Below are 72,089 nucleotides of genomic sequence, written 5' to 3' on the forward strand. Positions count from 1 at the left end.
ACTTGTGGATCCCACATGGCGCGTGGGCCCCACACATCTCAGATGGGCTCCGCACAGCTTCTAGAATCCTCATATTATTATTATTATTATTATTATTATTATTATTATTATTATTATTATTATTATTTATTTTAATTTGTCAAATGCAAGCATACTTTGTTCCCCCATCATCACTCACCACATGTCATGTTTCTTCCCTTTATCATTCTTCCCATGCTATATTCCCTTCATAATTCTTCATCCCATACTTTGTTCCTCCCATCATTACTCACCACATGTCATGTTTCCTTCCTTTATCATTCTTCCCATGCTATATTCCCTTGATAATTCTTCATCCCATACTTTGTTCCTCCCATCATCACTCACCACATGTCATGTTTCCTTCCTTTATCAATCTTCCCATGCTATATTCCCTTCATAATTCTTCATCTCATACTTTGTTCCCCCCACCATCACTCACCACATGTCATGTTTCCTCCCTTTATCAATCTTCCCATGCTATATTCCCTTCATCATTCTTCATCCCATACTTTGTTCCCTCCATCATCACTCACCACATGTCATGTTTCCTCCCTTTATCATTCTTCCCATGCTATATTCTCTTCATCATTCTTCATCTCATACTTTGTTTCCCCCATCATCACTCACTACATGTCATGTTACCTCCTTTTATCATTCTTCTCATGCTAATTTCCCTTCATCATTCTTCCCGCCATACTTGGTTCCCCCCATCATGACTCCCCTATGTCTTCTTTCCCATGCTTGTCCCAAGTTAAGTCTATAAATAGCCCTCTCATTCCAAGCACAAGGGAGGAGAGTTCTTAGTGGTGGTAAGGAGAAGATTTTAAATATTGAAGTTTTCTATTATAAGTTTGTGAAGCTAGTTTTTTTCGAGTGAAGATCAAGAGGTCAACTGATCCCGTTTCCTACCGGTGCTGAGTCACCCTATTTGACGAAGGCACTCCGTAGTGCCTCGAGTTAGAGCTCAAGAACAACTCTCGGGAAGACGATGTAGAGTGGCCCTAGTAGACTCACCAATAGGAAAAGAAGACTGGAGTAGAGGAAAACGAAAGAAGATCAAGCGGTCGACTGATCCCGTTTCCTACCGGTGTCGAGTCACCCCGTCCGAAGAAGGTACTCCGTAGTGCCTCGAGTCAGAGCTCAAGAATAACCCTCGAGAAGATGTTGTAGATTAACCCCTGCAGATTCACAGACAAGAAAGGAAGACCGGAGGAGAAAAAGACGATGGGTAAAACCAATGGATTTTCTCTTCCTATGTTACATCTCCGCCCCCTTTCCCGAACCGGCCTCTGCTGGTTTATTTGATTTTATTTCATTTTTTATTTTATTTTAAATAGCTTCTTTTTAACCCATAAAAAAAAAAAAAAAAGGAAACTTCATAAAAAACACAAAAATTCAGAAAAATTCTCAAAGAAAATTCAAAAATTTTTAAGGCTTTGAAACTTATTTACATTTGAAAATTTTTGAAGAAAATCCAAGAAAGTTTCCAACATATTTGGCAAAGGTTAGATCTGTTTCCTAACATTCAAAATTTTCAAAAATACATTCTAAAGTCATATCTTTAAAACTATGACTTTCATGATTGTTGTCTAAAATTCGGTTGTATTCGGAAGAACATTGGAAAACCCCGAAAGATCATTGGTCTCGACCAAGACCTTAAAATGGTTTTTCCCCCAAACTGGTCAACGTTTGACCGGTTCACCATTCCCGTACCGGTTCACCCCGGTTTTCTCCATTTCGCTTATATACTATTATTATATCCAGAAAATTCACAAAAATCACAAAATATTCAGAAATTCCAAAATTATTTTCACATTTTGATTTCAACTGATTTTATTTGGGTTATTTGGAAAGTTTGGGAAAAATCACAAAAATATCTGTTTAGGCACCAAAAGTAATCCAATTTTGAACAAATTTCAAAAACCTCCCAGAATATTATTTTTGATACTAAAAAAACCTATAGATTACAAAACCCCTGGGAGCGTATTTTGTATCCTATCTTCGATTTTCGTTCCCGATGACTGCAAACAAGAACATTGACTCTTCGGAGTACTAGATTGCCCCGGTTACGAGGGAATACCTATATAGTATTTTCATTCTTTTGATTTTTGAAAGGGAGTAATCTTTAAAGACTTATTACATTTATTTCGGGATAATTCTTTATTAATCTGGTACCATTCGTAAGAACGGGCGTGTAGGGGGTGTTAATACCTTCCCCTCGCGTAACCGTACTCCCGAGCCCGACTCTGGTAACGCAGGCCGATTCTACCCTTAATGGGGTAGCAATCAAGTGTTATAACCGCACTTCTAAAGGTTAGTGGCGACTCCACCACACATAGTTTTCCAAAAAAATCACATTTTTTAAAATCACACATTTCCATCCATTCTTCCCAGTTCGCAAGCTGAACCCATTTTTAACCAGAGATTGGTTCTCTGGGCCGGGTCCGGGATGTTGAGACAGCTTGACGACTCTGCTGAGGACGTTTGAGAGTTGAGCTAGTGATTAATTAAGAATTATCCCGATCTCAAATCTAAATAAGCCTTTTTGATTACTCCCTTTCATTCTTGTTCAAATTTGGTTGCATATACATGAATAATTGTGAATGCCTTGCTTGTTTTGATTCGTGAATAAACATGTGTTTGGTTCTGTTTGTTTTTGCTAAGCATGTGATTAGCAGTACCTTAGATAAGCATGATGTTTTGTTTCTCTTGCTATTTTATTAAGTATGTGTTCTGAATAATGGATGGATGTGAGGATGGAATCTCAATCTGGGAACCTTTTGTCTATAAGGATAGAGCTTAACCACATGTGATTGTCCATAATCTCTTGCCTAGGGTAGAGCCTCGGAGGACCTTATGTACATAATTACCCCGGGGTTGGGACAGAGGCTCCATCCTTCTCCCTGTGACCTTATATGATTATAACTTGAGATTTAAAACATGTTGCATGATGCATTTCATAATAGGCATTGTCATCTGCTTGGCCAAGGTTCTGTTTAAAATCCGACTCATGGAGAGCACAGTAGTCCATCATGAAACTGAACTAGTAGTGCAATTGTACTTCAAAAGTCAGCAAAAGAAGAGGGGTGACAACACAAGTAAGGAATCGGTGTTGGAGATACCAGACAGGGTTGACATCAACGCTCGATCCAATTCCTTAAAGGAGCTGAGAGACATTTGGAAGGGGTGGACGCCTCAGGGACGATTGACTTTTTCTCAGACGTACAAGTACATCGGTTTTCTTTTGCATGTTTTCGTAGACTCCCACATGATTGAAGCATTGGTGGAATTCTGGAATCCATCGTATTGTTGCTTTACTCTGGATGGGGTAGACCTTGCTCCCACCATAGAGGAATACACTTCACTATTGCATCTGGCCAAACTACCAACGCCCTACAGAACGTACACGCCCGCTTGAACATCTATCATCAAGGATTTGTTCAGGGTCACCGAGGTTAAGGTCCAGAATCTGAGAGAGTTGATGGAGAAGGAAGGAAAGGAAGAAGCCCAACTGCATCTGCTGGCATTAGCCATCTACGGCCTGCTTATCTTCCCGAAGGAATTGGGAATCATCGATCATGCCACCATTACCTTCGTAGCACAAGTAAAGGAAGGGTTGAATCCAGTCTATGGTATTCTGGCCGAAACGTTCCGATCTCTTAACAGATGCCGAATTAGGAGACATGCTCGTTTGACCTGCTATGTGCCATTGCTTTATGTGTGGATGATGAGCCATTTGTCATGCATCCAGGGATTCTTTCGCGCTTCTTTCTCAACAATCAGAATACCTTTAGCAGAGTTTGAAGTAGCTCGTTGGGAGGAACACGCCGGTAGGACCGAAAGGAAAGACAGACTACAGAATCTAGTCAGCAAGGGGATTGTATGGCAGGCACCGTGGATCGACCAACCCAAAGTGGTATACAAATGTGGAAACCTTCCTTGGGTCCCACTGCTAGGTCCCTTGGGTGGAATATCCTATGCACCGCTTATGTTTCGAAGGCAAGTAGGCGCAATACAGTTCGTACCCATGACCTATGGACTGGCAGATGTTTGGTTCACATATGAAGATAATGATAGCAAAAGGAAGATCCGGGAATTTTTTGTATCATGGAGGCATGTGTACATAGTCGAAGCAACCGGTCAGAACTCGGGAGTCTAGGAGAGTTATGAGCTATAGAAATGTGACAGGGTGAACCTCGGTTCCTGTGTGAGGGAAAAAATCTGACAGACAAGAAATGGCCGAGAGAAACCATGTGTCCGTCTGAAAGAATGACCTCCAGAGAACAGTTTCCAAAACAAGGTCCGGTAGATCCTCAACTTGAACCAAGCAAGCGACCAAAGATTCAGGGCTCACCGTCAAAGAAAGCATCGGTAGTTTTGAGAAAGGAGAAATAGAGACTTCAAAAGGTGCTTGATCAAAAGGTCCAACAACTGAGGGAGTCAAAAGCAGAAATTGAGGAAAAATCTCAGTACATACAAGACCTAGAAAAGCGGTATGACAAATAGAGATACCATTTCAACAAAGTGCTTGAAAAGATGGAGCCTTGTGTAAGTAAGGCCAGGGAAGCCCAGTACAAAGCATTGAAATAGAAGGTGGATAGTGCGGCTCTCACAAAGTCAAAACCTACCCCAGAAGATTCAAGCTGCCTCGTCGGGAGCGGACCAGGAAATCAGGATCTGACACCTGTGTAGACTAGTTGGAAATTTTATGTGTTTTTCACTAAAAAATGTATGAAAATTTGAAATGAAATGATAAGGATTTTTTTTTGGAACCTTGGCTAAAGCACATAGGACTACATGATTGCACCTTTTTCATACATACTCATAAACATCCATTACATGCATTTGTTCTGAAGGATGCGGTTTTTCATGATAAGGAGGCGAAAACAAGCTTGACGTGACTAAGATCCAGCAAGATTGAGGCAAGTACGCACCCGTACAACACTCGCGGAAAAGCTAAGGCCATGGCAGAACAATTAGAGAGCCGTGTTTTGGGGATCGAGTAGGGGCAGGAAGAGCTGAGCAATCAGCTGAAGAAGATATTGGACCTACTGCTGAACAAAGAGAAGACAGTGCAAGATCAAGATCATGAAGAAGAAAATGACCCTATCCACCCGCCTGGTTTTACGCTAATTCATGGGCAATCTTCTGGTCCGCCCCCATTCACCTCGGAGAAACCGCCGCATGGCACGCCACCTTTTATCCCAGCAGTGACAGGAATGGGGATGCCCTTATCAGCAATTGCGGGTGTAGGGACAAGCAAGACCACGACGGAATACCGTTGTGACGAGTTGGCAGAGCGGCTAAGGGCCATAGAGGGGACTCGGACCGCCAGTACCGCTAGACCCTCAGATTACTGCCTAGTGCCTAATGTAGTCCTTCCTCCAAAGTTTAAGATGCCAGACTTCGAGAAGTTTGACGGGACCACATGCCCTCAGACCCACCTCTGGATGTATTGTCATTCGATGGCCGCCTATACCGATAATGAGAAGTTGATGATGCATTGCTTCCAAAGCAGTCTTAACGGGACGGCAACTAGATGGTATGTCCAGCAGAATAAGGCCCAGATCCGTACGTGGGGTGACTTGGCCAATGCCTTCGAAGCGCAATATCGTCATATCTTGGAAATGGCTCCAGACAGGATGTCTCTTTTGGAAATGGAGAAAAAGCCAACAGAAACTTTCAGGGAGTATGCACACCGTTGGAGAGACACGACCACTCAAGTGGACCCTCCGGTCAGCGACCGTGAGGCAATATTGATGTTCGTAGGGACGTTACAAGATCCATACCGTTCATATCTCGTAAGGTCCACCCCTCATAATTTCATGGACATTGTAGCGGCAGGGGCCAGAGTGGAAGCCGACGTCAAAGCTGGACGGATAAAGACTGGCACTACCGATAATGGCCCAAGTAAGAAGTGGGTCAAAAGTAAAAAGGAAGAAGAGACCCAAATGATACAGGGGTCTATCAGGAGCCTAAGGCAGAGAAGCTGAAGTCAACAACCTAGGGGAAATTTCTACATGGAACCAGTAGTAAACCAAACACTACATATGGGCCCCAGGCCCCAGTTTGTGGCCCCCACGCTTGTGCCAGCCCAGCCGAACATACCAACTCGCCCGAGCCAGCAGACACACACGAGGAATACACCCAAGAGTTTTCAGAGAGTGGAACCAATTCCTATGTCATACGCAGACTTATTCCCCCAGCTTCTAGAACAAAGTATGATATCTACCATCCCTAGGATTCCTCTCACAAATCCTTCCCCGCACTGGTATAATCCCGAGGTCCGATGCGCGTACCATGCCAATTCTCCAGGGCACCCTATTGACCAGTGTTGGGCCTTCAAACACAAGGTGCAAGATTTGAGGGATGCGGGTTGGTTGTCATTCGATGGGAAGCCGGTTGGTATTCAAGAAAATCCTTTGCCTGACCATGGAAAGGACAATGTTGGAATGATCGAAGAACAAGATGGGGAAAATCCGAAAGAAGATGGGAGCAAATGACGCTAGACTGGGTGTATAGTGAACTGACAACGGCAGGCCTAGCAGGACTAAAGGCTATTTGCCCTAAAGGCGCCCCATGCACATGCCAAAATACTATGAAAAGATCAGTACAAAAATGTGAGACTTTCTGGATTTTTCTAAGTAGCTTGATTGACAGCAAACGAGTGGAAGTTAGCCGTATTCAGAAAACGAATAAAGTTTCAGTTATAGGGGAATCTGACCATCCCCAATTCACCAACAGACCATTTATCCCCATCATGGGAAAAACCCCACAAGTCCTAGAGGCCCCAGTTCGGGTAGTGATCTCAGCCCCTCACCCTTTCGCATACCGCAGTGATCGGGTAGTGCCATGGAGGTACAATTGTGAAGTACGCACCGAAGGAGAAACTAGCAGTGCTGCTGAAGTAAGAGGGATAACCAGAAGTGGAAGGGTTTATATGCCGGAGGTCTTGGAGAAAGTGCAACCTAGCCAAGAACAGAATAGGAACCTGAAGAAGCCAATTCAATCTCAGGAAGCCAAAGAATTCTTGAAAATAATTAAACACAGTGAATACAACATCATTGACCAATTGAAGAAGATGCCAGCCCATATCTTTATCTTGTCGCTGTTGTTGATTTTGGAAGCCCATCGGGAAGCCCTATTAAAGGCTCTTAATCAGGCCTATATTCCCCAAGACATCAGCATCGATAATTTTAACCACGTGATTGGTGGTTTTATGACTACCAACTACATTACATTCGCTGATGAGGAGATCCCCGTGGAAGGACAGGGGCATAATTAGGCGTTGCATGTTTCCGCTAAATGTCGAGATCACATGATTGCATGAGTGTTGATTGATAATGGGTCATTTTTGAATGTCATGCCCATGACGACCCTACAAAAACTGCCTGTTGACCCGTCCTACATAAGGCAAAACAATTTGACTGTGCGGGCTTTTGACGGCACCCGCAGGGAATCGGTGGGATCTATTAAAATTCCTATGCAAATTGGGCCGGTCACCTTCAACATTACATTCCAAGTCATGGCCATAACCCCATCTTATAGCTGCTTATTGGGGAGGCCGTGGATACATAACACCGGGGCAGTTCCGTCTTCTTTGCACCAACGAGTCAAATTTGTTGTGGATGGGAAATTGGTTTTTGTATATGATGAAACCGATGTTATGATAACAAAGCCCACTTCCACTCCTTATGTGGAAGTCAAGGAAGAGGAATTGGGGGACTCGTTCTGAGCGTTCGAGATCATAAATGTCGCAACTATAGCAGTAGGATCTCCAATCCCACCCCCTCAGATCTTCGCCGCAGTGCATATGATGGCGTCTGAAATGATCAGAAAGGGGTACCATCCAGAAAAGGACTTGGAAAATACCTATAGGGGATCCGAAAGCCGTTAATGCTTAAGGAAGTGAAAGATAGATATGGCCTTGGCTACATACCTACGGCAGCAGACCGGAGGAAGAAAGCTGAAGAGAAGAAGATGCGGAGGGTGGAACGAATCACTGGTGAAACAAGCTCCAAGGAAGGATTGTACGTCCCGTCCATCAGCTAGACCTTCGTAAAAAGCAGTCAATCCGACCTGGAGGCAGAATTGCGGCAATTGAGTATATCAGTATTGGATGCTGAAGTCCCCTCGAACACTTCTACGGAGTGGATCTGTCATCTCCAACCAGGAGTACAGCTTCAGAACTGGAGTTCTTTTGATTTATCAGATATCATCATGTAATGATCTTTTTTTTTTCAGGATTTGTTTAGTTTTGTTTTTCTTTTGTATTCCCCCGGCCACTGAAAATCGGGGAAGCTCCTTAATGAAAATAAATCATGCATTCCTTGTCATTTATGTGCATTTTGGAAATCAACTGTCAAAATTTGTTTGTTAATTTCATGCAGGAATAAAGAAAATAACAACACTAGAATCCCTCACCAAGTAATTGACATTAACTTTGAAAATCTAATCCATGAAACCGAAGTTAAAGATCAAGAAATAAACTTGTCCCCTGAAATGGAAAGAATGTTAAAGTTAGATGAAAAACCAACCTTGACCAGTAGCGATTCCACCATCGTGATTAATCTTGGAACCGAGGAAGAATCCAAGCAGGTGAAAATCGGGGCACTACTAAAGGGTGAAGAAAAAGACAAAATGATTGAATTACTAAGGGAATACCGAGACGTGTTTTCCTAGTCGTACCAAGACATGCCAGGTTTAGACATAGATTTAGTAACCCACAAGATCCCACTTCACCCGGATTCAAAGACAGTAAAGCAGAAACTGAGGAGAATGCGGCCGGAGATGTTACTCAAAATAAAGGAGGAGGTACAGAAACAGCTTGAGGCAGGATTCTTGGAGGTGGCCCAGTACCCTGAATGGATGGCCAACGTTGTCCCCATAATCAAGAAGAATGGTAAAGTACGAGTTTGTATCGACTACCGGGATCTAAATAAAGCATGCCCTAAGGACAACTTCCCTCTCCCACACATTGATGTGCTGGTGGACAATACGGCGGGGCATACTTTATTTTCATTCATGGACGGATTCTCGGGATACAACCAAATCAAGATGGCACCTGAGGACAAGGAAAAAACGACTTTCATCACATTATGGGGGACTTTCTGTTATAAAGTTATGCCATTCAGACTAAAAAACGCCGGAGCCACTTACCAGAGGGTTATGGTAACCCTTTTTCATGACTTAATGCACAAGGAGGTTGAGGTTTATGTTGACGACATGATCGTTAAGTTGTGATTGTTCGAGAGGCTCCAGAAGTGCCAATTGAAGTTAAATCCCGAAAAATGTACCTTCAGTGCTACGTTCGGGAAGCTATTAGGGTTTATAGTGAGTGAGAAAGGGATTGAGGTAGATCCTGACAAGGTCAAAGCCATTCGAGAGATGCCTAGCCCAAAGTCTGAAAAGGAGGTGCGAAGCTTCTTGGGTAGGCTCAACTACATTGCTCGATTCTTATCTCAATTAACCCCCACCTGCGAACCCATCTTCAAGCTGCTGAGAAAGAACAACCCAGAAAAGTGGAACGAAGAGTGCCAAGTGGCCTTTGAAAAAAATAAAGGAGTACCTTTTGAATCCCCCAATACTAGTGCCACCAGTGCCCAAAAGGCCTTTAATCTTCTACCTGGCGATTTCAAAAAACTCCATGGGTTGCGTATTAGGCCAGCATGATGAGACCGGGAGGAAAGAAAGGGCCATTTATTACCTTAGTAAGAAGTTCACAGATTAGAGTCTAAGTACTCTGATATGGAAAAAACATGTTGCGCTTTGGTATGGACGGTCAGCTGGCTGAGGCAATACACCATGTATTACTCCACCTGGCTGATCTCCAAAATGGACCCAATCAAGTACGTGTTTGAAAAGCCGTAGTAACTGGACGAGTAGTATGATGGCAGATGTTGTTGACGGAATATTATATTTCTTATGTCACCAGGAAAGCTATTAAGGGTAGTGTCATTGCGGAATACCTAGCTGAAAAAGCCGTGGAGGATTACCAACCGATGGAGTTCGAATTCCCAGACCAAGATATAGACTCCCTAACCCAAGGGGAAGAAGACCTCGAAGAATGGAGGATGTTGTTCGATGGGGCAGTCAATGTTTGGGGACATGGGATAGGCACGGTGGTCATATCACCAGATAGGAAACATTATCCGGTGGTAGCTAAGCTCATCTTCCCTTGTACTAACAACATAGCTGAATACGAGGCATGTATATTGGGTTTGCAGACCGCTTTAGATCGGGGTGTCAAGCGACTAATAGTAAGAGGAGACTCGGCCTTAGTCATCCACCAGCTAATCGGAGAATGGGAAACTCGCGATTCCAAGCTGGTACTGTATTGAGAGTACATTCAAAAGATGATAGAAGGGTTTGACAGTATCAGTTTTTCTCACACGCCAAGAGAAAACAATGTAATGTCTGATGCACTAGCCACACTAGCAGCTTTATTCAAGGTAGAAGAAGGGGTGAAGATCGAAACTATTCAGATCAGAGTACAACCCGAACCTGCCCACTGCACGGTGATAGAGGAGGCCGATGAAAAACCGTGGTTTTATGATATCAAAACCTACATCCAGAAAAATGAGTATCTCGAAGGGGCAGCCAGTAATGATCGGAGGACTATCAGAAGGTTGGCCATGGGTTTCTTCTTAGATGGTGAAGTTTTGTACAAAAGAAATCATGACATGACCCTCCTACGGTGTGTAGAGGCACAGGAAGCTCGACAAGTCATGCATGAGGTTCAAGAGGGATTTTGCGGTACCCATGCTGGAGGCCCCTCATTGGCACGAAAAATACTTAGGAGCGGGTATTATTGAATGACCATGGAGAAAGATTGCATTGACTACGCCTGAAAGTGCCATAAATGCCAAGTTTATGGTGATCGGATCCAAGTCCCACCGGCCCCACTTCATGTTCTCTTCGCACCTTGGCCCTTTTCAACCTAGGGCATGGATGTGATCGGGCCGATAAGCCCAAAGGCCAGTAACGGACACCGTTTCATCTTTATGGCAATTGATTATTTTACTAAATGGGTAGAAGCCGCCTTGTACTCCAATGTCACACAGAATGTGGTAAGTCGTTTCGTCAAAAGAAAGTTGATCTGCCGGTACAGAATCCCTGAAAGAATAATCACGGATTACGCCAAGAACCTGAACAATGCAGTAATGACCAAGCTATGCAATCAGTTCAAGGTCAAGCATCACAATTCAGCGCCGTATAGACCACAGATGAATGGCGCGGTGGAAGCAGCCAACAAAAACATTAAGAACATTTTGGAGAAGATGACAGAAACTTACAGAGATTGGCATGACAAGCTTCCCTTCGCCCTGATGGCTTACAGGACTACGGCCAGAACCTCCACGGGCGCTACTCCCTTCTCTTTGGTGTACGGAATGGAGGCAGTGGTCCCTATAGAAGTTGAGATCCCATCTCTAAGAGTTTTGAAAGAAGTAGAGTTGGTTGAGGTAGAGTGGGTACAATCTCGGTATAACCAGTTAAACTTAATCGAGGAGAAAAGGATGGCCGCTATAGCCTATGGACAATTGTACCAAAGAAGGATGATGAGAGCGTTTAACCGAAAAGTGCGGCCCTGTTAGTTTCAGGAGGGGGACCTAGTGCTGAAAAAGATTTTACCGATTCATACGGACCCTCGTGGCAAGTGGACACCAAACTATGAAGGGCCTTACGTGGTAAAGAAGGCATTCTCAAGAGGCGCCCTACTGTTAGCAAATATGGATGGAACAGACCTTTTGCACCCTGTTAACTCTGATGCTGTAAAAGAATATTATGCCTGATGGTTGTATACATCTCCAAAAGAAATTAATGAAAAGATCACAGTGTTATTTCATATGTTCCCTCTTTGCTCATTGTTTCAATTAAATGACGGATGGCCATTTTTGGACCACCAGTTCCCTTAAAGAACCCACTGTTTTTAATCACTTGATGAACCTTTTTGAGCTTTAAAATCGAAACCATCTTCTTCGAAAAAGTCATTTCCCAAAATTTAAACTGGGTTGGGATTTTCAAAGGTCAGACAAATCATGCGAGGCAATAATGCAGTGCCAAAATAATGGCAGGCCATCTTTCTGCTACCCAAAAGTTAGAAAAAGAAAACACCCCTTGATGCCCCCTATTGTGCCTAAAAATGATTATCCTTTCGTTTAAACCCGCTAAAGGATCACGCCCCACACTGGGGCAGTTTTGGAAAGACCGATCTCGAACGAAGTCTAAATAAATAAATGGAGGCATGATTCCTCGTAAAAAAAAAAAAAGAAAAAAAAAAGGAAAATGATGCAAAAGAACAAGGGGAAAATCAAAGCACAGGAAGGGCAGGAGATATACGTCATTTGTTATCTTTGGCCAATTCACCCTTTGGTAAAATTCATAAGTTCGAGCCTTATGCACCCTTTCTTCTTTAACCAATACCCACGATCTACATTACAACCCGAATGAAAAGACCTGACCAGATTGGCATATGTTGTTGCCTCAAATGATTTGTCAGACTCAGTATTGAGTCTGAACTACGTAATGACCTGATCCTGAAAAGGTACGTAGGCAGCTTGTTCAAAAGGACGAGTTTGGTCAAACTCTTGCAAAAATGTCTCACCCCAAACTGGGGCAGGATTTGTTGCCATAGTATGGGTTTTGAGCCTTGGTTTCCTTATTCTTCTGAAAACCTAAATCCCCAAGCCTACGTTTCGTCCCGAGTCTTAAAGACCATCCAGAGATCGAAACCTGAAGCAAAGCACCAAAATAAGCCTTGAGCAAACAAAGGACCTAAAGGAACTATTCAACTTTACAGTACCAAAAGGGCCAGTCTCCTTCTAGTTGAAATTGGGGCAGTTGTCGTAAGAACAAGAGATTTTAGTTTTCACAAATTAATTTCGATACCTTTTGGAACAAGGGATGCTGTTGTAAAATTTATCTTTTTCCTGAATAAATTTTGAATGTAACAGAACAACTATTTTGAACAGATTGACGTCTTGATTCAGCACATTAATGACATAAATGCATGATTATTCTCATTATTAGGAATCTCCCGTTTATTGAGGTCAAAAATCGGGAACCCAATACACCAGGAGGGTGTTCAGGCACCAATGGGGAGCCTGAAGCATGTCAAACATCGGTAATGAAGGAATGCTGGGTCGGATTCGGAGTACTCCTTCAAGTTTTGGGAATCACTGGAAGCGTTAGTGATTAACTACCGGTACAGATCTTGAACAATCCCTGAGCTTTGAAGATCATGGAAAGTACAGACAGTCAGACACCGGGGCAGAAATTGAACATCTTTCGAATTTTGAAGAAAGTACTGACAGCCAAACACTATAACAAATGTTGAGTATCTTCTAGAAAGTACTGATAGTCAAACACTGGGGCAGATTTTGAGTGCCTGTAGAAATTTGAAAATGGTCAGAGCCGTGACGAGAAAAGCACTGGGACAGATTTCGAGACCCTTTTGGAATCCAAAACGTGGTAAAGACTAATAGCCTATGGATGAAACCGGGGCAGTTGTTGAGTTCCATTTAAGGCGAAGTCGGGTACCGTCGTGCCATACTAGAACTTAAAAGTGTGGGGGATCGAGAAGAAAGGTCATGCATCCTCATACATTTCATGCATGCACTTCAGGCATCCTCATGCATTTAGTGAAAGACATTCCCATTATAGGTAGCAGAATACAGACATATCATGTAACGGGCATCATATATATATAACAACATGCCCCTGCATTCAAGCATCACAATTTTGTAACACACATACATATAGCAGTAGAGCACCATTCATTCGTACTTGCCTGGTTGAATAAATTTTGGATTAATCCTGTTGCATCCATAGCCAACCATCGTAGGGGTTTGGTCATTGTACCCCCATGACCCAAATTTTTACATCCATAACAAGCCATTCGGAGGATATTATAACTCGGTTCAGTGTACCAGAAATACTATTGTCCTCAGTAAAATAAAAAATAAAAAGGGAAAGAGAAAACACCCAAATTTTATTAATTGCCCTCACTTATGGCGGAGGAATACCATGGTTATAGTCACGGTCCTGGGAGATTACAACCAGAACTTTCTCAAAACCCAAAAAAAAAAAAAAAAAAAAAGTCTGACCTTTTCTAGGTCACGTACAGACGGATTTTCATTTCAGGTTGAAGAACGAGAAGTCTGACCTTTTCCATGCGCCATGGTTTTGAGCCGTTTTTGCTCCCGCTGGATGTCCTCCCGGCTTTTCTCTAACTCAGCTATTCTAGGCCTAAGGTCATCGGAGTAAACTGCCACCATTTTTCTCAAATCATCGATCTCCCATTTTAACATCATATTTTCTTGGCTTAAGTTTCTCGATTTCCGCTGTTCCTCTTGGTATTTCGTCCATAAGGCATAGGTTTCATTCCCAAGGAGGGTCACGGTCTCGTTCTGTCTCTGCAAGCGACGGACAAGGTGAGATGTCGAAGACATTGCCTGGGCACTGTGATAGAGTGCCTGATTGACTATGCCTACATCGGACATCGTGGCCAGTACTGCCTCATTCCTCAACATTTATTTTTGGAACTGAGGAGAGAGCTGGAAGGAATTAAGAACAATAGAACAGGATGGCACCTTGGGTACCACATTCAAATCAGGAACTTACTTAGAAGATGAGGCCCCTGCCATGAGAAACAGTTCAGAGTTTTGAAAGATTGGAGATAGTCAAGGTGCGGTTTCTCGTAGCAGAGGATGGCCAAAGATAGGTTACAGTCACGCTCGGAGTTTGCCTGTGGTGTTTAAGTGTGAGAGGAAGTCCTCTTAAATAGAATAAAAAAGGATTGCCATGCTGAGTGTGTGTCTGACAGGAGGACGAGAGAGGCGACGTGCATCGAGAAGCCCCTAAGGATTGTGAGCAAAGTAAACTATGGGAGTTGTGAAGTACCCTTAGTGGAGGATTACGTTCACAAGGCGGCGGAAAAAAATTCCCGAGACAGATTTTGAGAGACGTGGAGCAGTCATAATATCTAAACCCAAGGAAAAAGAAAAAGAAAAAGAAAAAAGGGGGGGCGCATTTATTCCTGGGGCCTGTTTTTAAAAGAACCCGAGGCCAATTGTTTTGCACAAAGCCCAACTATTCAAATCATCCCGGGCTTTATTTTTTTTAAAGGGAAAGTGGGCCGACTTGTTTTAAAAATGACTTGGACTCTGTTTCTTTCTGAATTGGGCCAGCTCGGTTTTAAAACTCAATCTAGGCCCAACCATTTAAATAGACACGGGCTTTATTTTTAAAAAAGGAAAAGTGGGCTGGTCTGTTTTAAAAAATGACTTGGGCCCTATTTCTTTCTGAATTGGGCCGACTCGGTTTTAAAACTCAATCCAAGCCCAACCATTTAAATAGACCCGAGCTTTATTTTTTAAAGGGAAAGTGGGCCGGTCTGTTTTAAAAATGACTTGGGCCCTATTTGTTTCTGAATTGGGCCGGCTCGGTTTTAAAACTCAATTCAAGCCCAACCATTTAAATAGACCCGAGCTTTTTTTTTTTTAAAGGGAAAGTGGGCCGGCCTGTTTTAAAAATGACTTGGGCCCTATTTCTTTCTGAATTTGGCCGGCCCGTTTTAAAATTTAATCAAAGCCCATTTTTTGAAAGCAAACTCAGACCCAATTCACTCAAGCCCGTCCCAAAGACGACACGTGACCCAAACACGTGATAGTGCCCATGTGACTCGCTCGTGATCCCTCGAATTCACTCAACTCACTCAAGCCGAAGATAAATTGACTCACCCTTGACCTCACCACCCCAACCAAAACCCTAACGTTCGAAACCCTAACCCTAACTTCTAAACCAAAAACCTTAAATGCCTCAAGCCCTAAATTTCTATGCAAATAAACAATCAGCAATCAAGCATACACAAAATTGAAGATATATATATATATATATATATATATATATAAAGGGAAGAAAGAAAGAGCTTATCTCCTTTGGGAGTTCGAAAGAACTCCCTTTGCATTTGTGCGGATCTTCCCTACCGTGGCACTTCCAGTGATCATCATTTGTCTGGACTTCAGCAGATCTCTCCAGATCTGACCGCGAAGACAGGATAGGAGGCCAATTGGAGCTGGATCACCTCTAAAGATGTTTAGAATCTTAATTTTTCCAAGATCTAAGGTCTCTGAAGAACGGTGTAGAGAGAGAGAGAGTTTGGAGGTAGGTGAGAGTGGGAAAGAAATTACAAAGGGGCTAGGGTTTCAAGTTCGCAGCAAATAAGAGCAGAGCACAGAGACTGAAAGAGAAGAACAGAGAGGGTGAAAGAAGGGAGAAGAGAGAAGAGAGAAAGAGAGAGCGTTCGAGAGAATGAAACGCAGGGAAATGAGCAGAACAAAAAATTAGTTTTAAATATCTAAAGCCCCAGAGCCACAAGATTCAACCATGTGGTGATCCGTCGTCCGTTTGAGCAAAGAGTTTGCGTGGCCACCCTGATCACCGCACATTTGTGTTTTCCAAGGACGGTCAGCATTGTGCCATGCCTTGATCCGGGTCACATTTGACTAGCCACTCAGTCACCAACACATGGCTCATTCTCCCCCACACACAAAAAGTCTGCGTGGCCACCCTGATCACCACATGATTTGTGTTTTCCAAGGACGGTTAGGATTGTGCCACTCCTTGATCCGGGTCACATTTGACCAGCCACTCAGTCACTTACACGTGGCACCTCTCCTCAACCACACGATCTGTGTTTTTCAAGGACGGCTTGGATTGAGCCACATCATCGATCCACACCCGCATACACCAGCCACTCAGTCACTGACACGTGGCACCTGTCCCCAACCGCATGATTTGTGTTTTCCAAGGATGGCTTGGATTGAGCCACGTCATCGATCCACATCCACATACACCAGCCACTCAGTCACCGACACGTGATACCCCTCCTTAACCGCACGATCTGTGTTTTCCAAGGACGGCTTGGATTGAGCCACGTCATCGATCCACATCCACATACACCAGCCACTCAGTCACTGACACGTGACACCCCTCCTCAACCGCACAATCTGTGTTTTCCCAGGACCGCTTGGATTGAGCCACGTCATCGATCCACACCCACATACACCAGCCACACAATCACTGACATGTGGCACCTCTCCTTAACTGCACGATCTATGTTTTCCCTGGATGGACCAGATCATGCCACGTCTTCGATCCGGGTCACCCTCCATCTTCCCTTTTTCTGATCGGCACATAACCTTACTCAGAAGACGACACATGATTAGTTGTATGGCCTGACTAAAATATGTGTCTTTTATCTTTATAGGCCTGTTGCTATAGATAACATAGGAGAGTTCCTACTGTTACCCCAAAGCAACAAGACCTATAAAGAGGGGCAGTTGTAGACACCCCAATTTTAATCAGGCCTTTCCGAGGAGACCTCATGTCAAAACCTTCCCACACGGTTGTGGACCCCACACATCTTTGTAGGTCCCACACTGGTTGTGGACCCCACACATTCTTGTAGGTCCCATGGTGTTCGTGGACCCCACACATCCTTGTAGGTCCCACACTGCTTGTGGATCCGGCATATCCTTGTAGGTCCCACACTGCTTGTGGACCCCACACATCCTTGTAGGTCCCACATGACTTGTGGGCCCCACATCTCCAGGTATGCTAGTTCGGATTCCTACATCTGATGCACGTTACCCCCTGGTACGCTAGCTCGGATTCCTACATCCGATGCACGTTACCCCCTAGTACGCTAGCTCAAATTCCTACATCCAATGCACGTTACCCCATCTAGTACGCTAGCTCGGATTCCTACATCCGATGCACGTTACACCCTGGTACGCTAGCTCGGATTCCTACATCCGATGCACGTTACCCCCTTTGGTACGCTAGTTCGGGTTCCTACATCCGGTACATGTTACCTGCTCTGGTACGCTAGCTCGGATTCCTACATCTGATGCTCATTACCTCCTTTGGCATGCTTGTGCCTGCTGGCTCGGGTTCCTATAACCCTTAAATGGCTCGTGGACCCCACATTACTTACGGGCCCCACATATCTCAATTGGGCATATGATTTGTGGGCCCCACTTCTCTGGGTACACTAGCTCGGATTCCTACATTTGGTGCACGTTACCCCCCTTTGGTACACTAACTCGGGTTCCTACATTCGGTGCACGTTACCCGCTCTAGTACGCGAGCTCGGATTCCTACATCTGATGCCCGTTACCTCCTTTGGTATGCTTGTACCTGCTGGCTCGGGTTCCTATATCCATTGGGCCCCACACGATTTGTGGGCCCCACTTCTCTTGGTACGCTAGCTCGGATTCCTACATCCGGTGCACGAGACCCCCTCTGGTACGCTAGCTCGGATCCACATATCCGGTGCCTTACTAGCTCGGGTTCCTGTAACCCTTAAATGACTTGTGGACCCCACATAGCGTGTGGGCCCCACACATCTCCGATGGGCTCCGCACAGCTTCTAGAATCCTCATATTATTATTATTATTATTATTATTATTATTATTTGTCAAATGCAAGCATACTTTGTTCCCCCATCATCACTCACCACATGTCATGTTTCTTCCCTTTATCATTCTTCCCATGCTATATTCCGTTTATAATTCTTCATCCCATACTTTGTTCCCCCCATCATTACTCACCACATGTCATGTTTCCTCCCTTTATCATTCTTCCCATGCTATATTCCCTTGATAATTCTTCATCCCATACTTTGTTCCCCCCATCATCACTCACCACATGTCATGTTTCCTCCCTTTATCAATCTTCCCATGCTATATTCCCTTCATCATTCCTCATCCCATACTTTGTTCCCTCCATCATCACTCACCACATGTCATGTTTCCTCCCTTTATCATTCTTCCCATGCTATATTCTCTTCATCATTCTTCATCTCATACTTTGTTCCCCCCATCATCACTCACTACATGTCATGTTATCCCCTTTTATCATTCTTCTCATGCTAATTTCCCTTCATCATTCTTCCCCCCATACTTGGTTCCCCCCATCATGACTCCCCTATGTCTTCTTTTCCATGCTTGCCCCAAGCTAAGTCTATAAATAGCCCTCTCATTCCAAGCACAAGGGAGGAGAGTTCTTAGTGGTGGTAAGGAGAAGATTTCAAATATTGAAGTTTTCTATTATAAGTTTGTGAAGTTAGTTTTTTTTGAGTGAAGATCAAGAGGTCAACTGATCCCGTTTCCTACCGGTGCTGAGTCACCCTATTTGAAGAAGACACTCCGTAGTGCCTCGAGTTAGAGCTCAAGAAAAACTCTCGGGAAGACGCTGTAGAGTGGCCCTAGTAGACTCACCAACAGGAAAAGAAGACTGGAGTAAAGGAAAACGAAAGAAGATCAAGCAGTCGACTGATCTCGTTTCCTACCGGTGCCGAGTCACCCCATCCGAAGAAAGTACTCCGTAGTGCCTTCAGTCAGAACTCAAGAACAACCCTTGGAAAGACGTTGTAGATTAACCCCTGCAGATTCACAAATAGGAAAGGAAGACCGGAGGAGAAAAAGACGATAGGTAAAACCAATGAACTTTGTCTTCCTATGTTACATCTCCACCCCCTTTCCCAAACTGGCCTCTGCTGGTTTATTTGATTTTATTTCATTTTTTATTTTATTTTAAATAGCTTCTTTTTAACCCATAAAAAACAAAAAAAAACAAAAAAAAAAAAAAGGAAACTTCATAAAAAACACAAAAATTCAGAAAAATTCTCAAAGAAAATTCAAAAATTTTTAAGGCTTTGAAACTTATTTACATTTGAAAATTTTTGAAGAAAATCGAAGAAAATTTCCAACATGTTTGGCAAAGGTTAGATCTGTTTCCTAACATTCAAAATTTTCAAAAATACATTCTAAAGTCATATCTTTAAAACTATGACTTTCATGATTGTTGTCTAAAATTCGGTTGTATTCGGAAGAACATTGGAAAACCCCAAAAAATCATTGTTTTCGACCAAGACCTTAAACTGGTTTTTTCCCCAAACTGGTCAACGTTTGACCGGTTCACCATTCCCGTACCGGTTCACCCCGGTTTTCTCCATTTCGCTTATATACTATTATTATATCCAGAAAATTCACAAAAATCACAAAATTTTCAGAAATTCCAAAAATATTTTCACATTTTGATTTCAACTGATTTTATTTGTGTTATTTGGAAAGTTCGGGAAAAATCAAAAAAATCACAAAAATCATTTTCACACTTAGGAAAAATCACAAAAATATCTTTTAAGGCACCAAAATTATTCCAATCCCGAACAAATTTCAAAAACCTCCCGAAATATTATTTTTGATACTAAAAAAACCTATAGATTTCAAAACCTCTGGGAGCGTATTTTTCCCGATGATTGCAAACAAGAACATTGACTCTTCGGAGTACTAGATTGCCCCGGTTACGAGGGAATACCTATATAGTATTTTCATTCTTTTGATTTTTGAAAGGGAATAATCTTTAAAGACTTATTACATTTATTTCGGGATAATTCTTTATTAATCTGGTACCGTTCGTAAGAACGGGCGTGTAGGGGGTGCTAATACCTTCCACTCGCATAACCGTACTTCCGAGCCCGACTCTGGTAACGCAGGCCGATTCTACCCTTAATGGGGTAGCAATCAAGTGTTCTAACCGCACTTCCAAAGGTTAGTGGCGACTCCACCACACATCGTTTTCCACAAAAATCACATTTTTTAAAATCACACATTTCCATCCATTCTTCCCAGTTCGCAAGCCGAACCCATTTTTAACCAGAGATTGGTTCTCTAGGCCGGGTCCGGGATGTTGCAACAACCGTCACTAATACTTTCTTCACTAAAAACCTATTTTTTTGTAGTGATAAGTCATTGACTTGACCACCTTCATCGACGAAAAGCAACATTCGTCGACGAGTTGCAAAAGCACATTTGTCGATGAAAGAGGGGTTCGTCAATGAACCTTAAGCCTGACATTTACCGTCTCTCAGGATTTCTTCGTCGACAATGCTTGAATTTTGTCGACAAGTAACAAAAGGAAACTCGTCGATAAAAACAGGGGATTCATCGACGAGTGATGCTACTTTGCCCTTTTAAATTTTCCTTTCTTTTTTTCTTATCTATTCCCTTTTATTTTTCAGGTTTGGGTTTCTACTATCATAATATGTTTTTTCATCATACAATCACAAAAATGTGTCATATGTGCAAACATAATTTCCGTTGATACACATGCTTATGTTCAACCATTTTTCCCTCAAGATGATATATCTACTCATTTGTCTAATCATCAAAGTTAAATCGAAGATGCCCCCCGGACATTGGATTAGTGGCAAGGGCGTGCTGGGGATGGGCCGCCTGACAATGCAAGTCCTTGGTTCGATTCCTGCCATCATGATCAAATTTCGCTTTAATCTTGCGAGGCTGTGGGGGAGGCTTCCGCAGGCGCAGGAATAGTCTGAGTACCCTGTGACGCCACCTGAGCGTACTAAAGTGTGCCCAATCAAATGGGAGTGTCATCTGGAGTGTCAATTGGATGTGTCGGGGATGCCAGGATACCCAATGTAATAAAAAAAAAAAAGTTAAATCCAAGGTGGCTAAAGATTATATCTTTACACAATGTTCCGCATGTCTTTGAAGACTTTGTAGGTTTAGAAAAAAAATTAATTCAACTTATACTATATTTTATTTAAATTCTCACAAATTCTAAATTTGGATTCCATGCTTTTAATTAGAGGGTTGGAGTACATTTTAAGTATACATTCTTGGATTTTCTAAATATAACATTGCAATACTTGAAGGTCCGTTCGGTATCACTATCAAAAATTAGAGAAACAAAAAATTATAAACTAAAAGCAAAAACTAGAAATTAAAACCTGACAACCTGTTTGGTTAACATTTATAAAATTAATACAAATTAAAATTTTAATTAAAAAAAAACTCATTTCATATTTAAATTAAATAATATTATAAAAATATGGTTAAAATAATAAAATTATAAATAAGATACATTAAAAAGTTACTATAATAAAAATAAAATTTATTATAATTATTTTACTTAATTGTTCTACTTTCAAAAATTACTTTACAATAAAAAATTTATTGGACACGACAATTGAAAAATAGTAAAATTATTTTGTAATTGGCTTTATTATTATTATTATTATTTGAAATTTATTTATATTTTTATTTCAATTATATCTAAATTCATATGATCATTTAATTTTGATTTTAATTTAAAAGTATTAAAATGAACAAATTAATCCAATAATAATAATAATTCTTCATATTAAAATTTATTGCAAAAAATTGTCAAAACAAGTGAAAACCATAAAATTTAGTTTTCAATTTTATGACAAACAGTTTGAAAATCAACAATAGAAACAAAAAACTGACAACATAAACAAGCGCATTTTTATAATTTATTTCATTACTTTGGAGAAAAAAAAAATTGAAAAGAGAAAACAAAAACAATACCAAATAGATTAACTTTGGACATTATTTTTTATGTCTCTAGATTTTACTTATATTTCAAAAAACTTTATGTGGGATCTATAGGCCTCATTTGAAAAAAAGGCAAAATCTAGAGGCATCCTTTGAGTTTTCTAAGTAAGACACGACATGCCATAAGTTTTTCACAATTAAAAAATATTTTTTTTTGAGATTATAATTTATTCACTAATGCAATTTTCTATTGGCTAACAATTAAAAAATGGTTCATATTAATAGTAAAATGATTGTCATGAGAAAAAAAGGATAAAATAGTCAAACTTTTAAAATTTTACTTAATTATTTGATGTTAAATTGATCCACATGATGTTAGTTTTTTTTTTTTTTAATTGAATATCAAGAAAGGTAAGTCATGTCATTTGTTATATAAATAATGTTGCCTTTCTTTTCTAAAGAATTGATTGTCATCTCTCTCTCTCTCTCTCTCTCTCTCTCTCTCTCTCTCTCTCTCTCTCTCTCTCTCATTGTTAGCATATCTCCCTAAAATACCTTGTAGCCTGTCTCCTTCCACTATAAAAGGATGGTCTTATACAGTTTTATTTGTATAAGAAGATTAATAAAGTTTTTATTAATTTTAACATGCTATCAGAGCCAAGTTAACCTAATTTCTTTTTCTTAAACCTCCTTGCCGCCGCCCACTATTTCTGAACACCCTTCCTTGCCGTCGCCGATCGAAATCCCTCTGATTCCTTAGCTCTCGAGTACTCCGCTTTATTGTGACAATCATAGTGCTGTTCAGATCGCTCACAACGATGTCTTTTATGAACACACCAAACATATCGAGATCGATTGTCATTTTGTACATCATCATCTTCAAGACGGGACACTTCGCCTCTTGTCAGTTCTTCGGCTGATCAGTTGGCTGATATCTTCATGAAAGCTCATCTACCTGGTCGTCATCGTGCTTTAGTCTACAAACTTTAGATGTCATCTTCGATACCACTTTGAGTTTGAGGAGGGATGTTAGCATATCTCCCTCATATATCTCCCTAAAATACCCTTGTATATCTCCCTAAAATACCCTTGTAGTCTCCCTCCTTCCCCTATAAAAGGATGGCCTTGTACAGTTTTATTTGTTCAAAAAGATTAATAAATTTTTTATTAATTTTAACACTCATCAATTGGAAGTTTGTTTGTATTTAAATTGCATAACAATAGGTTTTATTGCTGTTAAAATTTGAATCTGTGACCTCAAATACGAAAGTATAAATCTTTATTTTAAAGTGATGCGGTTTGTTCTTTGGGTCTTCTTTTATTCTTTTCTTTTTCTTTTTGAAGTCCAAGATAAATTTAAATGACAATTTGACCTTTTTTCCCTCTAAGGTATACTCTTTAAACAAGTTTATTCTGAAAAGAGAACTAATTACAAAAGTAAGTTTCCATTTTGCTTAACTCATTATTTTAGTTTAGAGCTATTTTTGACATTGTTAATCAATGACATCAATCATATCAGCATTTTTCTTGTTAAAAAAAATTATTTTGATTAAAAAATTAATTAACTTTTTGTTTCAGTACTAATCAGACACTAAACCCAATAAATTAATGATAATGACAAACTCCTTCAAAGCAAAAAAAAAAAAAAAACATTACAAATTCCTTGAAAATACTAAAAATAATATGAATTTTGTTAAAATAAAAAAGTATTAGTTGTGGTAGTGGGAAAATGTTGAAGAACAAAATATAATTAAATTCACCATAATAGCAAGATCTGATTAAGTTTACCCACTCTAAGATGAATTTACATGAAAACTCTTTAATGAGATTATAAGCAGCATATACAACTTTTTGTCATATATCGAGTGACTTGTAAGTTTTCTAAACAATATTTAATTCAACTTAATTAACGAGTTTATTATATATTATGCATGATCAAAAACTCAAACTTGATCCATTTAATTGGCATGTCACTGATCTAAACATGGTTTTGGATTATGAATATGCTTCCATCTAGCCATAGATCTACAAATGATTTAAAATAGTTTGCAGCCAGTACCCAAACACTAATGTTATAATCTCGTCCTTGCCTAAAATAGAACAGTAGTGATATATATAGTTATATACTATGTAAGCCCATGATAACATAGGTCCAGGTGACAGGGCACTAGTAGGTACGACAGTTTGAGATCCAGAGGGAAACTGAAATCCTAACAAAGAGGGTTTTTTAGCGGGGAAGAAATGGATAGACTGTATTAATCTGCATCTTGGAAGAACTAAAATTTCATCTTGCACCCAAAAGAAAAAGAAAGAAAGGCTACGGAAAATTAATCATCTTGAAGTGCCAAACAGGTCCACAATATGAATGAGATAAGAGGTAGCTAGCTAGGTAGTGCAATATGCCACTTTCTTATATACTTATAAAGCATATAATTAAAATATATGATGGATCAAAGGCGGAATCTGGAGAGGCCAATTTTGTTGCCAGTAGCTTTAACATCGTCTTGAACTTGCTGTCTGTACTGTCCGAAGCTAAATTTTTTATAGAGTGAAGGCCCAGTACTGGCAGTGGTAGTGGTAGCACTGCAGCTCTCTATGATGGCGTCATAGGCTGGACACATGAAGAATGCCGTGGAAAACCTCTCCACTTCTTGATTCGTTTTCGCTCGGTGCTCCACGCTCTTGTAAACATCGTTGCTCCATGCCTAATTATATGCCAATTTGGATATCACTGATCGCAATAACTTTAATTTAATTAAAATATAAATATATATCAATCATATAACATAAAATAATAAAGGATCAATCATGTATACTTTGGCCTTCTGACAATTTAAATCAATAAAATATTCTTTCGCCCAACACCTTGTGCCTCTTGCCTGATCAGTCCTCTGCATTTGGTTATTTCTCCAAGTGAAATTATCAATTTTTGAACTTTGTCTGGGACAGACATATAAGGATAGATTTCACATTCATGCGGGTCTCAAAATTGAGCAATCAGTACTCACATTTGTTCATCCATTTTCCTTCATTCAACGAATCTTTTTTTTTCTTATGCAAAATTGAAAAATATCTATAATAGGAATGGAATTGAATTAAATTTAACATTCAATTTACTATATTTCTGCATTCAGATTTCCCTTTTCAGCCCATGATGCCACGCCATTCCACAGACTAAACATAAGTTAATTACCTGAAAGAGGTCACCAATGTTGATGGTTAAAGCTTCTGGATTGGGCTTAAGGTTGAACCATTTCTCATCTTTGAGCAGCTGCAATCCTCCTATCTGATCCTGGTGCAATACTGTAAGGAAGTCGCTGTCAGTGTGCGGCACTATGCCAAACACCTCAGAAGGGAATGGACAAGGTGGGTATCTGTTCAACCGAAGATAACACGAACTCGGCAAGCAATGCTCAGCAAAGAAATTGGATTCACACCCCAAATTCTCTGCTAATATTTTAGCTATTCTAAGCGCCAGCCGGTAGACCGCCGACGAGAACTCTTCCACCGTTGATCTGAAACCAAAATCAATAATGATACTTCAACAGAAAGACATATTAAGCGTGAGGAAGATGGACTAATCCACGTATATATATATATATGTGTATTGGTAGAAAATATGCAAGGATAGAACTGGACAACTAGTGATCTCATAGTTAAAGGGGGCGAGCTGAAGCAGCTGTAGTTACTTCAGCTGTACATGTATATGTTGGAGTCCTGTGTTGGGAGTTTGATTGAACAGTATCCATAACATATACATAAACATAATGCATACAAATTCACCTTTATATAATACCACTTATTTTATACCCAATTCAAGATTGAATTGATGTAGAGAAAGACAATAAAAAATAAGTCACACAAATACAACATTGTGAATTTTACCTGAAAAACTCTCCAATTTGGAGAAAAAAAAACCGAGTAGTTATAAGCAATTCACTAATCCAAATGAGGAGAATACAATAATACAAAATAAAAAATTCTCAAATTCTCTCTCCACACTCAAATACAAAATTGACTAACAAGCTTTCAAAATACAAGAAATTCTAAGTTTTTGGGTATGACTCAAATGAGATGGGATGAACCTATTTATAATCAAAATAAGATTACTGTAGAGATATTGTGCTGTACTGTAGTAGTACTGTGCGGTATTGTAGTAGTAGCAACTGTTTTTTACCAAATTTACACCACCTACCACCTTCTTCAATCTTCTTTTCTCTTTTCCTTATTATTCTTTTGTTGCAGGACTCATAAATTGGTGGTAGACTCTACTTACCTCATACTCTGGTCTGCAATGTTCAGTTCCCTTTTGGTCATCACTTGGATCTTGAGTAGCTAGTGCCTTTCAACTAGTTTCTCTAACCTTAACTTCTTCAAAATATCTAACAAAGAGATAGTGCATATAATATATTAGGCTTTAAAAGTCAGCTACTTAAACTAGCTTGCTTCATCAACTCATCTTATGTAGGGATCGAAGGTTTCAATTTTGTTTTGGGGACATTCTAACTAGATGTTAAGTTTACTGCAGGAAATGTGTATTGTTAGCATTGGGAGAGTTCTTGTGATTGGGCTTTTAGTGGCACCAACTTGACCACTCATAAGATTTTGACGAAGCTAATGCTCACCTAACTTACAAGATTGACATATGTTTGAGATTCCTTGAAAATCAAAAAATGGAAATTTATTTATTTATTGTTAATGTGGGTTTTTATGCAAATGACAATCTATTTCTAGGCATATGATTTTCAATTGTGCATTGTAAGATTCTATATAAATTGCATTATTCTTCAAGGTGTAAGAATTTGTGAGACCATCAAAATTGATGAATTAATTGCTAAATATCTACATTAACAATTGGTTCCATTTGTGAGAATTTACAGAACAATAGTGTTAGTCACTCTATGTAGTAGTACACAATGACGTAGGGTACTCCTCCACTCAAAAGGGGCATCAAAGTGGTAACAAACGATGTCAGCCTTGCTTTAGAATCTTGTGTTGAAGACCCTGCAGCCTTTGTAAATTACAACGTTTGGTTGAAGGCTCAAGTGAATATTTTGTCTCAAGAAATTCAAGTTTTGTGAGGAGAGATCAACCAGCGAAACTTTGGGTAATAAATACATTGCTAAACCTTGCGTAATGATAGGACACATATGACCATTTAGGATTAGAGGGCCATCATTATATGTCTTTATATACTGGATTGTACTATAGTTCAAATACCAAGTAGGACAAATGTTGAAAATAATCTTTAAGATGAGATTCAATGTCAACGGGGTTGATTGGAGCAATGAATAGGACATAATGAAATATGACATCAAATAATCACACTCATTATGATTAGGTTGGGCAATTGTATACACATAAGCATGATCCAAATAAGGAAGCCATGAGTAGAGTAGGGCCTTCAGATTGCATATCAAAAAGACATGAGGAGGGTGAAATATGAGAAGAGGAACTAGGATGGGGACCATGGTTTGGCTAGTGAGATGAGACATAACCATCACTAACTTACTCTTTTTCACTTAAGATATTCTACATGAATCTTTGTCTAAAACCTTCAAGAATCCATAGAATGACAATTTCTTTACCACTACACAAGATCTAACTAGCTACACGGAGAACTTCTAGACTATAATGCATGCAATACTCCTTGAGGCCTCAAATGCTATCATATGCAATCTTTTGCTACAACAGCCAAAGGTGCAAACTTTAAATTGTGTATGAGGTTATGCCTAGACTTAGTTAACTATTTTGATGGATTATCCAATCTATTTGTGATACACTAGATGAGTAATTAAATAGGTAAGGAATTATTTAGTTGTGGACTTCATGGTAGTGAGATTTGGACACAAAGAGTCTTCGCAATTATGCCTAAAGGCTTAATATATAAGCCTTACAGTAGGAAGAGGAAGACATATATAGTGAATGATTGTGACATCACCCAAATAAATCTACAACAACTATATATAGTTCAATTTCCATTGAACAGAGATCTTGAAGCAAATTCAAAATGATGACTATGTTAGATGACTTAGGAAGATAAAGGCAGGTGTTGCCAAAAGAGATCCAAACCAAAAGCTCACAAGTGTGAGAAGTTTAAAAATAAGATTGAATACTTGATTAGGCAAGATTTTCTAAGATGTAAGTAATCTTTGGACACAAAAGGCTGAGAATTGTGTTAAAAATAGAGTAGAACCAATTAACATTTGATCAATAACAAAAGTGATTCATGTCATTGTTTGTAGCTTAATAAATAGAAAAACTTAATTAGTCTCTCAATTGAAAGAGGCTTAGGGAATCAAGACGACATTAATTATCTCCATCTTATTAGATGCGAACTAAAGTGCATATGAAAATCAATAAGAAAAGACTAACAACTCTTAAGACTTCAATTCACTCATGCATGGCAAGAGAAGTTATGCAATCATTGAATCATATGGATAATTTTACCATCAATCTTGATCTATAGGTATAGAGCTAGACAAATCGTATTCATAGCATTTTTTTTATCATGAAATTAAGATGACATAAAAGAGATATATAGTAATAAATGACTAAACGTGATCAAGTTTATATCATCAAAAACCAAAATTTCAATTATCTCATTTTTCAATCTTAACCTTACATTTGGTGCATGGAATTAGGACTTTGTATTTTGATCTATATGGATTTGAATAAAATATAATAAAAAATCATATTAAATTTCTTCCAAATCCACACAAATCTAAATCCAAATCTTAAAATCTATGCTCCCAAACACTTGTTGAAAACAGTAACCTTGACTGAATCTAGAGATGGTCGGCAGCCTACCGCTGTTGACATTGGAGATTGACAAGCAACCTACTCCACCTACTAGCCCACCTCCATTGAAATTTAATTCCCACCATTGTTGATTATTTGTTTTCTGTAATTGTTATAAATAGGTGAGTGTGTGTGCAATGTAAAATGTGGTGTATTGAGAGCGTAAAGCCAATGAGCGTGAGAGAGAGTTCTGTTTTTTGAATTCCTCTGTATTATTTTTCAGATTGAAACATATTTTTGTGCAATTTATCCTCACTAAGTTTCAGTCACAACCAGTGACTGAGCGTTCCTCTCCACCCATCAACACTACCTAGAAGAATTTTGTCTATATTGCGAACTAGTTTCAAATGCCTAGCATGTATCTACCTAGAAAATTTTATGTAGTTTTGCACAAATTATAATTTTATATCACAGTTTATTTAAATTTATATAAATCTAATTCAATGTCAAAAAATCCTAAACCCTTTAGTAGGAGATAAGAATGTTCAACTATGCAGACATTATTGCATAACTTAATTGATAATTTAAATATAACTTATTTTTTGATAATTTAAATATAGCTAATTAATTGTTATAAAATTAATCATGTTGGAATTTCCCCATACTATGGGGAAAAACTATTCTAGAGAACTTCTTTTGAAAAAAGGAACTTACTTATTCTCAAGGCTTGACTTTTTTTTAACGTAACACTAAGCTGTAATCATGATTCGAGTTGACTTAAAAAAAAAAAAAAAATGCTAGACCTATTGTAGCCATGGTTAGACCTTAGAAAGTGTGCTTGGCGTATATATGCATTAATGTATGATAATAAGATTTTAAGCTTCTGCCATGCACAACAGGTCATGGAAATTTAATACAATTAACTTGAATATTAGATGTATTTTTGCATTAAATTATTAAGATAAAATATCTTAACATATGAAAATAAAATTCAATATTTACTAACATGTCTCATTTACCGACTCCAATTAATCAACTATTGATCAATTATGAACACCTGCGAGAGATATAGATTGTGCATAGTGTATTTGTCTATTACAAAAATAAAAAATAATATATATATATATATATAGATATATATATATATATATATATATATATATAATGCAACTATTATCTTAAAATACTACTTATTTCTTTAATTAGTGTTATAATTATTTCAAAGAAAGTTAAGAACAAAATCAAATTTAAATAAACTAATATTTTAAATGATCCAGTTTACTAGCATTTTTCACCAAAAAAAATGGACACTTTGGTGTACAAAGCTCATAGATATGTGAGGTCTAGGATAAGGACGGACCATAATAGGTCTATTTTTATTATTATAGTAAAAGATAATATTATCATTTTAAGACAAAACAAATTCCTCCTAATTGCATGGTATTCCCAAATTCGGTGTGAGTTCCCAATCCAAAATTTTCAAGTTGATAAAAACTTATGCCCATATCAATGTGGAATCTAAAACTCAACAATCAAAAAAAGTCACATTAACAGTTGGAAATATAGAAGTAAGGTGTGCTTTGATATAGGTCACGATTATGAGGGTCTTGCACAATTTTATTGCATTGACATTAATATAAAATTATCTTATGGTTAGTGGATTGCAAATCTAATATGAAGGATTTGTTCCTCCTAGCTACATATTTGGTGCAAAAAAAAAAAAAAAGGGGAATCGAATTTATTGCTCGATCTCGTCTTGTTTCCATTCATATTTTCATTCGATTCAATTCACAACTCGATCATTTCATTTTTCAAATAAAATATGCATGATGCAAAGTTGTGTCTTGGAGCGTGGATTCAAAGCCATTGATTTTGATTTGCGTATCTGGACAATTAAAACATAATATAATTTTGTATTACATTTCATTCTGAATCACAAGTTTCCAAATACAAAATAAATATTTCTATTTCAATCAGGTTAGAAGTAAGGCTCACTAAAATTAGCTTCGCATATCGTGAAGGTGCATTCATTCCGATTCTATTTATCATTTTTTTTTTATATTTAATTAGCTCTAGCACATTAAAAAATTCTAAATAAAATTAAAATATATTTTAATACATTTTTTTTTTTTTATGAGTAGAGTTTTTGCCATTGATATACTTTACAATTAGTTGTTTAATATTTGTTCCTAAGATTTTGCTGCCAGTTTGCTTAATCAAGGCTACACCCGACACGGACTCATTTTAAATTGAAACATATAATATATAGTTTATGTATCTAAATGTCACTTTCTCTGTGTTAGAACAAATGTACTAAAGAGTACATGTAAATTAATTAATCAGAGTACATCATCAATCAATTTTTGAGGTCACTAAAATTAATTAGTTTCATGTCAAGCTATGCAACCATTTTAAAGATAGTCATCATTAACAATAAAAAGATTATCTTATATATCTGTGTGTGTGTTTTGAGGGCTACATATCTAAAAAAATATTAATTTGAAATATTTTAAAACCATTTAATTTCTATGTCAAACTATGCGCACATTAAAAGATAGTTATCATCAGTGATATACATACTTATTTTTAATAAGCACCTATTAATTAAGTTATTCTTTCTTCTTCTTCTTCCTATTCTTATTATTATTAATTGGTGAGAAGGATGAGATTAATGCATGCTTCAAAACCCTCATTTTTTATTTATAATTTGAATTTTTTAATTTGAATAATAGTAAGCTAGTGAATCATTACAGACAAAGAATCATACCACATACAAAAATTAATAATTAGTAACATTAATGTCTTTCAATAAAAAATATAATTAAGCTGCTTATATTTTAAGAAAAAGTTTCATGGCAAAAAAAAAGAATAAATTATTGGTAAAATTACATATTTGTTCCATACTAAAAGAAAAATAGTTTTAAATGGAATATGTATGTGTCTATATATATAAATTCTTTGGTTCGTGAAAATAGAAAAGAAAAATGAAATTGAAATTCAAACATGGATTCCTATTATGTTATTTAATTTTTGTAAGGATCTGTTTTGGATTTTGTTCAAAAAAAGTAGAGGAAAGAAAAATAAAAAGGAAATTCATTTTCTACTTTATTTTCTCTCTATGTCAATATTAGAATAATGATTTATTTTAATATGATTGAAAATAAAATGAGAAATATTAGTGATGCCTAAAATTAAAATTTTATTAATTTATTTAATATATTTTATATTCTTTCTCACTTTTCTTCATAATCTGATGTAAAGAAACAATTTCTTTCAAAATTTTATTCGCTTTCCTAATATTTTTAAGATCTTATGGACTATAAATGAATATAAAATCACCTTGTAGTTAGGCATAAATAATATTGAACTTGGTTTGCATAATAGGATGTCTTGGAATTAAAGGAGCTAGAAGGAGAGAATTAATGTGCATGTAGATGTATAAATTATTATATATATATATATATATATATATATATAGTTACAACATGCATGCGTGTTATATTAAAGATTCTGAACTAGCTAGACCGATAATGCACCCAAGTTTAAATCCAAAAATCTAATTAAGAAAAACAAGATAAGAATAATCCACAAGGCTATAGGTCGATGGAGTATGCGTGTGTATACCTGAAGCTGTCAGATTCAGCGGATCCCAATATATCATGAAGAGGGATGTGAAAGGACTCGGACCAAGAGAGGTTTGTAAGACAAGTAGCAGTAGGCGTTCCCCAGCTGTAACGATTAATATTAGTATTATTATGATGATGGTGATCTTGAGCAGAAGCAGCAGCGGCCGACGCCGAGTGCAAAAGCTTCCCGGCAGCCTTCTGGTGGAAAGGCTGGTGGAAAAGCTGAACTTGGTGGTGTCTCATCCTCTCCAAGACACGGGGAGGAACGCCGTGGTTCACCACCTGAAAGAATCCCCACCTGCTCGACGCCTCTGCTATCTGTCTCTTGCACCCTTCTCGTTCCTCCCTGTTCTTCTTCTTCAACCGGCTTAGATCGATTGGAGGTTGCTTATCATCATCAACCAACTCTTCTTCTTCTTCATCGTCGTCGTCATAGGCAGCAGAAGCTGCAGAACAAAAAAACCTCTTCTCATGATCATCATAAAACGCTCTTCTCGGTTTCTCCAGAAGGGACTTGTAGTTCTCATGAAATGGTGGGTATGATTCCATGCTAGCCCAAAAAAATCAGAGAGAGAGAGAGAGAGAGAGAGATGAAATGATGAAGTTCAAGGTTTCCAAGCCGGTGGAGAGGCAGACCTAAGGTCCATGGTTTGATTTAAGTTTAATTGGTTATATATATATATATATATATATATATATATATATATATATGTATGTATATATATTTAGTGTGAGCCAAAGGTGACCAGTTGTGTTTTCCAGCTGGTTGGCCAGTCATTGGGGTTCAAATAATATTATAGGTTACTACTAACCTAACGCAATATTTGAGTGGAGAGTGATACAAGGCAGATTAATCGACCATCTAAAAGTTTTCAACACGAATTCATAATAAATTTAATAGTTAAAGTAAAAAATAAGATAATCTCGTTTCCAATTTGTGAAGGAATTAGAGTTGGGTGGTCCTCTTTTTTTTCCTTGGTCGACTCGTGTTGAGGTAATTTGGATGTACGAACCAAAAAATTTTGTTTCTAATATAATAGACCACAAACCAGATATAGTATATATGGGCGGGTTCGCATAATGATCAATAGTGTGGATTATAGCTTATACTCAAATAATTAATCAAAAATTCACCGTGTGTATACCTATTTTCCAGCCGGACACTTAGTTTCCTTTCTAAGTTTTAAAAAAGATACACTATCTTCGCTATTAACTACAAGATGAAATGTAAATGTACGCAAATATTCCTATGTATAATAAAAATTTTACCTAATAAGTAATTTTATAAGTATAAAATTTTAGGGCTAAAGACATTGACCTCCTTGAATTTTGGGAAAAAGATATGAATCTCTCTTGAGATTTCAAAAGTTGCACGAACCTTTCTTGAAATCTCTCGTGAGATTTCAAAAAGTGCGCAGACCTCTCCTAAGATTTTGAAAATTTTAGGGACCTTTCCTGAAATTATAAAAAAGACACAAATTTTCTTTTATATTTTGTGAAAAAAAAAACCAAAAAAAAAAAAAAAGATTTAGAGTAGAGATTTGTATCTTTTTAATAAATTTTAGGGGAGATTATGACATTTTTGAAATCTTAGGAGAAATTAATGGGATTTTTGAAACTTTTGGGAAGGTCCCTTTTTTTCACTAAAACTTAGAAAAAGTCGGTGTGTTTTGTCCTAAATTTTACTTATTGCCCATAGCTACCAATAATCCTCCCAAATTTTTGCACATTATTCATAGTAACTCTTCATGACTAGTCAAAGTAGTAGAACACAAGTTGTGCATGTGCCTATGCTAGAGTCCTACGCTTATGATAGCCTCCCTTACCAAATGTCTTGAATTGGATACAAACAATATGGAATTATTAATTATAATAAAAAATTCAGTATGGTACAATATGTCCTGCAAAATAAAGACTTTAAGGATTTCCAATGATTGTACTTTTTCTATCATTTAATTTTTTTTAAAAGAAAATTCATTAAAAAATTATTGAGTGTCAACTACATGATCAATAGCGAATAATAAACAATGAGAAATTATTAGATTATATTGACTAATCACGTCACGTTATAGACAACTAAATATATTTTTAAATTTTAGGCAATTTGATTAATTTTTGAATATCAATTGAAATCAAGCTTTTTCAAAATTATCCAAAATCCAAAGATGTAATTATTTTTCTAAAATATGATACGAGTATCCCAACTTAATAATTTATGTTGAAAGTTAATTTTTTAATTAATTAAATTGACAAGTTTCTTCCTATTCCTTTTCAAAGTTGCGTGTAACTTTCAACATAAATTTCTCAATACAAAATTGTGAACAAATAAAAAATGTTTAATTTGATGACAATAGTAGCTAGGTTTAAGAAACTATGGTTATGACTTGTGATCTCATTATCAACTATCATTTTAGTTTAACTTGTGTTAAGAAGGTGTGGAATCCTCATATGATAAAGAAATAAAAATTAATTAGAAATAATGTGGATCATTGTCGGGGAAAGTTATAGTTTATGGTAGAGAACCTAATTCTCCATGATTAATTCTATGACATTTTTGATATTGAAGTTGACACTTTCATAAACTACTAAAAAAATTAAACATAAGTTGCTATAAATTATTAAGAGAATCATGTAATTAACAATGATCAAAACTTCATGAGTTGACTTTTTTTTAACACTGGAAAAATATCTAATTAATTAATTATGATCTAGAACGATAAAATTGAAAGGTCATATGCTAAAAATTGAAAAAAAAAAAAAGGTAAAAGACATTGTGTTGACTTTTTGGTCAGATCCCTGTTTTGATTATGATAAATCACAGTATCTCATCCGTATACTTTGAGTATTTGAGTAGGTTTATATTTCAGTTAGAACAGATGATGATGATGCAATTTGGAAGTCGTAAAGAGCACCTAAACGAGCATACCCCGACGCATTCCATGGAACTGCAAAAGAACAGCTCATGAAGAATGATTTTTGTTTTAAGTTGTATTTTTATATTTATCTTTCGAGTCTGTAATAATAATACAAGGTTTGTAATAATTAACGCATTTGCATGCATGGTAGGACATTAAGCTTAGCGCAATGCCGTAGACTGACCGTAGAGAAGACTTCGGTCGATCGACGCCAAGTTTTTTAGGCTTAATTAAAAAACTTAGACCTTAGATAGACCTTAGGTCCTTACACAAGCACTTAAGAAAGTCTCCATTATCATATATGCTATCAAGGAAAATCAATTTAAAAAAAACAGGACTTAGGTGTTAAAATATTAAGGATTCGGGCGACCAAACCTTGACGTTGAAAACGCCCGGTTGACCGAACGTAGGGAAAGTCAAAGTGTTGATCTGACTTCGAGCAACCGAACCAGAATGAACTAAGTGTTCTCGGTCGACCGAACTTATAATCCTGACTTTTCCAGCAACTCGGGTGCCCGAACTTCACGGTTATGTTGACCTCGGGCGATCGAAAGTTGAAGTTCGGCAGGCTGAACTTAGGCCCAAGCGACCAAACCTTAAACAGGTTGGAAAAATTGCCTAGTTTAGCCTACCGAACATGTTTTCAGGCACTCGAACATGAAATATTCACTTTTTCTCATGTGTTTGTTCGGGCGACCGAACTTATGGCTCGTTCGACAGAAACTCTCGGGTTGGCTAAATTTTATCGCAGGTAATTAAGGGTAAATCAGGGTTATTTTTGTTAAACATGTTTTAAACAATTTTAAATATTATCCCTGTGTCCCAATGGTCAAAATTTTATGAGTGACTATGTGTAACAACCCAAAGAATAATGTTATTTAAATAATAAAGAGGGAGAGAAGTGGAAACAGTAACAGAAGAATCGCACTTTGGGAAAATACCCAATAAATTTATCAGTGCCTCGTCGACGAATACAGGGGATTCGTCGACGAGGGTACAACAGGACCTCGTCGACAAGGGCGAGCTTCGTCGACGAGAAAATACCGAGAGAGGAATTTGGGCTACTCTGAATTTCGTTGACGAAGGGTAAGGTTCATTGACGAAATTCCTTAAGGACTCATTGACGAGATGACGTGGCTCGTCGACGAATCCAGCAGTATAAATAGTCCTAAACTGATTTTAATCTCATAAATTCGCCGCAGTCTCTCTCACTCTCTCTACCCCTACGGCTCCTCCTTCTTCTCTCTTTGATTTTGGCCCTGTCAGTTGCCAGATCGACGATCTGAGGCCACCACGACGTTCCTGGCGAAGTTTTCTGCAAGTCTGCCAGAGCGGATCATTGGTGAAATGAAATTGTAATTCATCCCAAATCCAGGGTAAAGTCTTTTATTCAGTTTTTGGCTTTTCAACAGTTGTAAGAAATGATGTAGGCCAATAAATATTGATGTTTTGTTATGAGATTTATGGTTTTTAGGGTGTTGAGTGGAAAACCCTGCGGTTGTTGGACCCGTTATAGTAGGGGATTTTTAGCAGGAAACAGGTAAGGGAAATATGTTATGCTAGACAATTTTACCATGTTTCAGTATAAATTATACGTTTTTATCAGATGATTATTCACGATAGAAATTTATACAGTTTATTAAACTTGTATAATATGTTTAAAACTTCTGTGTGGCTTGAGGATATGGGTATAGTAAAGAAAAATATTTTACAATATTTTAAAGATATGATTTACAGGATATATAACCAGTGGTTGTTATACAATTTACAGTACCATGATTATACAGTTTATAGTACTATTATTATACAGTTTACAGTACCAAGATTATACAGTTTATAGTACCATTATTATACAGTTTTCAGTACCATGACTTACAGATTACAATTCAGTTATGAGATATAGATGATACAGTTATAGTTTATTTCATTGTCATGGTTTATACAGTTATTACAAAATCATGGTAAAACCAGTTAGTTGTATATAGAAATATATTATATAGTATCAGACCCTGTTGGACCATACAGTTACAGAGCATGGTACCATAGCTACATAGAGTTTACAGAGTGCAACCACCTATTCAGATAATACGTGGTAGTAGGTCGATCGTATAGTCCCCTACACGTGGATAGGCTCCCCATCATATATGGGTTGAGGAGGGCCGATCAGACCAAGGGAGTATAGTGGTTTACCCTGGTCGGCCAGCCAGTGTAAATCCTGCCTACGAGCCGCACAACCCTGTCATAAGGGGTTAAATCATGACACACAGTTATCCACAGGGAAGATTTCAGTTATTATTATGTATATACAGATTTACAAATACCATAAAAGTGTACTTATTTATATTAGAAGTATTTTGAGTAGAAACCAAAATTACAGATATGTTAAGCAACATGGAAATGGGGATGGTTTCATTTACTTGTACTGCATTTACAGATTCAGTTATACATGATTTTATAAAAACATATTTTTATAATATTGTAACTCATTTGCCACACACTAGCAATAGCATATTTCGTCTTATTGAGCGTTGGCTCATCCCAATTATTTTAACATTTTTCAGGTGATCCAGGTAGGCTTGCAGATCAGGCTCGCAGGTAGAGGGGCCCCGGTATTTCCCTGATATTAGAGTGAGTATATTTGGGAGTATTTTTGTATAGACCTAGTTAGTTGAGGATATTTCTGGGGGAACAGACATATATGTATATTTTGAGAAATATTTTAACACTCTGGTATTCTATATAACTGTGTATGGTTATGTTTATTTGATTTCTTCTTCTTGCTGCTGAGGTTAATGATTGAGTTTAATCCAGTATGGTATCTGAGCATGTTAAATGTCATAGTATAAAAAAAAAAAAAAAAACCCATTTGAATAGCAGGTCGTTACACTATGTGTGTGTGTATATATATATATGGGTTCATTTGCAAAGATTAAGCCAGGATTAGGGAGTTTGATTAAGAAAATATCCTCTGAATTTTTGAGAGCTCCTTCTTCATACTTAAAGCGAAATACTCATTCTTTGATCATTCTTTTGCAAAACCTATTTGAGTGAGAGTATTTTAAATCATCATACACTGTTTAAACTCTCATTGTTGTGTTGATTGTTTGTTGGAATTGGTGTGATCCCAACAGGGGGGGTGAATTGGGTTTTAAAACATTTTTTGCTAATTTAAACAATTTAACCAATTCACCATAGTTCATATCTCATTCAACATAAGTATACGTGTACGTAAAGCGAGTTTAACAATAAAAGCAAATATACACGTATGCAGTATCTTATTTAAATCAAATGTGTGCATGAGAATAATTTTTACATTAAATAAACATTCATACATATGCTGAAATTAAAGTGCATGAATCTAAATAAGATAGAAAAAGCGACACAAGATTTGTTATCAAAGTTCGGCCAAATCAGTCTACATCCCCGCCATGGGCATACCCCCTAAGGATTCCGCTATACTTGCTCATTTAACCGGGCGAAGCAAAAGCCTTTTACATCCTCTCCTTATAGGGCGAGGAAAATTCCAGCTCAATTACTAGGCTAAGTCAAACTAGTCTCACTTAGGGGGCTGAAACTCCCCAGTTCAATTCTGAGTTGAACCGAATCGGTCTCATTTACGGGCTGAAACTCCCCAGTTCAATTAACGGGTTGAACCCAACTGTACATTAAAACCATTTTTTGTACATGAAATTGCTTCTGAAAATACAAGCTGAGATGTACACGTTTAAGCTCAAATAAATGCACTCTAATATGATATGCAATAATGCTCAGTAGAGTAAGGGTGCTTAACTATATTTAAACCCTAATAAAAAGTTTTCTCCAAAAAGATATTTCAATAAAAATATAGGAGAACCTAGGGTTTTGCTCTATCAATGATTTTTGTACAAATAGAATGTGTATGAAAAATGAGTATTATGTTTTATAACAAAGATTTATGCAAATTAGAAATACTTGGAGAATCAAGGAGTTAAGCTCAACAAAATATTTGTGCAATAAATAAGTTCTCCTAAAAATATTTATCATGAAAATAATAAGGAGAAACCAAAGTCATACTCTCAAAAAGATTTTCAAAAATAAAGAATAAGTGAGAGTAAGCATGTAAAAATAAATGCCCAAAAATAAATATACTCTCTTCAAGAGTAATTTTGAAATGAAAGAGTAGAAGAGAGTTAGAGAGTTTTGTATTAAAATTTGGCCCCAAAAGAATTATTTAAACAATAAAAACATTTTGGGGGAACTTTGATTAACAATGGATTAGAAAGAAAATTTGGGTTAATCAAAGTTGTTAATCTGGAGTTATGAGGGGGTATTTATAGAATTTTTGAAAAATCTGGCCAATGGGGACACGCTCGGTATTTTGAAAAGAATAATTAAATTTTAATGACGTTTTAAAGATTTTTTAAAAATTCCAACCCAAGATCACCGGTCGACCAGGGCAAGTTCGGTCGACCCAAGTTCTTGAGGCTCGATCGACCGGGACAAAAATGAATTGCTCATTCGGTTGACCGGATATGTAAGTCTGAAGGTGATTTTTCAATTTTTGCAAGGTTCAGTCGACCAGGGTCAATATGAGATGAACTGGTCGGTCGACCAAACCATTGAGTTCCCACAAGTGGGAACTCGGTCGACCAAGTTGGTGGTGTATAAAATGTGCTCAGTCGACCAGAAGGTCAAAACTTGGATGGAGTTCGATCGACCGAGAGATATATACTTAGTTGGGCTCAGTCGACCGAATTGTGATCAAACTATTAACCCAGTCCTAGTTTGGTCGATCAAGGCATTTTGTACATGGGAGTTTGGTCAACTGAATGTGCACATTTTGTACATTTCGGTCCTGTTTAAGCCACCTGTCACCCTATTTTTAATCATAAATCTATTCTAAAAACTTTGTATGATTTTAGTCTATTTAGAAAAAGGTTTTTGGTGAGATGTGTTGGTCCTTAGGGTCTATCTATGGTCGTTCTAAGCATTCATACACATTATGCAGATGCATGCATTATTACAGACCAAATATATAAAAAAAAAATTAAATGCAATTACATAAAATAAACATCTTCTTCGTCTTTTTGCTCTTCTGACTTCATGGAATATGCTTGATCGTATAGTCTTTAAGTCCTGCAAACTTCCATCGTCGTTTCCTTATGTGTGTGTTAAATAAATGGACCTGTCCACATGCTAAATACACACATAAGAAACATGTACTTTGTCGGCATCAAAAATAGGGATTGAACTAAAAAACTCAACATTATTGATTTTCTAAAAAAGAGTTAAGCCAAAAAAATTTCCCATAGATTTAGTTCATAAATTTATTGTGTGAGGAAAATCTTGCTAGCTTGTGAGTCTTTGCATTTTGATTGTAAGATTATTAAGCTTGTCTTGTGTTGTGAAGCAAATATTTTTGACAAATTTGGTTTATAAAATATCTCATATGCTTAAAGTTTTTGAAAATCATTTTGAGATATTTGATCTTTCTCTTGAAAATCTTTAAAACTTTATTTGTCATTGATATATTGATATACATTGTTTCAAAGATATTGTTGTAGCACACTCTCACACTTTAATTGCATATTGACAATATCTTGAGAGTAGGTTCACACATCTTCACTGAGCTTATAGATCTATCATTTGGAAGTGCATTGATTATTGCATGTGCGTATTGGTATAAATTTGCTTGTGTTTAGAAGAGCATTAGAATTGTACATAAAAATTTGATACTCACTGTTGTATTCCAGGTGTGGTCTGAGGAGGTGTTGATCTAGCTCGTAAGGATCAGTAGGGCCTTTTCTGCCCCGTAAGGAGAGTTTATAAAGGTTGAGGTCAGCCTTGGGAATTTGACCTAGTTGTAACCAGTGCCGCTTCACCCGTTAAGTGAGCATTAGTGGAATCCTCGGTCTTATGAGTTGAGGTGGGGACGTAGGCAGTATTAGCCAAACCCCGATAACATTTTTTGTGCCTGCTTTTAATATTCGCAATTTAAATTTCAGCACTTGAATGTTTGTGATTTATTATTGTGAATGATTGGGTTTATAATTACATAAACAGACCCTAAGTTGCGTAATACTGCTGATTTGGATAAATCTAGGAGGAGAAATTTTTAAATACCCAATTCACCCCCCCCCCTCCCTTTTTGGGAATACACCAATTCCAACACATAAACTTGCCATGAGGTTTGACAAAAAAAATAGGAACCTCATTGAAAATTTCAAAAATTCCAGAGATTGTTCCTGAGGTTTTAAAAGTGTAACAGATCTCTCTTAAGATTTGACGAAAAGACACAAACCTCCCATAAAAATTTATTTTTTTATAAAGGATAAAAGACACTCACCTCCATGAGATTTGGTAAAAAGACAAAGACCTTCCCTTATGTTTTAAAAATACCACAAACCTCTCCTAAAGTTTTAAAAATGCCACAAACTCTTCTAATATTTAAAAAATGTCATAAACCTCCCTTGTGATTTGTAAAAAAAACACAAACCTTCACTAGGAAAAAATTTTTCTTTTTGTACAATACAAGGGGAGGTTTGTGCCTTTTTGAAAATCTTAAAGAAGGTTCTTGAAATGTTTGAAATCTCATAGGAGGTCACTAGAATTTTAGAAACCTCAAGAAAAATTATTCTCTTTTTGCAAAACCTCATAAGAGGTTAGTGTCTTTTGCGCTTTTATAAATTATAAGAGGACATTTATGTATTTTTTGACAAATTTTAAGAGGGGTCTCTATAATTCTTGAAATCTCAAAGGAGGACGCTGAGATTTTTGAAATCGCAGGAAAGATTCTTGTCTTTTTATCAAATTTCAGAAAAGGTCAATATCTTTTGTTCTAAAGAAAAAAAGAGATTATTAACCATCAATGGAAGTGAGAGGGTGGTGAGTTTTGTATATAGATGTTTACCTATTAACTAATTAATTTTAATAATTTATCAGAGTAATGTGATTATAATTTTAAATAAATATTTAGTTGTTGGTCAAGTTGAAGTACACGCCTAAATACTTAATTAGCTAGTCAAATGAGATTTTGAATCTTAATAGATTATTAATAAGTCTGTAGACTAAGATGAACTTGTAACGATTGTATAGCACATGCAACCGCCACCTCGCCCCCTCCCAAAATGAAAGTTGTGAAATTTTGTCTTAACTTTCCAGGGACACCAAGATCGTTCCATTTGGACTTTTCTAGAAAAAGTCATACCCAAAATACCGTAAGATGTTCAGGACTCAAGACTGCACTACGGCAGTGACGATTACTTTGTTTTTCCTTGTCAAAAAGTGTTTTAATGACTCAAAACATTCTTGGACAAAGTTATATGAAATATATTAAGTCTAATGAAGATTAAAACTTGTCCAAATGAGTTTACTTTTGAATATAAGATATTTTAATTAATAAAACACGTTTGAAAACCCATTTTGATATCTTATATGCTTAGTATGTCCTTTTGTAAATATACTTGACTTTCTTTGAACCTTTAGGACATTAAACTTGTTTTAACACAATTGGGACTAAGTATAAAAATGTCCTTAAAACTAAGATGTTAAAAACTTGTCCCTTTGAAAACATATTTGAGTTTTAGGATTCATTTGACAAACTCTTGTTTTAACTTAGAAAGCCATGAAAGGTGAGTTTGTGTTTATGTCTTTAGTGCAATCCTATAAACTCATGTGTCCTAGTATGCATGTACTTTGCTCAACTCTTGCTCAGAAATCATGCAAGAAACACACTCACAAGAGTTACAAAACATACTACCTCACACAAATCTTATTACAAATAATTATACAATTAAGCTTCCTTTGGTTGTGCTTGGGTCATTCCGAGTACGTGTCCATTTGATCTTTCCTTCTTAACGTCTACTCGGTCTGATCTTTGATTTCGATCCAATAATTCATGTACGAGTACCTATAGTAAACATGATATGCAAAGATAGGAAAACACTAGGAACAACATATAGGTTAATATCATCAAAACACATTAAACAATGATGGTGTAGCCACTAAGGCTAACAATCTGTATAACAAGTCTAATGGTAGAAATGTAATGATAAAAATAGACATGATAGGGTCGATTGAGATTTTTTAAACTTGGTTCTGAAAAGCTTTGGATTCTCCCAGAGATTTCGTGGTTTAGTGGCGGAATGTGTTTCCTCTCCTTGGTTCTCATTATGATGAATGACACTTATAAAGGTTTCTTGAAACCTTGTCGAGGGCTTCTCCAAGGAGACCCTCTATCTCCTTATCTATTTATTATTTTACAGGAAGTTCTTTCTTGGCTCCTAAAGAAAAAATTTATGGAGAATAAGATAGGGGCTTGCTATCATCCGCGTGGGGTGCCTTTGTTATCTCACCTAATCTATGCAGATGACATTCTTATTTTTGTCAATGGTAAGAGAAGTTTCATTCGAATGCTTATCAAGACTTTTAAGAAATATGAGGATTGGTCTGGCCAAATGATAAATAAATACAAGTCAAGTATTTTTTGTCAAAGAGAATTGCTTAAGCTCGAAAGTGATCCTTGTTAAGGATGACTGGCTTTGTGGAAGAAGGGTTCCCTGCTACATACTTGGGTGTTCCTTTGGTATCGAGTCGTCTTACGGCCCATGTTTTAGAGCCTCTAGTTGCTAAATTGAAGAAAAAGGTAGCCGGTCAGAAATTTAAGCTTTTATCTCAAGGGGGCCGCTTAGTTTTAATTAGGCATGTATTATCATTAACGATGGTTCATCAATTGGCGGTAATTGACATTCTTAATAATGTCTTCACAAAGGTAAATTCTATGTTATCGAATTTTTTTTTTTTTTTTTGTAGTGGAGTAAATGATAAAAGGAAAAAGAAATGGTGTTCTTGCCTTAATATATGTAAGCCTGTTTTGAGGGTGGTTTGGGTATTAGGGATTTTGAGGAAGTAAAAAAATCATTGCACATGAAGTTTGTGTGGAGATTGTTAACTATGGATAATCAGTGGACTCAATTCTTTAAAGCCAAGTATTTGAATAATAGACACCACTTTAGAGAAATAAAGCCATATAAAGGAACCAGTTTTTGGAGATCGATTGCTCATGTGATACCTGAAGTATTAGAGCATGTTCATGCTCAAATTAAAGAAGGGCCAACCTATTTCTGGTTTGATCAATGGTTAGCCTCCAGTCCCTTTTGTGCTAAGGTTCAGGAAATCAGAAACCATAAGTTACGAACATGAGATTGTTAGGATAGAGATGGGTGGAATGTTGATTTATTAGTTCATCTGTTGGGTGAAGAATAGGATGAGGAAGTAATGAACTCTGCTATTTCTTGCAAGGAGGGTCCAGATACAGTAATTTGGGAACCTTTAACAGATGGGAAATTTATCACGGCTAGTGCTTGGTTTGCTTGTCTTCTGGTTGATACTCGTAAAGAGGAATTCTTAGTTTCAAAATGGATCTGGCATCCTATGTTGCCAAAACGAGAGTCAATTTGTATGTGGAAGTATTGATTTGCTTGTCTTCTTGTTGATACTCGTATTCAAGAAATAGGTGTTCAGATGGCCACTCGGTGTGATTGTTGTTCAAATGCCAAGATTGAATCTCTAGACCATGTGTTTTGCACGAGATCTTTTACTCAAGAGGTATGGAAGCAAGTAGTAGTGGCGTTGGGTGTTAGTTGTATGGTAACGAATACATGGAAAGCCAGAGTTAATTTCTGGTTTAGTTGTGCAAGACGGACCTCATAGTTAGGCATTTTGGTAGGTCTCATATCTAGTCTCATCATTTGGAGACTTTGGACTCGTCAATGTAGAGTTAGGATGGAATCAATTCATGATTCGGTGAGAACTGTGTTGTAGTGACTTGGGAGAAATTATGGTATTTTAAATAATAACTGAGAGGGAGAAAATAAAAATTTGAAAGGAAAAGAAAGAGGCAGCAGGCCTCATCGACGAATGCTTTGTGTAAGTTGACGAAGTTACAATTGGGCTCTTCGACGAGAGTACATTTCATCGACAAGAAAATACCGAGCAAGGGTTTAGGAGATTCTGAATTTCATCGACGAGGAGAGAGTTCGTGGACGAGTCTTCTTCATGACCTCGTCGACGAAGGCCAGTGTATAAGTAGGGGTAAAATTCATTTTTAGCCGAAAACCTATGCAAATCACTTCTCTCTCTCTCCTTTACGCCCCTCCTACCTTCTCTCTACGATCTCGAGTTGGATTCTTGCCGGATAGACGATCTGAAGCCACCATGACACTCTTGGGAAAGTTCTCTACAAGTTTTCTGGAGCGGATCGTCGATGGGGCTGAGTTGAAAACCATCCCAAATCTAGGGTAAGACTTTCTACAGAGTATTTGGTTTCTTGACAATTCTAGGAAGTATAGTACGCGTAGAAATATTGAACTTTAAATTTGGGGATGTCGTTTTCAGGGTATTGAATGGGGAACCCTGTGAGTGCGAGGCTATTTGTTTTAGGGGCTTTTCAAGACTCAGGTAAGAGGATAAACTAAACTAGTCTTTTTATGAAAATGTATGTATGTTATTACAACATTTGATTTCAGGAAAATAAATATATATTTATATATGTTTTATATTCGAGAAATACTGCTAAAAAAGGATGGTATGTTAAATATACGAAAAATATATTTTGTATGGCATGAGTAGAATTTATGATAAAATACTGTTTCTGAGAATATGATAATGATGTGGATATGATTTGCCACCGTACAGGTCCAGCTATGGATATATTTTTCTGGCGTACGAGTTGTGCTATGTATGTGATTTTTCGGCGTACGGGTCGTGCTATGGATCTGATTTTCTGGCGTACAGGCCGTGCTATATGTATGATTTTCCAGTGTATGGGCCGAGCTATGGATATATTTTGTCGGCATACGGGCCGAGCTATGGTAAAATATGAAATACCGGCATACGGGCCGATGATTTTCATAATATACGTATATATGCAAAACGGTATGATGATAATGATTTGGTAATTAATGGTATGAAATATTCATGTATCACAATTTCGTTGTATATTATATGTTATCAGAACCTGGTTGGCTTGGTCTAAACTAGCACTTGCACGGTACCGTTGCTATGTGTCCATGATCATCATGATCGTGATATTATGTTAACGCCGCTGTACGGAGTGGCGTGAGGTTGGATGGTCGATGTGGTTTTAAGGAGTGTGAGCACCCCTGGTGTACAGATCAGGTCTGGCAGACCCATCGAACTTACAGACTGTACTTTTGACTTAGTAGTGGTCGGTCAACCATTGTCAAGTCCCGCCTATGGGCCACATAACCCAGTCATGTGGGGGTAATACATGACAACAACCAGTTAAACTACCAGGATTTTTTTGTATTATTATTATATGAGATGAGTTATGTTATGAGAATACAGTATATTCTGTCATGTTATGATTATACATGTTTTTCCCAGAAGTATATATATATAGTTTTAACTGGTTATGTTCATGATTATATATATTTCACAGAAATGCTCATGTTGCCACACACTAGTGTTAGTTTATTTTCCTTACTGAGAGGTGTCTCACCCCTAATTATATGATCATTTCTCCGCTGAGGTAGATATGATTGACCTGCCCTTTCTGAAGGGTATGTATTTTGTGATAGGGTCGGATGATTTTTGTGGGAATGACCCTAGGTCTTCCTTTGGGTTGTAAATATAATAACATGGATGTAGTAACTCTGGAATTGAGATTGATGGTTTGGTGTTTATGATATTGTGATTTTATGTTTCTTGCTGCTTCGGCTTCATTATGTGTTTCTGTTTTATCCCTGGTACCCACGGGTTCAAGTTGATCATGATCTGCTGGATTTATTATACTGATTTGTATTATTTAAGGAAAAAAAAAAATATATATATATATATATATGTGGAAATTAAGCTGGTTGTTACAGTGTGGCCTAATATTAAATATTGGCTGAGATCCATTTGAGACAAGTTAACTAAATGTGCACCTGCTTCTTGCACGAATATTGAAGTCCTTCGTGCGTTGGATATTCAAGTAAAAATTGTGAGGGTTCATCTTCCTCGTGTAGTCAGATGGTGTAAACTTGGGATAGGTTGGGTTAAATTGAATGTGGATGGAAGTTGTAGAGGTAACCCAGGTAATTGTGATGGTTGAGGCGTGATAAGAGATGAAAAAGGATTATTTGAAGCAACTTTTTCCTCATTACTAGGTTATGGAACCAATAATATGGCTAAATTGAAAGCGATTATTATAGGGATTAATCTGTATAAAGATCTCGGATTTGATCAAGTGGAGATTGCCTGTGACTCTGCTTTGTTAGTTCAGAAGATTAATTCTAGGAAGTGTTCGGCTTGGAACTTATGAGAATTGTGGGAAGAGCTTGTGTTAGGATTGAGAGGCATACATTATAAAGTGGAACATGTTTATAGGGAGGCGAATCAAAGTGCGGATTTCTTTGCCAAGCAGGGTGAATCTTGTATATCTCGATCATATAGTTGTTAGGATGAGCTTCCACAACAAGTTAGGGGAATGATTCGATTGGATTTGTTGGGATTTCCTTCCTTGCGCTTGTGATGATTTGTGCTGGTGTTTGTGAAGGTTGTAATGGTTGGTTTATTTCTCGAGATCTTTCGGATTTTGTTTGTTTTCCACTTATAGTTGTTTAGTTCTTATTTATTTGTTTGATTATTGGTAATTGGTTTATTGGTTTTGTATAAGTTGGTTAAGTCAATTTTAGATTCTTGGGGTTTGATTTTATTTTCCCCAAGTCTCAAGGTTGGAACCACGTATTCCTCCGCCATAAGTGAGGAGTTTTCTAATAAAGATAGAAGATGTCGCCCTCTTTTTCTAAAAAAAAAAAAAAAAAGTCATTAGAAAGAAAAAGTTGGCTTTGAGCATTTCGTAAAAAAGTTATAAGATATCTAAAAATATTTAAAATAACTAAAATGAGTATGTACTTTTAAAAAATATGACTAACACTTTGAAAGTTTTGTAATGTTTTAAAATAATTAAGGGCAGCAATAGAACATAATATTTACTTTTGAAAAAAAATTATATTTTAACTTTTAAAAGTTTTAAATCTGTAACTTTAAAAGCTCTCCAAAAAATTTAAACTAATTTTTGAAAATTGAAAAATAGAGTGATTATGTTAGATGAATTTATTAGTTAATGTAAACATATTTATATCATATAACAAACAAAATTCAATTTTTTATATATATGCATAACCAATAATAATAATAATAATAATAAGGAATGACTATGTCAAATAAATAAATAATTATCATTGTCAATCTAACCTAATCCAATACCGTTATTTTATTAACTAGAATACGATTTAGTAGTTAATGCAAAATAAATGCAAAAGTATCGATTATACACAATAATTTAGTAATTAATGCAAAATAAATACATTCTAAATCACTAAGATATGATTTCGTGTGATTTCGCCACTTGGACTCTTCTGTTATGTTCTAGCATATATAACCAATGATAAAAAGGCATGAATGTGAGTACAGTACTAATGTGACATTTTTATAAAATCTATTTATATTGCATAACAAATCTTGAAATACAAACCTCGATAATGTAAATTAATACATATTAGAGGAGTCAAAATCACTCTTATTCATAGCCCGGCAATTAGAATTATGATTTTTTTTAAAAAAATAAATAAATTGTATTGTAATAACTGTTTACAATATTTAAAAAGTGGGCCTAGTAAGTAATTTCAATCTAGACCAACCGACTTCTAGGTAGTTTACTAGACCTGAGTTGGCCATAGGCCATGGCTCCAAACCAACATCAGATAAATGGCTTTCAGTCCAGAGTTGCCTTTCAATTATTTTTATTCTTCTATTATTTTGTGAAAAATAAACTTAAATGTTAATTAATTAATTAATTGTTTTGAAGAGTTGACTAACATATTTTATTTTTGGCACTTAAAAAAACTTCTAATACTAGACTACTTATCCCACCCTACAAGCAAGTTAAGAGCATAGTAGCAAGAATTGTGAGTTGGCTTGTAAACTGTTTGAATAGTTAAATTGAAGTGTGGTGTGGGCAGTCGACTGAACTATTTAATAGAGTTGTTGTGCTCCTTGAGTCCGAATTAGGATTATAGGCCAGTCATTCGTACTACAGACGCATTGATGGATTTCCATTTTGATCTAACTGGGTAGGCCAACCGCGGTTATATCCAATTTTTAGACCGCACAACCCTATTAATTGGGAGAAGCATGGCCTAAAGAATACTTTCATGTGAGCGTAACTTCGAGCACATAACTTGAATGGACTTGAATCTACTTGGAATTAAGTTTAATACAAGCAACTCCAATTACTTGACAAATTAAGCTCGAGATTTATAATAGTACTCGCAAACAAAACCAAGTTTAATTAAGATTTTATAATCTACAGATTTTATATTGCATGAGTGATACATGTAATGAGTCTAATATAATTTTACGAAACAAAATAGGCCTGATTAAAATTAAGAAAAAGGCCAACTGGCCACGATGCAAAAGGGCCCATGTGTCGGGTGGTGAAGGCTCTGAACTACAAAAACTCAAATGGCAAGGCCAGACCTAAGAATAAAGCACAAAGTTCGAAATAATACTGATATAATTCTGCTGACAGCTTGCATTACAATTGATAATTTGCAATTTTCAAGACTTAAAAGTAAAAGAACCCTAAAAACTGAAGTCAAAAGTATGGAATTCAAGCTTTTGTTCTTCAATCTTCATACTGCATAGGTCATAACAATTCAAGACACCAGTGAAATGGAAGCAATAATTTTTTAACTGTATATTTTAATCAATGTTCCTAAGTTAAGAACCTTCTGTTGCTAAATGAATTTAATTAAACCTTCCATTAACCTGTTTACAGGTCAAAAAATCTGTCCATTTTCAAACTTTACTTATTAAATAATCCTAAAAATTAGACTTAAAAATTATTTATTTATATAATAGTAAGCGAATATAAATTAACTCTTATCGAATAAAACTTCCAGCCGCTCATAAATGATTTAATTCATTTATATTATTTCAAAATATCTGTATGCATGTGAGACAAAAGATTGTGGAACATTAAAATTGTATTATTTGAGTTGAATTATATTGAATTAGCATATCTAGTTATTCCTTTTGACAAACCTTAGACATTATATTTTTGGTCAAGAGAATTAAAACACAGAAGAGTATGGGGGTCTGGAAAAAATAAGATAGGAGATTAAGAAGAAGGATTGACATGGTTTGGCAATTGGCAGGGCCCAACAGCGCTAAGCGTCCAAACTTATCATGCCCTGTTCCTACCTTTATTATTTTTTTTCTTTCTTTTGTCTCCTGATTTCTTTTACATTTTTTTTTTCTAAGAAAGTCAGCCCTAGACCCTTAAGAACATAATATTTTTAATCCTTAGGATCATTTGATTCGCAGCATCAAATTATTGTGGTGAAATAACGGTTTTGAAAATCTCATTCTTAAAAATAAAATATTTATCTTATGAGAATATTTTTGTTTAGCTCACGCCGTAAGATTCCCAATAATGTATACTAAATTCTTTTATCAATATTTGGTTCAACATAAATACTAAAATACCATAATAGATATTTTAAAAAATTATTATTATACCTTTGCCATGTATATAACAAATATCTAAAGAATATTTATATTTTTTAATATAAATCTATTAAGAATATGCATTTGATAAAATATGTATTCTAAAATTTTTAATAATTTAAAATCTTTCACATTTAACAATCAATTAACTAAAATAATTGATCAATTTTGTGTCCAAATATTGACTACTATATCAAGTTTTTAGAAAATAATATGTTAAGATTGATAAGCCCCGTGAGGATATAAAGCAGGTGTGTGGAGAAACCAATAGAGGACAAGTTACTAAAGTAATTCAACAAGGAACAGAGTATGGTGGTACCCCAGAAGCAAAGATTGTGAGAATTAATCAAGTAGCAGAAACAATTAAAATTGATCAACTAATGGAAACTATAGAAGCAGTGTTTTTTAGCGAATTATTCATACACAGTTATGAAGAGTTATTGTCATGTGGCTTGGAGAGATAGGACTGTGACAGAAGATAGCAACAGATGTTGGTGATGTTAGTTGTATTTTGTAGTCGTTCCTTTTCTTTAGGAAATTAGTTATCAATCAGTTAAGCAGTTTCTGTATATAAGTAGATTAAATGATTGTATTTAAATTGAGTTGTTTGTAAGTTTCATTTGATTCAAGAAATAAAACTCGGAGTTTATTTAGACTCTCTCTCCATGAAACCTTTTATATAATAACATATTAATTTTATTCAATAGATTACAAATGTCAATTAAAATATTAATTAACATCAATATTAGGGCAAAACACTCACCTCTCATGAGGGTTGACAAAACGACAGAGATTTTTCTTGAGGTTTCAAAAATATCACAAACCTCTCTTAAGATTTGTCAAAAAGACACGGACTCCAAGAAAGATTTGTCTTTTTTCAAAATACAAAAATAGATTTGTGTCTTTTTGAGAAACTTTAGGGAAGGTCCTTAAGATTTTTAAAATAGGGGAGGTCATTGGCTTTTTGTCAAACTTCAAGGGAAGTTAGTGTTTTTTGTCATAAATATTAACACTTATGAAAAATATTTTAAATATCATCTAATTAAAAAATTAATTAAATTTTCTTATTAATAATTCTAATCAACATTTTAATATTTCTAATTTAAAAATTAGCTAAAATCTATGCTAATTAATATTTTTAATTGCCATTTTCAGATTTTATAATTAAAATTTTAATTATTTCCTAATTATTATGAAATTATATTCATCACATCAAATTATTTCCTAATTAGTTTTGTGAGTAATTCTAAATCCTCAAGGTTTGTTTGAAATCATTTTTTATTTTTATCTTATGTTATTATGTTTCTAGTGAGAAAATAGATTGTAACAATGCATTTATTTATGTTAGCATTTTTACCGTTTCTATTATCAATTTTTAACTATTTTAAAAAAACTAAAAATTATATTTTATGATTTACAACTGCTTTGCCAACTCGTTGTCAAACATTTTAATATTCATAAGTGGATTTTTTTTAAACTAAATAATTGATTTTATAAATATTTTTCAATTAAAAGTAAAATAAAAATATCATACCAATTTGAAATATAATTAAAAAAAAAATATTCTTAAACTTTTTAAAAAATTTTGAAATAGATAACTTCAATATCTCAGGAAGTCCTTTTAAGCTTTTGGCCTTGTTCACTACAATTAAGTAAAAATATGTACAGATTATCTTTAGGAAATTATACAAGTATTTAAACTTGAGATGCTAAAAATCCACCACACAAGGATTCTCTAAGGTGTCATCTGGAATTCAGAAAATATTAGGATAAGGGAAAGAAAATATAAAAAAAAAAATCTTCATTTTCATGTTTTATTATCAAGAAAAATGAAAAAGAAAATTATATATATACACCAAATCTATAACCAAAAATTTAATGTTACACATAATTAATATTTTATTTTATTTTTAATCATATTACAATAAACTTTCAGTTTTTATAGTATTTAATAGAAAAGGAAAGTATGTGGAAAAATGAGTTTCTTTTTTATTTTCCTTTTCTTTTCATTTCCACATAAAATCCTTGATCCACGGATCCTAAGAAAATGAGTTTCCTCCATTTCCTTACAGACCCTAAGGGTTCGTTTGGATAAAAAATTTTACATAGGTAAAAGAAAGAAAAGGAAAATAAGAAGGAAACTTATTGTCCCTTATAATTTCTTTCTCTGTTAAATATTATCAAAAATGAAAGTTTATTGTAATATGATAAAAAATTTTTTAAAAATTTAAATATTAATCATATGTAAAATAAAATTTTTATTTATAAATTTGATATATTTTTTATTTTTATTTTTAACTACCAAACATGAAAATAAGGATTCCTTTATATTTTTCTTTCATTTTCTTATTATTTCCCGAGTTCCAAACGTAACCTAAATCACTGAGGATTATTTTAAATATTTACCTCAGTCTAACTTCCCATTTTTTGGCTCAAGGAAACAACCTCCATGGTAGACCTACCTTGCGCAAAACCCAAATCAATTTCCAAATACCCTTGTTCTGTTTTTCTCTTCATCACTTCCTCTCTGTAGACGTTAACTCGAACTGGTGCTCCACCCGCTGGGATGGGATAAATATGAAACAAAAAGATAATTTAGTTTGTTGTAGCACTTATGATCAACTAACATGATTGCGTAAAGGATCGCAACAATCACAATGATGCATACATTATTTATAGCACTTGAATAAGATTTTTCTCGTCTTTCATGAAGTCGTAATCAATCCACCAAAGCATGACCAAGTATACTATTGACACATGATACAAATCTACGCCACTGCCAATCCAAGAATAACAGAGTAAAAAGGCAAGTTATATAAGATTATATATATATATATATATATATATATATACAATCATAGGATTGCATCCTCATAAGTAATATTATAACTACTCAAAGTTATAAACTAGTGCATATCATTGCTTATTAAAGATGTACATTTTTAGGAGGAAGGACAAAAGATCCAACCTAAATGACAAAGGCAGTAGAGCAACTTTGAATTATTGATACAAAGAAACGTCATTGCAACTTTCTTGAAAGTATATATTAAAATATCAACTCATCAGATACTTAAACCGCATATTTTCACTACTGACAAAGGCAGTAGAGCAAGAGATGTTCTTGGCTTGTTATACCATTGAAATCAAGTAATTAGTTTATTATAAAAACTTGGAAACATTTGCAGCCATACAACGCAAAAGAACAGAAAGGACCAATCCTTAAGGTGCCAAGAATGTGTCACAATCTGACAAATTGAAAGACTACGCAAAAGAACAGAAAGGACCAATCCTTGAGGTGCCAAGAATGTCACAATCTAACATATTGAAAGACTAATAGAATTCAGTTAACAGAGTTAACTCTTTACTGCCATTCCATCACAAGAAGCAAAGAAGAAAGCTCCTCAATTTCCCTGTCATTCAAATCCATTCTAAAACGCAAATCTCAAGCAAAAGAATTGCCATCCAGAATTAGAAAGGAGAAAATAACACCATTATTATTACGAATTGTTTGTAGCAGCGAAGCTGCAACGGTAGCCTGAGCCTGCAGCAGTTTGTTAGTGGCAGCAGCAGAGCAGTTAGCAACAGCAGGCTAATTTAGTTATAGTTATAGTTATAATTTAATTATAATTGAGTATGTAATGCAATTGAAATATTTTCATTAATTTTGATAATCCCGCAAAATGAAGGACCATCAGAACAACATTTAAGATCCATATCAGTATCCCTTCCCACCCATTCACGTGCAAGCTAACCAACAAGAGTAGTGTTTATAGGCACCAAATTTTCCAAAGACCCAATCCCCCCCTCCTCCTTGGAACCACAAACAACCTTCCAACTAACCAAATGATCCCTCCTTTCACATACTGATACTAAAGAAGATCTCCCATAATCCACTCATTCTTGTTAACAGCCCCACTAAAAGCCCTAAACAAAGACAAACAATACAGAAGAATGCTAGACAATCTAGCCTGAATGCAAGTGGTACTGCCACCTAAAGAGAATAAAGCACCTTTCATTACATTGAAATGCTTAGCCACCTTAGTAACTGCAGGATCGAAGAAGGCTAAAGAACAAGACATCCCTCCCAATGGGACCCATAATTAAGTTGAAGGCCAATGAAAACCATCACCCCCAGGTAAAAATCAACTACAAAATCGTGCTGGAACTAAGATTTACAGCCTATATAAATTGTGATCTAGCTTCATTTCAAGATACGATTTTTCTTCTTTCAAATAACTTTATTTTCTACTCTTTCTTGAGATTTGTATTTTATTGGGTAACTAAATGACATTACGTCTCCTACAGCTCTAGTGTTTGTGAGTGCACACAAAATCGAGCCAACTGAGTAATCTTGGAAGTCGTGTGTGTAGTAACTATTTGCATCAACAAATGTTCTTCGTAGGCGCCAAATAAACTTTAAGGACAGTGATCCTTCCACGCCTCAGCTTCTAATAAGTATTTGTACTTTTATTTAATATTAATTTTATTAGTAAATATTTTTCCTTCCATTATATTTCCAACACTAAGTACCGTACTCAACCTATAGACAAGGACCTTAGCAATGATCTTACAAACACTATTTGCTAGTAGGCTGAAAAATCCGACACCATAGTTGATATACTCTTATTATGCACAAAGGTGGTAAAGGTAAAGATTTGCGATCAGAGTACCATCAGTTGAGGGTTAAATCAGAGGATGTACCATAGATAGCCTTCCGTACTAGGTATGGCCACTACGAATTTCTGGTTATATCGTTCGGATTGACCAATGCTCCTGCGCCATTCATGGACCTGATGAATAGGGTATTTCACGAGTATTTAGATTCGTTCGTGGTGGTATTCATCAATAACATCTTGGTTTATTTGAGGAGTCCTGAGGAGCATGCAATTCATTTGAGGTTAGTACTCCAGGTACTCATAGAAAAGAAATTGTTTGCGAAGTTCAAGAAATGTGAATTCTGGTTAGAGCAAGTGGCTTTTCTAGGACATGTGGTGTCCAGGAAAGGTGTTTCAGTGGACCCGAGCAAGATAGAACTGGAAGTTTATAGGGTGAGATAAAAGAACATGCATGAGGTTAAAAGTTTCTTGGGTCTGGTAGGATATTATCGCCGGTTTGTAGCGAGTTTTTCTAAACTATTAGGTCCACTGACAAGACTCACGAAGAAGAATATGAAGTTTGAATAGAATGACGACTGCGAGCAGAGTTTTCAGGAACTGAAGCAGTGTCTAGTTACTGCCCTAGTATTGACCATTCCATCAGGAGAGGGTGGATTTGTGATCTACAATGATGCATCTAAGAAGGGACTCAGGTGTGTTTTAATGCAGCAGGGAAAGGTTATCATGTACGCTTCTCATCAACTCAAGGAGTACGAGAAGAATTATCTGACGCATGACATGGAATTGGCTGTAGTATATGCATTGAAAATCTGGAGGCACTATCTGTACGGTGAAAGGTGCGAGATATTTACTAACCACAAGAGTCTTAAGTACTTTTTCACTCAGAAAGAGTTAAACATGAGGTAGCGGAGGTGGCTTGAGTTGATAAAGGACTACGACTATGACATTAGTTACCACCCAGGAAAAGCTAATGTTGTAGCTGATGCTTTGAGTTGTAAGTCAGTGGCTGCATCAATCTCAGCAGTTGGAGTTTAGCATCAAATCAAAATGGACCTGGAAATGTTGGGTGTAGAATTAGTGGAAGGAAATCACTAGGCATTCATTGTTAGCCTGGTAGTGCAACCGACCTTATAGGAAAGGATCAGGATGGCTCATATGAAAGATGCAAAACTAACAAAAATTGTGAGTGAAATATAGGATAGGTTAAATGCAGATTTCAATGTCTTAGATGACGGGGTGTTGAGTTTCACAGCAAGATATGTGTACCGAATGATGTTGAGATTAAACGAACCATCCTAGAAGAGGCACATCGCTCTCTATATACAGTTATCCAAGGAGCACAAAGATGTGTAGGGATTTGTGAGAATCTGTCTGGTGGCCTAACATGAAAAGAGAGATCGCCCGTTTCATTGAGTAGTGTCTGACGTGTCAGCAGGTGAAGGCCGAGCACTAGAGACCAGTAGGACCATTGCAACCACTTCTCATTCCTAAGTGGAAGTGGGAGCACATTTCCATGGACTTTGTCACTGGACTTCCATCGGCACTTCAGGGACAGAATGCTATCTGGGTAGTTGTTGATAGACTGACAAAGAATGCCCATTCCGTTCTTGTTAAAGTCAGTTATTCTATGAATAAGCTGGCCGAGCTTTATGTATAGGAGATAGTCAAACTGCACGAGGTGCCTGTGTCTATCGTTTCAGATAGGGACCCACAGTTTACTTCTCGATTTTTGGAAGAGTCTATAGGAAGCTTTGAGAACTTAACTTACTTTTAGTACTGCTTTGCACCCACAGACCAATGGTCAGTCAAAGAGGACTATTCAAATTCTTGAAGATATGTTGTGGGTGTGCATACTGGATTTCGAGGGTAGTTGGATTAAATATCTGCCATTAATTGAGTTTGCTTACAATAACAGTTATTAGGCCAGTATCGGGATAGCACCATATGAGGCATTGTATGGTCACAGGTGTTGATCTCCGTTGTATTGGGACGAGGTTGGTGAGCGATAGATTTTAGGGCCGGAGATTATTTAGCAAACCTTTGAGAAGGTCCAGTTTATTATAGAAAGAATTAAGGAAGCGCAAAGTCAGCAGAAAAGTTATATAGATACACGCTCGCGAGAGCTGGAGTTCAAGATAGGTGATGCTATATTTCTGAGGATTGCTCCGATGAAAGGGGTAATGAGATTTGGGAAAAAGGGTAAGCTAAGCTCTAGATACATCGGGCCGTTCAAGATTCTGGAGAGAGTTAGTCTGGTGGAGTACAAAATTGCATTACCTCTAGCATTGTCTAGAATTCACGACGTGTTCCGTATGTCTATGCTAAGGAAGTACATTCCAAATCCATCACATATGATCAATTACGAGTCTTTGGAGCTCGAGGATGTGTTGGTATATGAAGAGATACCGTTTCAGATTATAGACTATAAGGAACAAGAGTTTCCTATTAAGAAAATTTTGCTTGTAAAGGTACTTTTGTAATGCCCCAGAAAACGATAGGTTTGGGAATGAAAAAAAATAAAAAAAATGAATACATAAATATAATAATAAGTTAATATAATATAATATATTATTATATTATAATATAATAAAGTGCATTATTTATATAAATCTTCTAAAGCTAGAACCTTCAGGAGAATTGAAATTCAATTGCAGGAATCAATTCTTGCAGACAGAGAGCGCCCCCCTGGTCTCTTACGCTTTCTTTCTCACTCCTTCTTCTCTCTCCCACTCTGCTCAATTTCTCAACTGATTTTCACCCGATCAAAAATCATGAAATACCGTTGGACTCCATTTTCCGCCACTATCATTTCTACCGAAACGGATTTTTCATAGAAGCAGCGTAGGCATATCTTCTGGGATAAGCTCAATTCTAACTTTTACCTCAATTATTTTTAAATCTTAGGCCCAATTGATGATCGGACACCACCCCGAGAATTTATGAATGATTCTCTATAAGTCTAGCAGAGCTAATTTCTCGTGGGGTCGTCGTAGGCATAACCCCACAATTAGGCTAAGGGGGTTATTAAGGGGCTAATTATTGTAGATTTGGAAATGTTAAATATTGGTCATTCTGAGGTTGAATTAGGGTCATTGAATTCAGGGCTCGGGTAAGTGTCACGGTGTAATTTCGGGACCCTGCGGGCATAGTTTAGGAAATCGAGGTAAGTTGATTATTTTGGAGTTTAACAATTTATTTGGGTTATTGGGAGCCTAGGAAATGTTTTATGGAAATTATGTTGGAATTTTGTTAAATGTTCTAGGGAAATGGAAATTGTAGGTTTTTGTGCTGGAAATGCCACGGGCTTGGGATTGAACTGTGTGGGGGGCATCTCAGTAAGACAGGTAAGGGGAATAAGTTATAGCAAATATTTTTATGAAATACTGGTTGAAATATATGTGAAATGAATTTTGGTATTTTTCCTTGAAATTATTATTATGATGATATAAATAATAGATGAGAAATTGTGTGGCATATGATTTTATGAAAATTATGAAATGTATTGTGGCAAATGTGATTTGAAATGGGAAATCTGGGAAAATGATATAATGATGAATATCCCTGATAAAATGAAATTAAATGTGGAGATGTTATACGATTTTATGAAAAATATTGAAAAGGGATAAATGTGTCACGCCCCGAACCCCAAAATGGGACCCAACGGTGAAAATATAATCTAACCTGTCCCTGTATCCGATAAAACATCCAAAGATACAGCACAAAGGATGAGGGTCCGACCCCGTGTGGTTTCCTAACACCCTAAACACATCCAAATACAATCATATACGCAGTAGAAAAAGGTCATCCTATATAAACACATACAGTACCATGCCAGAGTCTATACAAGATTAGAACATAGGCTCTATCAAAACGTACAAACGGGTGCCCCAAACACATCTCAAAATGGCAACCCACCAAAATACAGTCATAGGACTTACCCAAGCGCTAACTGCAGTACACCGACCACTACGCTCCCTACACCAGGACACTAGTTCCAGTTGCTCGAAGGACCTGTAAAAATGTACGTACAATAGTGGTGAGACACCTCTTAGTAAGGAAGAACACAGGTTATATCAGTGTGTGGCATTTGAGTGTTATCATGATGCAACATACACACAGTTAAATGCATTCCAGTACTAATTTACACAGTGCATACACGCATACATACACAATACACATGATCAGCAATCCTGGTGTCGTCACATCCTTCGGCCCGAAGCCGATCCGCGAAAATCCAACGTTGGCCTGTAGCCAACTCACGGCGCCACCAGCACATGGCTAGTCCCTGACTCCCATGACATCGTACCGGCGCTAACTGGTGGATCCACACCCTTCGGCCTGATCTGCCAAAATAGGCTTACGCCCTCGGATATAGAGCTGGACACTCTTACCTATGTGGCAGGCGATAAACACACGCCCTCGGATATAGAGCCGGACACTCTCAATACCTGGAACAATTTCAAAACCGCGTTCCTATTAGCATTTCAACATATCACACACACATGCATGCTCATATAACCAAACAAACCACACCCATTTGGTAATCTAAATCATGGTTTTCCAAACAAATACAGTTTAAATAAGTCAAGGCACGGCCATCCCAATTACACAGTATAAATCAACATATACGTTCGGTTTTCAACAAAACCAGGGATGCAGCCCGTTGCCCCTTTTTTTCCAAAACTATAATAATAAAAAACTCATAATTTTCCCCATTAGATCCCCCCCCCCAAATGAGTAGTCATAACACACACAGGACCGTGAACCACAGTTCCATCGACTCCAATTTCAAAAATAATCAATATAAACATAGTTCCCCTTACCTTTTCCCCGAATAGCCAATCCCAAACTCTAAGGTCCCTAAACAACGAACCGAGTTCCAAAACCTACAATCAACAGTACAGAATATGCTCACAAGATAGTTTCCTACAAAACTCCCGGATCAGAATTGAAAACCGAGCCTCACCTCGATTTTACGCCAAAACCCAAAAATCTCCAAAACGGGATTCCGATCCATAGAACTTGTAGAGAATCCTTTCACGATCCTTGTGGTAACTTCAGACTCACGATTCCAGCAATGATCGGCAAAGAAATCTAGAGAGATAGAGAGTAAGGAGAGTTCTAGAGGGAGAGAAAGAGAGAGAGATATTTGAAGTTTCTTAGTGGAGAAGTAAAGGAAATTTCTATTTATAGCCCTTTGACCCAGGCAAACTCGTCAATGAAATGGTGCCTTCGTCGACAAGGCCCTATAGTCTTCTCGTCGACGAGACGATGGATTCGTCGACGAATCCTAATATTCCCGGTTTCCGAAACCCCTCGGCTTCTCCTTGTCAACAAGTCTCTGAATTTCGTCGACAAGAAGGACAAAGACTTCGTCGACGAAATATGGCTTCAACAACAAGGCCTGATCTTTTACCAAAATGCCCCTCTCTTTAAATATTTAAAAACCATTATCATGGTTCGGGTTCTTAATAAATGTATATACAAAGATGATTTTATGGGAATAGTGGAAATATGAAACACTGATATATGTGAATATTGAGAAATGTAGAATATGGGAAATATGGAAATGATTTTCTATGAAATGGGAAAAAAGAAAAAAAAATGAAATACTGATATGTGCATACTGCAAATGATGAAATATATGAAAAGTGATATATTCCCATATTTGCTTATATATTATTATGAGATGAATTGTAGAATTAAAATGCTGAGAATGAAACAGTAGAAAATAAGAAATCTACTGGGAATATTTTTTTTATGAATATTGAATGAGAATATTGGATATGTGAATTTTGATATATGAATATGGAAATATTACAACGTGAAATGAAATGTGAATATTGGAAATGAAATGTTAATACTGGAATTGTGAATATTGCAGTATAACAACTGCAATGAATATATGTATTGACATGGGAAACGTTGATATGAGAAAAGTGAAATAATAGAAATGAAAACCATGATGGATGGATATGTAAACCCCAGCGATGGGTTATGATATCGAGCACAGTACCGATGCTAGAGGTTGAAAAGGGCAACCACACGGACTCATGGAGTGCGTGGTGTGGCAGTGCGAATGGGCCAGGGTACAGTTGTTTATTGCCCCCTAGATTCCGGACCAGGGTATGTGGCAGGCCATTCGTTACTATAAATAGGTATATGGTATTATTTTATCTAACTAGGTCAGCCAATCGCGGTTAAATCTAACCTTTGAGCAGCCTAACCTTGACCATGGGGGGAAGCATGGCATGAAGAAAAATCCTCAGGGCAGCCATGGGTTACAGACACGACATGTTATGGTTACAGAGGATACCCATGGACTGGTTAGTAGACCAAAATGGCCATGAGTTACAGACATGATATGGAAAGGTTACTAAGGATACTCATGGGCCAAATAAATTAGAAAAGAATGATATAATGGAAATAAACTGAAATGAAAGAAAGATGAGAAAAGTAAATGAAACTGAGAAATGGGATATAAAGTTTATAACTGTTGTGTTTTATATTAATATAGTTATTTGCACATATCAGATATCATATCAGATGAATAATGTTTTGATCGAATATATATATATATATATATATATGTATATTTATGTAATCGCACTCATATTGCCACACATTGTCTATAATATATTTCATCTTACTAAGATGTGTTTCACCCAAGTATTAAATATTTCAGGAAATCGAGATCGAGTTGGTAACAAGGCTCCTTGATAGAGTGGAGCAAGGACCCTAATATAGAGGGGAGTGTTTGATCTAGGGAAGGATGTTTCCCCTAGAGTTTTGTTACTTTGGGATATTTGTTGATGTATGTATTTTTGGATGGGTTATACTCTGGTATGTATATTCGCTGTGGTGTATGTATATATTGTCTTCCGCTGATAAGTATTTGAAATATAATGTGACAGTATACTAGTGCCCAATGCGGTTCAGGTGATATGTTTGGTATCAGGGTGTTAACGTGTCCGATAAATATGATGTAAAAAAAATGGTATGAAAAATTGAGGCGTCACAACTTTGGCGTAATCATGCAGTGGAGGAAGCATCATGGGAATTAGAAACGGAAATACGTCAGAAGTATCCACAACTTTTCAGAGAAGCTCAATGTTAAACAGATAAGTAGAGTAGTAGGTAAGTGTTGGTCTTGTATGTAGGTTTGTTAGAGTAGGTTTGTTTGGCTTTAACTATTGTTTATTGTTTTGGTTTATGAACGGTCTCTGGGAGAGTTTTGTATAGATATTGTAATCTTTCGAGACAGTACATGTAACTACGTTGTTCCTCCGTCATAAGTGAGGGTATTTAATAAATTTGGGATGGGGCTACTATGTGGGTGGCTACTGGATCTTCCAAGAGTCGAATCAACAAGTCAGCGATAATTCAGGGGATGCAATGGAAATCAATTAGCAAATTTCGAGGACAAAATTTTTATAAAGAGGGGAGATTGTAGAAATCAGAATCCGAAAAATAAGGAAATAAATAAGAAAAGGAAAAGGGGAAAATTTTAAAAAGGCAAACAGCACGCCTCGTTGACGAATCCCTTACTTTCGTCGACAAGTGGTCTTCAGTGCTTCATCGATGAAATTTAGACGTCGTTGATGAAGAGATCACGAACGATGGGAAAATATAAGACTTAAGGTTTGTCGACAAACCCCTCCTTCATCGACAAACGTCCTTCTATGGTTCGTCGATGAAGGTCCCATTTCGTCGACAAATCGTGCCGGGTCAAAGGGGTATAAATAGAATTTTAGATTATTTCTTCATTAAGAAAATGTAATTTCTCTCTCTCTCTCTCTCTCTCTCTCTCTCATCTCTCTCTCTCTCTCTCTCTCTCTCTCTCTCTCTCTCTTTAACTTGCACCCCACTCAGAAGCCACCACGAGGATCTAGGGGCAATTCTCTACAAGTCTAGCGGAGTGGATTTTTGAATGGGGCATCCTGGGCACCACTCCAAAACTAGGGTAAGTAGGGTATTTTAGGATTTTACTGTTAGTTTGGAGTATATAGGGCCTAGGAAATGCTAAATGAGGAATATTTTGTGGGTTGAGTTAGTTAATTTGGGAAAAATATAATTTCAGGGTTTGATCTCCGAACGCCGCAGAGCGTGGATTTTGGGTTTCTTGTAAGTCAGGTAAGGGGATTATATTATGTCAATTAATTTTGAAATATAGTCCGATTAAATTGAATATATGATTTTCTAAACGAATCGGGTATATAAAAGGGTGGTTTTGACTGTTATATGTTTTGGGGAAAATTTACGTGGTTGGTTTGAAATCTACTATTTTCAATAAAACAAATAGTTTCAGTTAAATAAAACTTTGGAGAATAGTTTCAGTTAAATAAAACTTTGGAGATGTTCAGACCCTATTTTTAGAAATTTATATTTTTCCCCGTCAATTTATTTATGTATGATTTATCTGATAAAAATTGTGTGGCATGAGAACAGTTTCTAAATGGTGTATATATACATGTAGAATGTTTTTACAGATAATGCGAGATTTGATATGACGGTCGGGGGCTGATATTTGATATGACGGTCGAGGGCCGATATTTGATATGACGGCTGGGTGGGCCGAGATTTAATATGATGGTCAGGGGCCGAGATTTAATATGATGGCTGGGTCAACAGTTAATAAATGACATGTTTTATATGAAATGAGAATAAAGCAGTTTTTATTATGTAAATTGCCACATATGATTCTAGAGCCCTATGGATATGAAATGTGATGTTATAAGCATAGTACCATAGCTATATGTTGGCAGGAAGTGCAATCATACTAGGATGATGGTGTGATGATGGATAGACGATTTGATGACCTAGTCTACAGTACTACTCCGAGGTTTCTTCCGGGGGGACCATCCGAGGTAGTTCTGGATGACCATAGGTAGGCACGATCGTACTTACTACCTTTTCTGACTCATCTATGGTCGGCTGGCTAGGAGCTGAGTCCAATTTTTGAGCAACATTACCCGTCATGGGGGGAAGCATGTCGTATGAGTTTGTGATAGCGTGACGACGCTAATACAATAGTCCAAGTTGTATCTTTTATGCATATATGGGCAAATTTACTATGAATGGGCTATATTGAGCCAATAGTTTATTATTCAAAAAGTATGTATTTTCAAAAATACTAATTAGTGTAGTTATAAAATGCCATTTTATATACAGTTAAATAATGAAAGTGTTATATTCATGAGAACTCATACTAGCCACACACTGATAGTAATATAATTCGTCTTACTAAGAAGTGTCTCACCCCATTATACAAATAATTTTTTAGGTCCTCGAGGAAACTGTACCTAACTTACCTCGGGGCTGGGATTAGACTTCTTGGAGTGGTTATCAAATTGGTGAGATACCAGAAGTCTCATTTTGTTATTTTGGTATTGTAATATGTAGACGGATAGTGGTATGTATATATTTGGGAAACATCTAGAACTTTGGTAAAGTGGTTTGGATGTTTTTAGTATCTTCCACTGTAAGGTTTTATTTTCAGTATTGATAGGTGCACTCGGGATTTCCTTATTAGGGTGGGTTGCATTTATATATGCTACAGGTGGTATCAGATATATATATATATATATATATATATATATATATATATATATATATATATATGTATGTATGTATGTATGTATGTTTTACTAGCACTTCGGGCCCACGTGGTGGGTCGGGGCGCTACAATGGTTACCATGGTTAGGGAGTTTCCCGTCATTAGAAAAGTGAACAACATAGTCTAGAGTTTGAACTTCCTCATTTCAACACTTTGTTTGGGGCAGAGTTTTGGGTTACAGGATTAATGGGTTTTGCCCTTTATTAAGATAGAGAGGCAAACTTATGATTTTGAAACTTCTTATTAGAGAAATATATACTTTCCATCTTAGAAAAATGAACTTTCCAAATTTTCAATTCTCTCATGTATGCATATACCCTTGTAATATTCAATAATCAATAGAGAAAAATGTCTTCATTCAAAATTTAACATGGTATCAGAGCAACCCTAATTTTTTTTTCTATCTTTCTTGCTACCTCCTATCCTTGCCACACCCTTGCCGCCGCCCACCCTTGTTGCACCCTTACCTGTGACGAACTGCTTAATTTCCACATTTTTTTTATATTATAAATACAATATCACAAAACTCAACAGATCATAATCCACTTGGACCCGTGGGTACCAGGGATGCATCAGAATACATAATGGAAGCCTAAGCAACAGGAAACATAAAATCAATAAATCATAAACACTAACCATCCATCACAATACTAGAGTTACTACATCCACTGTATTTAAGTATATACATCCCAAAAATAAATATCTAGGGATATTTTCTACAAAAATACCAACCATCCCCACCAAGACTTACCCTTCTAGAAGGGCAGATCAACCGTAGTAGATCAATGGAGCTTTACCCGCTCTCCTATTAGGGGCTCCTAAAATGTTTATAAAATTCAGTGTGAGATACCTCTCAGTAAGGGAATTAAACGAACACTAGTGTGTGGCAACATGAGCATTTATGTGTTCTATATAAAATCATACATAAACATAACTGTCTGTATCATATCTAGGAAACATATATTTTCAAATCATTGTAGAACATACATGATTTTCATAAATATAATTTATCTCATATAACATAATAAGAAAACAATCCCGGTAGGTTAACTGGCTGTTGTCATGTATTACCCCCACATGACTAGGTTGTGTGGCCTGAAGGTGGGACCTGACAATGGTTGGCCGACCACTGTCAAGTCAAAAGTACAGTCTGTAAGTCTGATGGGTCTACCAAACCTAGTCCGTACACCAAGGGGGCTCACACACTTCTTAAAAACCAAATCGACCATCCAATCTCACACCACTCCGTACAGTGGTGTTAACACAAATATCATGAACATGATGACCATGGACACATAGCAACGGTACCGTACAAGTGTTAGCTTAGACCAAGCCAACCAATTCTAATATCATATAACATATACTGAAACTGTGATACATGGATATTTCATATCATTAATTATCAAATCAATCATATCATTTTTCATATATACGTATATCATGAAAATTATCGGTCCATACACCGGTATTTAACATTTTACCAGAGCTCAGCCCATACACAGACAAATTATATCCATAGCACAGCCCGTACACTGGCAAATCATTTCCATAGTTCGGCCCGTATGCCGAAAAATCATACACATAGCTCGGCCCATACGTCGGCAAATATATCAAAATCACGGCCCGTACACCGATTTTCACATTATGAAAATTCATATCTTATCATATTCCGAGAAAATAGTATTTCATAACAATTTCAACTCATGCCACAGTAAACAAGTTTTTCGTATATTTAATATACCATCATTTCCAATAGTATTTTCCAAATATAAATCATATATAATATATTTATTTCCTAAAAATCAAATGCTATAATAGTATACATATTTTTCATAAAATTACTAGCTTAATTTATCCCCTTACCTGATTCTTGAAAAGCCCCTAAATCAAACACTCCTGCACCCGCAGGGTTCCCCGTTCAACACCCTGAAAATGAAATTTCCCAAAACTAAAGTTCTGTATTTCTACGCGTACTACGCTTTCTACAACTGTCAAAAATCCAAATCTTTAGTAGAAAGTTTTACCTTGGATTTGGGATGGTTTCCCAACTTAGCCCCACCGACGATGCGCTCCAACAGACTTGCAAAGAACTTTCCCAGGAACATCGTGGTGGCTTCAGATCCTTGAATCAGCGAAAATATGGCCCGAAATCGAAGAGAGAAGGGGGAAGAACCGAAGGATGAGAGAGAGAGAGAGAGAGAGAGAGAGAGAGAGAGAGAGAGAGAGAGAGAGAGAGGGGTTCTGCGCAGAAAAATGAGCTGAAAATCACGTTTAACCTTATTTATATTGTAGGATTCGTCAACGACCCACGTCACCTCGTCGACGAGTCCTGTAGAAAGTTCGTCGATGAACTTCAACCCTCATCAACGAATTTTAGGTTTCCAAAAATCCTCTCTCGGTATCTTCTCGTCGACGAATCCTGTCCTCGTCGACGAGCTCCTCTTATACCCTCGTCGATGAGTCCCTTGTGTTCGTTGATGAGGAGCTGAAAAATTCCTCAGGATTATCCCATCCAAAATGCAACATCATCGCGTTTGTCGACAAAGTCAACTACCTCCTTCTATTCTTATTTCCAATTCCTTTTCTTTTTATTATTTAAATATCATTATTCTTCGGGTCGTTACATTACCGACACTCCCTAATCTCAGTCCCAGTTCCTTTCAGCTTCACCTTCCCTTCCTTGTTCCCTTCCCACTTTGCAGCTCACACACAGTCAGGGACGGCGAGCCTCCTGTTCCAAATCGGCAGACCCAGTCTTCCCTTCGGCGGCAGCACTTCTTCCGCTCGGCGGCAACAATCCCTCTGCTCAGCCACCAGTTCTGTGACGTCATCATCATCATATTCAGCACCTCAGCAAACACGCTAGTCCTTCCTCATTAGGCGTCGTTTTCTTGTTCTTCGATTTTCCCTGATTTTTCTCTGTTTTGGCAAAGTTGCTTTGCCTCTTCGATTTTTCTTCACAACCTCTCCTCTTTTCCAGTAGTCCTGCCATCTCTCAAACACAAGAACTCCTCCAACGGCCTCTTCTCTTCTCCAGCCATCTTGCCATCTTTCAGAAACGAGAAAAGTATTATTTTCTCATCGTTTTTTTCTAGATATCTCTCAGCTTCTCAGTGCTTCTCCATTAGTCTTCTCTGACATTTGTTGTCATGACCTGCTCATTTTTCCACATTTTTTTTTATAATAATAATATCATCATAAAATCAATACCACACATCTCACATTCTGGTTTAGCAGGTCAAAATCCACCTGAACCCGTGGGTACCAGGGATACATCAGAATAGATAGCAGAAGCCTAGGCAGCACGAAACATACAATTACATGTATCTGATCATTTCATAATCCACAATATTGTAATTACAAAACATCCATCATATGACTACAAATACCAGAGTCACTACAATCAATGTATCCCAGTATATACATCCCAAAAATCATCTCTAGGGACATTTCCCACAAAATCTAACTGTCCCTACAAAACTTACCCTTCACAGAGGGCAGATAAACAACACTAAATCTACGGGACTTTTCCCGCTCTCCTATCCGGGGCTCCTGAAAAGTTAATAAGATTTAGGGGTGAGACACCTTTTAGTAAGGGAAATAAACTAATACCAGTGTGTGGCAACATGAGTAGTCCCTGTTCTACATATACCATACATAATATATTCAGTACTGTTTTATCAAATCTGGGAAAACATATATATATCAACACATGGCAGAACATACTGCATTTTCATAACATATCTCATCTTATACAATAATAATAACATAAAAACCATCCTGGTAGGTTAGTTGGCTGTTGTCATGTATTACCCCCACATGACTGGGTTGTGTGGCCTGAAGGCGGGACCTAACAATGGTTGGCCGACCACTGCCAAGTCAAACAGTAGTCTGTAGGTCCGATGGGTCTGCTAGACCTAGTCCGTACACCAGGGGCGATAACAACAGACTTCTTAAAAATAACCACATCGACCATCCAATCTCACACCACTCCATACAGCGGCATTAACACAGATATCATGATCACGAAGACCATGGACACATAGCAACGGTACCGTGCAAGTACTAGCCTAGACCAAGCCAACCAGGTTCTGATATCATATACATATACTAAAACTATGATACATAAATATCTCATATCATTTATTTTCACATCAATCATATCATTTTGCATATATACGTGTATCATGAAAATCATCGGCTTGTATGCCAGTATTACACATTTTACCATAGCTCGGCCCGTACGCCGGCAAATCACATAGCACAGCCCATACGCTGGCAAATCTCATCCACATAGCACGGACCGTACGCCGGAAAACACATCCACATAGCACGGCCCGTACATCGGCAAATCACACACACACACACACACACACACACACACACACATATATATATATATATATATATAAATATCTCGGCCTGTACGCCGGTAAATCACATAAAAATCTCAGCCCATACGTCGGTTTTCATCATAAAAACCCGTATCATAATCACATTCCCAGAAAACAGTATCTCATATATTTTATACTCATGCCATACTAACAGATTTTCACATATACAACATACGATCATTTCACAGTATTTTTCAAATATAAATCATATATAAATATATATATATTTATTTATTTATTTATTTTTCCTGAATCCAGATGATATATATAAATACATGCATTTTCTCAAAACAAAACTAGCTTAGTTTATCCCCTTACCTGATTCCTGAAAAGCTCCTAAGAAAATCTTTCCCGCACCTGCAGGGTTCTCAACTCAACACCCTTGAAAATAAAAACTCTCAGTATTAAAGTTCAGTATTTTCGTACGTACAACATTTTCTATAACTATCACAAAGTCAAATTTGGCTTAAAAAAGCCTTACCTCAACTTAGGAATGATTCCCAACTTGATTTCACCAACGATCTGCTCCAGCAGATTAGGAGAGAACTCCGTCATGAGCGTCGTGGTGACTTCGGATTGTCGATCCGGTGAAGATCTGGCCCGAAATCGACGAAAGAAAGTGGGAGAACCGAAGGGGAGAGAGAGAGTGTGTGTTAGCTTCTTAAAGAAGCTTGAAAATACGAATTTTCATATTTATAGAACAGGGGATTTCGTCGACAAGTCCGTCCTTCGTCGATGATTTCTTATTAATTTCGTCTACGAAATTCAGTCTTTCGTTGACGAAATTCAGTCGGCTCAAACCCCCCTCTCGGTATTTCTTCGTCGACGAAATTCAGCCTTCGTCGATGAAGCCCTGCTAATATCCTTTTCGTTATTCCTTCCAAAGTTCAATGTCGTCAACGAACGCTATTGACTGCTTCCTTCTATTTCCGGCTTCCATTACCCCTTTCTTTCATTATTTAAATAGCATTTTATTCGGGTCGTTACAGTTGTCTTCGACTAGTGTATCTCTGGCTCTCTCTCATCTTTAGTGTTGTCTCTTTCAATTCCAGTTCATCGTCTCGACTAGTTTCTGTTTGTAGATTTTCGGCGATTCATCTCACCTCTAGTTTTTTGGCGATCCAGTTATCTCAGCTCCGGGGGAAATTTTTGCATGTTCTTGGTTTTCCAGTGGCATTTTTCTGGCATCGTTCCTGGTCGTCTTCTCTGGCGATATCCCTCAGCTTCATTTTCAGCATCTATTCAATTTTCTTAGTCGTCGGCGGCATTCCTTGTCTCAGTTTCGGCTATCCTTAGTGGTCTCAACACTTCGACAGCACCTTCAGCTTCTTTGATTAAACTCAAAGATTATCAAATCGAGGGTGTAGCGAAGCAAAGAATTTATAATATTTAAATAATTAAAGGAAGGGAGAAAAAGAAATTAAAAAGGGGGCGAATCAGGTCTTGGGTGATTCGATGAAGGTGTGTTTCGTTGACGAGAAAATACCGAGAGGGGGTTTTGGATGATTCTGAATTTCGTCAATGAGGAGAGAGTTCATCGACGAGGTCAGGAAGAAAACTCGATGAAGGCCAGTGTATAAGTAGTCCTATACGCCATTTTTTGGTGGATTTTTGCCACATAAATCTTTTCTTTCTCTTCCTTCGGGTCCCCTTACTTCTCTCTAAAATTTCGGGCCGATCTTCTGCCGAATGGACAATCCGAAGCTGCCACGACACTCCTAGGGAAGTTCTCTGCATATCTGCTGGAGTGGATCGTTGGTGGGGCTAGTTCGGAATCCATCCTAAATTTAGGGTAAGGCTTTCTACTCAGTATTTGACTTCTTGACAGTTGTAGAAAGCGTAGTAGGCATAGAAATACTGAAGTTGTTGAGTGGGGAACCCTGCAGGAGTAGGACCCGTCACAATAGGAGCTTTTTCAAGAATTAGGTAAGGGGATAAACTAAACTAGTTATTTTATGAAAATATATGTACGTTATTACAGCATTTGATTTTAGGAAAATAAATATATTTATATATGCTTTATGTTTGGGAAATACTGCTGTAAAAGATGATATGTTTAAATATGTATGAAACCTATTTCGTGTGGCATGAGTAGAATTTATAATGAAATACTGTTTTCTGGGAATATGATAAAGATATGGATTATTATAATGAAAAAAATGGCATACGGACCGAGAATTTTATATGATTTGCCGGTGTACGGGCCGAGTTATGGATATG

The 72,089-nt window shown here is 36.9% G+C and overlaps 2 protein-coding genes across 2 annotated transcripts; one reads left to right on the forward strand and one right to left on the reverse strand.

The window, feature by feature from the left end:
* The first annotated feature begins 3,031 nt into the window (after positions 1–3,031).
* Positions 3,032–4,180, forward strand: LOC131149529 (uncharacterized). Its single transcript, XM_058100062.1, has 2 exons — positions 3,032–3,423; positions 3,466–4,180. The coding sequence occupies exons 1-2, from the start codon at positions 3,032–3,034 to the stop codon at positions 4,178–4,180; spliced, it is 1,107 nt and encodes a 368-aa protein (XP_057956045.1).
* Positions 4,181–24,856: 20,676 nt separating this feature from the next.
* LOC131149535 (gibberellin 2-beta-dioxygenase 8-like) lies at positions 24,857–33,322 on the reverse strand. The gene is made up of 3 exons (XM_058100075.1): positions 32,772–33,322; positions 25,600–25,921; positions 24,857–25,111 (listed from the first exon to the last, which is right to left on the reverse strand). Exons 1-3 carry the CDS (start codon positions 33,320–33,322, stop codon positions 24,857–24,859), a joined length of 1,128 nt encoding a protein of 375 aa, XP_057956058.1.
* Between the last annotated feature and the right edge of the window lie 38,767 nt (positions 33,323–72,089).

This window comes from Malania oleifera, chromosome 1 (genome assembly GCF_029873635.1).
Source record: "Malania oleifera isolate guangnan ecotype guangnan chromosome 1, ASM2987363v1, whole genome shotgun sequence".
Taxonomy (NCBI): domain Eukaryota; kingdom Viridiplantae; phylum Streptophyta; class Magnoliopsida; order Santalales; family Ximeniaceae; genus Malania; species Malania oleifera.

Excerpts from the sequence above, each read along its gene's own strand:
- LOC131149529 (XM_058100062.1), top strand. The coding sequence starts at position 3,032 with ATGGAGAGCACAGTAGTCCATCATGAAACTGAACTAGTAGTGCAATTG. Across the intron at positions 3,424-3,465 it reads CTACCAACGCCCTACAGAAC|GGTCACCGAGGTTAAGGTCC; the intron begins GTACACGCCCGC and ends GGATTTGTTCAG.
- LOC131149535 (XM_058100075.1), bottom strand. The coding sequence starts at position 33,322 with ATGGAATCATACCCACCATTTCATGAGAACTACAAGTCCCTTCTGGAG. Across the intron at positions 25,922-32,771 it reads GCTGAATCTGACAGCTTCAG|ATCAACGGTGGAAGAGTTCT; the intron begins GTATACACACGC and ends TTTTGGTTTCAG. Across the intron at positions 25,112-25,599 it reads ACATTGGTGACCTCTTTCAG|GCATGGAGCAACGATGTTTA; the intron begins GTAATTAACTTA and ends GCATATAATTAG.